Genomic DNA, 72089 nt, shown 5'->3' on the forward strand with positions numbered 1-72089 from the left:
AAAAAATAACTGTAATTTATCATCACTGTAAAATTAATAAACTCCAACCTAAATGGGGAGAAGGCAATGGCAATCCACTCCAGTACTCTTGCCTGGAAAATCCCATGAACAGAGGAGCCTGGTAGCCTGCAGTCCATGGGGTCGCTAAGAGTTGGGCACGACTGAGCAACTTCACTTTCACTTTTCACTTTCATGTATTGGAGAGATCAGATCAGATCAGTCGCTCAGTCGTGTCTGACTCTTTGTGACCCCATGAATCGCAGCAGGCCAGGCCTCCCTATCCATCACCAACTCCTGGGGTTCACTGAGACTCACGTCCATCACGTCAGTGATGCCATCCAGTCATCTCATCCTCTGTCGTCCCCTTCTCCTCCTGCCCCCAATCCCTCCCAGCATCAGAGTCTTTTCCAATGAGTCAACTCTTCGCATGAGGTGGCCAAAGGACTGGAGTTTCAGCTTTAGCATCATTCCTTCCAAAGAAATCCCAGGGCTGATCTCCTTCAGAATGGACTGCTTGGATCTCCTTGCAGTCCAAGGGACTCTCAAGAGTCTTCTCCAACACCACAGTTCAAAAGCATCAATTTTCAGTGCTCAGCCTTCTTCACAGTCCAACTCTCACATCCATACATGACCACAGGAAAAACCATAGCCTTGACTAGAGGAACCTTTGTTGGCAAAGTAATGTCTCTGCTTTTGAATATGCTGTCTAGGTTGGTCATAACTTTCCTTCCAAGGAGTAGCATCTTCTAATTTCATGGCTGCAGTCACCAACTGCCATGATTTTGGAGCCCTCCCAAAAATAAAGTCTGACACTCTTTCCACTGTTTCCCTGTCTATTGCCCATGAAGTGGTGGGACCAGATGCCATGATCTTCATTTTCTGAATGTTGAGCTTTAAGCCAACTTTTTCACTCTCCACTTTCACTTTCATCAAGAGGCTTTTGAGTTCCTCTTCACTTTCTCCCATAAGGGTGGTGTCATTTGCATATCTGAGGTTATTGATATTTCTCCCAGCAATCTTGATTCCAGCTTGTGTTTCTTCCAGTCCAGCGTTTCTCATGATGTACTCTGCATATAAGTTAAATAAACAGGGTGACAATATACAGCCCTGACATACTCCTTTTCCTATGTGGAAACAGTCTGTTGTTCCGTGCCCAATTCTAACTGTTGCTTCCTGACCTGCATACAAATTTCTCAAGAGGCAGATCAGGTGGTCTGGTATTCCCATCTCTTTCAGAATTTTCCACAGTTGATTGTGATCCACACAGTCAAAGGCTTTGGCATAGTCAATAAAGCAAAAACAGATGTTTTTCTGGAACTCTCTTGCTTTTTCCATGATCCAACAGATGTTGGCAATGTGATCTCTGGTTCCTCTGCCTTTTCTAAAACCAGCTTGAACATGAGGAAGTTCACGGTTCACATATTGCTGAAGCCTGGCTTGGAGAATTTTGAGCATTTCTTTACTAGCGTGTGAGATGAGTGCAATGTGCGGTAGTTTGAGCATTCTTTGGCATTGCCTTTCTTTGGGATTGGAATGAAAACTGACCTTTTCCAGTCCTGTGACCACTGCTGAGTTTTCCAAATTTGCTGGCATATTGACTGCAGCACTTTCACAGCATCATCTTTCGGGATTTGGAATAGCTCAACTGGAATTCCATCAACTCCACTAGCTTTGTTCGTAGTGATGCTTTCTAACGCACACTTGCCTTCACATTCCAGGATGTCTGGCTCTAGGTCAGTGATCACACCATCATGATTATCTGCGTCGTGAAGATTGAAGATCTTTTTCGTACAGTTCTTCTGTGTATTCTTTCCATCTCTTCTTAATATCTTCTGCTTCTGTTAGGTCCATACCATTTCTGTCCTTTATCGAGCCCATCTTTGCATGAAATATTCCCTTGGTATTTCTGATTTTCTTGAAGAGATCCCTAGTCTTTCCCATTCTGTTCTTTTCCTCTATTTCTTTGCACTGAATGCTGAAGAAGGCTTTCTTATCTCTCCTTGCTATTCTTTGGAACTCTGCATTCAGATGTTTATATCTTTCCTTTTCTCCTTTGCTTTTCACTTCTTTTCTTTTCACAGCTATTTGTAAGGCCTCCCCGAACAGCCATTTGGCTTTTTCGCATTTCTTTTCTATGGGAATTGTCTTGATCCCTGTCTCCTGTACAATGTCACAAACCTCATTCTGTAGTTCATCAGGCACTCTATCTATCAGATCTAGGCCCTTAAATCTATTTCTCACTTCCACTGTATAATCATAAGGGATTTGATTTAGGTCATACCTGAATGGTCTAGTGGTTTTCCCTACTTTCTTCAATTTAAGTCTGAATTTGGCAATAAGGAGTTCATGATCTGAGCCACAGTCAGCTCCTGGTCTTGTTTTTGCTGACTGTATAGAGCTTCTCCATCTTTGGCTGCAAAGAATATAATCAATCTAATTTTGGTGTTGACCATCTGGTGATGTCCATGTATAGAGTCTTCTCTTGTGTTGTTGGAAGAAGGTGTTTGCTATGACCAGTGCATTTTCTTGGCAAAACTCTATTAGTTTTTGCCCTGCTTCATTCTGTATTCCAAGGCCACATTTGCCTGTTACTCCAGGTGTTTCTTGACTTCCTACTTTTGCATTCTAGTCCCCTATAATGAAAAGGACATCTTTTTTGGGAGTTAGTTCTAAAAGGTCTTGTGGGTCTTCATAGAACCATTCAACTTCAGCTTCTTCAGCTTTACTGGTTGGGTCATAGACTTGGATTCCTGTGATATTGAATGGTTTGCCTTGGAAACGAACAGAGATCATTCTGTCGTTTTTGAGATTGCATCCAAGTACTGCATTTCGGACTCTTTTGCTGACCATGATGGCCATTCCATTTCTTCTGAGGGATTCCTGCTCACAGTAGTAGATATAATGGTCATCTGAATTAAATTCACCCATTCCAGTCCATTTGAGTTCGCTGATTCCTAGAATGTCGACATTCACTCTTGCCATCTCTTGTTTGACCACTTCCAATTTGCCTTGATTCATGGACCTGACATTCCAGGTTCCTATGCAATATTGCTCTTTACAGCATCGGACCTTGCTTCTATCACCTGTCACATCCACAGCTGGGTATTCTTTTTGCTTTGGCTCCATCCCTTCATTCTTTCTGGAGTTATTTCTCCACTGATCTCCAGTAGCATATTGGGCACCTACTGACCAGGGGAGTTTCTCTTTCAGTATCCTATCATTTTGCCTTTTCATACTGTTCATAGGGTTCTCAAGGCAAGAATACTGAAGTGGTTTGCCATTCCCTTCTCCAGTGGACCACATTCTGTCAAATCTCTCCATCATGACCCGCCCATCTTGGGTTGCCCCACGGGCATGGCTTAGTTTCATTGAGTTAGACAAGGCTGTGGTCCTAGTGTGATTAGATTGACTATTTTTCTGTGAGTATGGTTTCAGTGTGTTTGCCCTCTGATGCCCTCTTGCAACACCTACCGTCTTACTTGGCTTTCTCTTACCTTGGGCGTGAGGTATCTCTTCACGGCTGCTCCAGCAAAGCGCAGCCATTGCTCCTTACCTTGGAAGAGGGGTATCTCCTCACCGCCGCCCTTCCTGACCTTCAACGTGGGATAGCTCCTCTAGGCCCTCCTGCCCCCACGCAGCAAATGGCAGTCCACTCCAGTATTCTTGCCTGGAGAATCCCAGGGACAGAGGAGCCTAGTGGGCTGCCGTCTATGGGGTCGCACAGAGTCAGACACAACTGAAGTGACTTAGCAGCAGCAGCAGCAGCAGCAACCTAATCAGGGTGATCAGCGCTACAAAAAAAAAAAAAAAATCTTACTATAGGATTCTACTCTTTAGAGCCGCTGCCATTCTGTGTATTTTTTTGTACTTTAACAAATATTTTTATTAAGTATAATGGACATAAACTCAACTGTAAATAGCATGCACAGTTGAATAAGTTTTGACATGTGTCATAATTTGAAAACATCACCACACCAAAATAATGAACACATTCATAACTCACAAATGTTTCCTTGTGCTCATTTATAATCTTTCCTTCCTGTTCCTCTTCCAATCCAAATGAATCACTTTTCCTGCTTTCTATTACTACAGATTAATTTGCATTCTCTAAAACTCACAGAAATATAATCATGTTATACAATATAGACCCTCTATTTTTTTGGTCTCATTTCTTTTACTTACTTATTTTGAGATTCACTTATGTTGCATAAATAGTAATAAGTATTTTTTGTTACAGAATAGTATTTCATTTATAGACATTCCATTCTTTGTTTATCCATTAATCTGTTTATAGACATCTGTGTTCTTCTGTGTTTATTAAAATTAATACTTTTAAAACATTCATACTTCACTCTGTATAATAAGTTCTAGGTTCATCCATCTCATTAGGATTGACTCAAAAGTGTTCCTTTTTATGGCTGAGTAATATTCCATTGTGTATACGCACCACAACTTCTTTATTCATTCATCTGTTGATGGACATCTAGGCTGCTTCCATCTTCTAGCTATTGTAAGTAGTGCTGCAATGAACAATGGGATATATGTGTCTTTTTCAATTTTGGTTTCCTCAGGGTATATGCCTAGGAGTGGGATTGCTGAGTCATATGGTGATTCTATTCCTAGTTTTTTAAGGAGTCGATATACCATCTTTCATAGTGGCTGTATCAATTTACAATCCCACCAGCAGTGCAAGGGTGGTCCCTGTTCTCCACACCCTCTCCAGAATTTATTGTTTATAGACATTTTGATGACAGCCATTCTGACTGGTGTGAGGTGATATCTCATTGTAGTTTTGGTTTGATAATAATGAGTGATGTTGAGCATCTTCTCATGTGTTTGTTAGCCATCTGTATATCTTCTTGGAGAAATATCTGTTTAGGTATATTTCCCACTTTTTGATTAGGTTGTTTTTTTTTTTCTAGTATTGAGTTGCATGAGCTGCTTGTATATTTTGGAAATTAATCCTTTGTCAGTTGTTTCATTTGCTATTATTTTCTCTCATTCTGACAGTTGTCTTTGAAGTAAGTCAGAAAGAGAAAGATAAATGTCATATTCTAATGCATATACACGGAATCTAGAAAAATGGTACTGAAGAATTTACTTACAGGGCAGCAATAGAGAAACAGACATAGAGACTATTGTGGACATGGGGAGAGGGGAGGAGAAGGTGAGATGTATGGAAAGAGTAACATGAAACTTACATTACCATATGTAAAATAGATAGCCAATGGGAATTTTCTGTATGGCTAAGAAACTCAAACAGGGGCTCTGTATCAACCTGGAGGAGGGGGATGGGGAGGAAGATGAAAGGGAGGTTCAAAAAGAAAATTTATGTTGAGGTTTGACCGAAAACAGCAAAATTCTATAAAGCAATTATCCTTCAATAAAAATTAAATTAAAAAAAAAATTCATACTTTGGATGTGTGTGTGTGTGTATATGTATATATTTATTTATTTATTAATTTTTTACTCTTGAGTAAATACCTAAGAGTAGAACAGTCTGAATCATATGTTTACATGTTTTGTTAAGAAACTATCAACTATTTTTAGAGTGTTTATAGTAGTCATCATTTTATGTTCCACCAGCAGAATGTGACAGTACCATTTTGTCAACATTCTCTTCAATAGTTGATTTTAAGCATTTATTTTAGCCTTTAATTTTAGTTATTCTAGTAAGTATGTAGTGATATTTAATTGTGGTGTTAATTGTACTATTACTGTAATGGCTAACGATGTTGAGCATATATATTCTTTGAGTGGCATTTATTCAAATCATTTGAGCATTTATTTATTGGATTATTTGTATTCTTGTTTTTCAGTTTTGAGAGACCTTATATAATGAATACAAGCCTTTATTTTCCCTCAGATTTATGCTTACACATATTATCTCCCCATCTGGGGCTTGTCTTTTCATTATTCTCTCTGGATTGTCAAAGAGCAGAGGTTAATCATTTTGATGAATCCCAATTCATCAGTATTTTCTTTTGAGTATCATGCTTTTGGTGTCAAAACTGAGACTCTTTCCCTAACCCATGGGTAAATCTTCCTTTCTATGAACTTTACACTTTAATTTTATTTTTAGATCTATGATTGACACTGAGTTATTTTTCAGTGTGTGATGCAAGATATGGATTAAAGTTTATTAGTTTGTATAACAATACTCAATGTTTCCATATCATTTGTTGAAAGAAGCATCCATTCTTCACTGAGCTGCTTTTGCAGTTTGGTCAAAATTCATTTGTACATGTGTGACTCTATTGTGAACTGTTTTGTTCAATTGTTATATTTTTCTGTCTTGCTACCAGTAACACATTGTATTTATTACTGTAGCTTTATTATAAGCCATGAAATAAGATCCTGTTGGCCTTTTGAGCTTGTTTTTCTTTATTAAATTTGCTTTGGTGACTCTATCTTTTAAATTTTTATGTATTTTAGAAATAGCTTAACAGTTACCTAAAAAAAAAAAAAAAATGCTGCTAAGATTGTGTTTGGCATTGTACTGATCAGTTTGGGAAGGCTGACATTAAACCAGTATCAGTGATCAGTGAAAATCGCTCAGTCCTGTCCAGCTCTTTTCGACCCCATGGACTACACAGTCCATGGAGTTCTCCAGGCCAGAATACTGGAGTGGATAGCCTTTCCCTTCTCCAGGGGACTTCCCCAACCCAGTGCTTGACCCCACATCTCCCACATTGCAGGCAAATTCTTTACCAGCTGAGCCGCAATATAGAGCCTTGCAATCCATGAATAAAGGTGCATCTCTAATGATTTTGGACTTCTCAAATTTTTGTTAGTAAAGTTTTGAAGTCTTCAATGTATAGTTTTGTACAGTTTTTATCAGGTTTATTACTAATATTTAGCATGTTTGATGCTATTGTAAATGGTAGCTTTATTTTAATTTGTTTCTTCATTGCTATCAGGCAGAAATAATATTAAATTTTACACATTCATTTTAGTTCCTGTAATTTTGCTAGTAGCAGTATTAGTTCTGTTAATTTTTATGTATGTAGTGATATCAGATTTTCTATGTAGATAAGTAGCATTTTGCAAGTTAAGACAATTTTTATTTCTTTGTCTCTAATCTGGATGCCTTTTATTTCTTTTTCTTTCCTTATTGAACTGAGTAGAACTTCTGCTACATGTAGAGTAGATGGTGAAAGTATACATCTTTTCTTTGTTCTTTTTAAAAATCAATCATTTCATTTTTATTGAAGCATAGTTGATTTTAAAATGTTGTCCTAGTTTCAGATTACAGCAAAGTGATTCAGTCATATCACATTTCAGATTATTTTCCCATATAAGTTATTACAAAATATTGAGTTTAGTTCCCTGTGCTATACGGTACATTTTGCTGTATCTTCTTCTTGTTCTTAATCATCAAAGGAAACATTAGTCTTTAACAAAACATTACACCTTTAAAGGCACATACATTTTCAAATATTAGGTACAATGTTAGATATTGGCTTCCCTGGTAGCTCAGTCAGAAAGAATCTGCCTGCAATGCAGGAGACTGGGATTTCCATCTCTCAGTCTGGAAGATCCCCTTGAGAAGAAAATGGCAACCCACTCCAGTATTCTTGCCTGAAAAATCTCATGGACAGGTTTGATGCATGATACAGGGTGCTCGGAGCTGGTGCACTGGGATGACCCAGAGTGATGGAATGAGAAGGGAGGTGGGAGAGGGGTTCAGGATGGGCAACACGCGTACACCCATGGCAGATTCATGTCAATATATGTCAAAACCAGTACAATATTGTAAAAAAAATAAATAAATAAAACTGAAAAAAAAATCTCATGGACAGTGGAACCTGACTGGCTACAGTCTGTGGGGGTGCAAGAGTCAGGCATGACTTAGCAACTAAAATAACACATAATGTTAGATGTAGGTTTTCATTATCAAATTGAGAATAGATTCTTCAGTTCTCAGGAAACAGAGTTTGTTTGTTTTTTAATCATTGATGAGTGTTGAATTGTATTTTTTTTCTTTTTTTTTTTTGTTTTTTTAATTTCATGGATTAAGTTGAATAATTTTCAGGTTAAATTCTGTACCTCTGGAATAAATCTCACTTGTTCATGGTATATTAATATTTTTATATGTTTTTTGGCTTTCACTTTCTAAAACTTTGTAAATAATTTTTTCATCTGTTTTTATGAGGGATGTTGGTCTGTAATTTTATTCTACTTGTAATGTCTGTGCCTAGTTTCACTACCAGGGTAATGCTAGTCTTATAGAATAAGTTGAGAAGTATTCCCTTCTCTTTATTTTTGTGGTAGTTTGTGTAGAATTGATATTGTGGCTTCCTTAAATATTTAGTAGAGATTGTCAACGGAGAAGGCAGTGGCACCCCACTCTAGTACTTTTGCCTGGAAAATCCCATGGACGGAGGAGCCTGATAGACTGCAGTCCATGGGGTCGTTACGAGTCGGACATGACTGAGCGACTTCGCTTTCATTTTTCACTTTCATGCATTGGAGAGGGAAATGGCAACCCACTCCGGTATTCTTGCCTGGAGAATCCCAGGGATGGAGGAGCCTGGTGGGCTTCCGTCTATGGGGTCACACAGAGTCGGACACGACTGAAGTGGCTTAGCAGTAGCAGCAGCAGCAGAGATTGTCAATAAAATTTAGGTTTAGAGTGTCTCTGTGACATAGTTTTAAACTATAAATTGAATCTATTTTATGGAAACAGAGGTATTCAATTTTATCCTCCTTTTTTTTTTTTTTTAGTTCTGTTTTATATGTCTCTCAAGATATTTATTCATTTCACCCACATTATTAAATATTGGCTTAAATTTGCTCATCATATTTCCTATCCTTTTAATAATGGTATAATGATCGCTTTATTTTTGTCCACAAGAAACACTGGAATGACTATTGATGTTCCATCTCTCACCCTCAATATTGTTAATCTGTGTCTTTTCTAATTTTTTCCTGATTAGGCTGACTAGAAGTGTATCACTTTTATTGATTCTTTTCATAGAATTGGCATTTGGTTTTATTGATTTTTCTCTATTATTTTACTGCTTTCTATTCTATATTTTGGTTCCGATTTTTATTATTTCCTTTACTCTATTTTTTATTTTATTCTCTTTTTTGTTTCTTAAGGGGTAAGCTGAGCTTATTAATTTGAGACCATGATTTTGCTCTAATATAGGCTTTTAGTGCTAGTGCTGTACATTTTTACCCTCTTTAAAAGATATATTTGCTAATTATAGAATTTTAGGCCTAGAGTGTTTCTTTTGGTACTTTAAAGAAGCTTTCCATGTTTTCTTAGTTCCCTTGTTTCTGATGAGAAATCTTTATCATCCTTTTACTTTTTTCCTTTTGGCAAGAAATAACATGGTTTTTGGTTTGTTTGTTTGCTTTAAGCTACTTTTAACATTTGTTTTTTGTAAGTGGTTTTGAAGAATTTGATTATCATATTTCTTAATGTAGTTTTTTCATGTATCTTTTGCTTGCAGTTAATTGAACTTCCTGAATTTTTGGCTTTATATTTTTTCAACAAATGGGGGAAATGTTGGCCATTATTGCTTCAAATATGTTTTTAAATCCCCTCCTTTCTCTTGTGTGCTATCTGTGTGCTCAGTTGTGTCTGACCGTTTATGACCCCATGGACCATAGCCTGCCAGGCTCCTCTGTCCGTGGGATTCTCCAGGCAAGAATATTGAAGCGGGTTGCTATTCCCTTCTCCAGAGGATCTTTCCCAGCCAGAGATGGAATATGCTTCTCTTGTATCTCCTGCATTGGCAGGGGAGTCTTTATCACTGTGCCACCTGGAAACTTTCTTTCTCTTCTTAAAGGATCCCAACTGTGTACAGTAGTCACTTGAAAATATTCTAGAGCTCAGTTATTCTTTCTCTTTTTGATTATTTTTCATCTCTGTGATTGTTTCTACTGCACTATATTTAATCAGCTTAAGTAATTTTATCTCTTCATCTTGCTAAATCCTACTCACCTTTCTCAGATCAAAAAGGACTATTAGCTCAGTTGGTAAAGAATCTGCCTGCAGTGCAGGAGATCTGGGTTCAATCCCTGGGTCTGGACAATCCCCTGGAGAAGGAAACGGCAACCCACTCCAGTATCCTTGCCTGGAAAATCTCATGGACAGAAGAGCCTGGTGAGCTGCAATCCGTGGGGTCACAAAGAGTTGGGCACAACTGAGCAACTAACACTTAACTTACTTTCTCAGATCAGGGCTTTTTCAGAGGAACAACATCTGATCCCTTGATTTCAGTAATTTTCCTCAATTATATCTCACCTCCTTGTCTATGTTTATGACATAATATTTATCAGTTAAGTTGTTAATATAGGTTGTTTCTCCACAAAGAAACCTTTAAAATATAATAGTTCAAAAGATAGAGATACTTTCTAATTAGACTCTGATTTTGTTTCATGGGGGTAGCTCTTCATGTCTCTTATGTATATACACTGGGAATTAAATAATTCTTCAATAATTCCTATAGCCATATCAGAAGTACAAAGTTTGCTAAAAGTCCTCCTAGAGTCTCTGCAGAGCTTTCATACTTCATAAGTTTGATGGCCTAAGGTTTGTTGTTATTTGTTTTATTTGCTTTTACCTAATGCTTTTTCTTAATTTCCTAATAATTAATATAATTTATCAAAAAGTTGGTAGACTTTGGTTTTATTTGCTCTTAGAGACTTGCATGTACTATTACATGTTGAAAAGTCATTCTCTATGAGAATATCACAATTCTACACATCTTGCAACCAGAGTCATGGACTGCCTTTGCCCCTAGTCTTTTTCAACATAACAAAGAGTCATGGCAGTTGGAGATGGTGTCTAGATCTGAAGCAAAGAACAGTCTTATCTGTAGCCTTAAGATAGAGTGTCTCCTCCCAGACATAGGTCTGGCATGCTTGCCGCTGCTGAGTCCCTTCAGTCATGTCTGACTCTGTGCGACCCCATAGACGACAGCCCACCAGGCTCCCCCGTCCTTGGGATTCTCCAGGCAAGAACACTGGAGTGGGTTGCCATTGCTTTATCCCGGCATGCTTACTATCCATTATAAAATATTTGGATTTCCAAAGCTCAGAGTTCATGTGTTGCAATGAAATCTAGATTGCATGCAGTTGTCTTCACATTGTCTTATAGGAAATGAGACATAAGGAATTGGTGGAAAAAATAAAAAGTCAAATCTTTAGCTATACCTATTGCTATAAGTAAATGTTTGTCTTTGATTCAACAGTCTTGCATCTTCCACCAGCATCCATGAAGTGACCAACCTGTTAGCTTCTAAGTAAGATAAAACTTCAGACCCTTCAGTTAATCTTTTGCACATATTTTTCTCTAGCACATTTATCATGCTTGATTAATTTATTTGCTTTCCCATTCCCTTACCACATCCTCTCAGTTCAATGGTGATGTAGACTATCTGAAATAAAAGGGTTATTATGAAAATAATACTCTTATTCTGATCTTTGATCCAGAGCTGAGTCTTTTATTTCAGTTGAAAAGTCTTATAATAACTTGTTCACTTTCAATCTGTCTTCTCTTTGGATTCCAGAAGTTGTTGGTTTTTCCAAAGAGATAGGAATGTAAGACCACCTGACCTGCCTCTTAAAAAATCTGTAAGCAGATCAAGATGTAATAGTTAGAACTGGGCATGGAACAATAGACTGGTTCTAGTCCCATCATTTCATGGCAAATAGATGGGGAAACAATGGAAACAGTGAGATATTTTATTTTATTCGGCTCTAAAATCACTGCAGATGGTAACTGCAGTCATGAAATTAAAAGATGCTTGCTCCTTGGAAGAAAAGCTATGACCAACATAGACAGCATATTAAAAAGTAATGCCAACAAAGGTCCATCTAGTCAAAGCTATGGTTTTTCTAGTAGTCATGTATGGATGTGAGATTTGGACTTAAAGAAAGCTGAGCCCCAAAGAACTGATGCTTTTGAACTGGTTTTGGAGAAGACTCATGATAGTCCCTTGGACTTCAAGGAGATCCAACCATCCATCCTAAAAGAAAAATGTTTTGAATATTCATTGGAAGGACTGATGCTGAAGCTGAAGCTCCAATACTTTGGCCACCTGATGCCAAGATCTGACTCATTTGAAAAGACCCTGATGCTGGGAAAGATTGAAGGTGGAAAGAGCAGGGGACGACAGAGGATGAGATGGTTGGATGGCATCATCAACTTGGCGGACATGAATTTGAGCAAGTTCCAGGAGTTGATGATGGCCAGAGAAGCCTGGCATGCCACAGTCCATGATGTTGTAAAGAGTCATACATGACTGAGTGACTGAACTGAACTGAAGGAAGGTAATATCTATTCTTTTCTAATTCTGTTGCAAAATTAGTGAACTTTTGCCTGAAACTCATTTTTATTATAACGCCTTATTGAAAGCAGACAATAATCACTATGCCACACTAGCTCTCAGGCTCTTTTACTTTATAGCTTCAGTCTTAATACAACATAATCTTTCTTTCAAGTCATTTTGGAGAGAAATTTATCTAATATTTTAATACTATACAGCATGGAGTGTCATATTTTTAGCTTTTGGAACATGTTTTCTCACTGCCCGCTACTTAAGTGCTCAGCTACTAAGCTAGTGTCACACATCTTAATATTATTATTTTTATTTTATATCAGCCACTGATTTGAAGATAAAAGCTTCTGTATTTTGCTAGATAATATAATGATTATTGAATATAGCTGCAGAATCAATGTAACTAAAAATTATAATTGTATATGTGTGTGCTCATTCTCTCAGTCATGTCCGACTCTTTGAGACCCAGGGATTGCAGCATGCTGGGTGACTCTGTCCATGGAATTTTCCCAAGCAAGGATTCTGGAGTGGGTTGCCATTTCTTCCTCCAGGAGAACTTCCAGATCCAGGAATCGAACCTGCCTCTCCTGTATCTCCTGCATTGGCAAGTGGATTCTGTACCACTGAGCCACCCGGGAAGCCCATACGTATTGTGCCATGCGAAGTTGCTTCCAACATGTCTCACTCTTTGCGACCCTTCTGTGACCCCAGCCTGACAAGTGCCTCTGCCCATGTGATACTCCAAGCAAGAAAACTGAAGTGGGTTGCCATGTCCTCCAGACCCAGAAGTCCAAATTGCATCTCTTACGTCTCCTGCATTGGCAGGCGAGTTCTTTACTGCTAGTGTCACCTGGGAAGCCCAAGCCCATACATACATGCAGACAATATGAATATGGAGGTAGGTGATTAATATCTCAGTAATATGATGTCCAAAGTAGATATTTCTACCCACAGGTAGCTTTTCTCCAGACAGCAATTTAAAGACCCAAGATTATTTTATTTTGTGATCTTCTATTTTCCTACACATGATTCCAAAATCATTATATCATATAAGCTTGGGGCTAGCGCACTGGGATGACCCAGAGGGATGGTATGGGGAGGGAGGAGGGTTCAGGATGGGGAGCACATGTATACCTGTGGCGGATTCATTTTGATATTTGGCAAAACTAATACAATTATGTAAAGTTTAAAAAATAAAAAAAGTAGAATAAAATAAATATTGAGAGGCCATCAAAAATCATAATTCTATCCACACTTTTATGCAAGGAGAATTTTATAGGTTTGGATCAGAAATTGTGTACAGTGGCCACCTAACTGCAAGGTAATACGGACATAGTCTAACTGTTGGTCCAGTAAGAATAGAAAATTGCTGGTGAACAGTTTTCCAGTCTCTGCAATAATTCATCTATATGTTTATAGGTACGATTGTTAAATATTATGCTTCATCATTAGATTACAAGCTCCATGAAGACAAACATTATGCATATTTTTTAAATCATGCTCAGTTTTGTGTACAATGCAATATTTATTAAAGAATTGAGTGAAATAGTTAATGAGATTTAATATGACCACACAATTTTAGTGATAAAACAGAAGTCACAGTATAGTTTGCTTTTTCAATTCACATAATTCTAAAGTTTAGAAAAGGTTCTAAAACCTAGATTTACAGAGTTCTTTTTCAATGTTCTAGGTAACTTTATAAATATTCATCAAGCAGTTTCAGTGGCTAAAACTATAAATACATTCAGATATGCATGGGTCTTTAGACTTATAACAACTTGAAAATAGTTAACATGTTAAGAAAACATTTCATAGTTCTGTTTATAGAGGAGTCAGTCTTCAAGCTGGATAGAATATGCCTCAGATTCAGATTATCTAATATGCACTAGGATGTGCTTTGCCCAGATACTTCAACATCAGTCAGGAAAAGTCAGTTTACACCCAATTTTCTTTTCCAGCTGGTCCACTTGTTCATCTCAAGCACGTTGACCATCTTATTTTTCTTTCTTCCACGTACCTTTCTCTTTAACCTCAGACTGGATTTACATATAAATGTATGTTTTATTTTCCTTCATAATATAGTCCTGTAACATATTCAAGGAATTTTCTATAGACAGAGGTAGTTTGTTTATTTTGGTCATTGAGCAAAATACTCCTCCCTGGCCATTGTAGCCACAGTAATTCTCTTGGTACGAAAAATTGAATGTGCTGGTATGTTTAGAACATTAGCTAAAAGCAGTGATGCATTTCCACATTGGGTGAAGAGTGATGAGAAAGTCTCGAAGATAGGTCAGATTGAAGATTATGGAGCACTGTCTACATTTCTTTCTGACAAGGTCGACTTCAAGGGTGACATTAACAACTTGTTCTCAGTCTAATGACACATTTAGATTAGCGTTTCCAATGTACACAGCCTCCATTTTTTCTTCAATTCATCGCCAGATAAGATGCTTGATAGGTATCTCCACAGTAACCTTTCAGAATCTATTTATTTAGATGAATCAAAATAATGAAATGCCAAATGAATTAAGAATGATATTTTTATATCAACTGAAAACAGTTTAAATAGTCCATATGCATAAGCTCTGTGGCATGAATGATCTTTTCATTTCATACTTTTAAAAAATGAAGAATGCGTTAGTTACTGCTGCTGTGTTTATCTGTGAGGAAGGGGGAAAACGACTGCACAGTGGAACTTTGCAGCTACTCTTTTCCTACAAGTCTCACTAGACGAGGCCAGGAACACAATAGGAACACACCACAGGAAGATTTATTTAAATTTCTAATCTTTAAAAAAGTACTATTACAGAAAGTTATATTTTCTTTTGTTTTCTTTCTTTTTGAAAACTTATACCTTGGATTTCAGGAACATGTAAAGTAAAAACAAGGTCAATTTTTAAATTGTTGTCTTTTTGTGATTTTGCAAAGCTATCGTTATTTGCATTTTTTTGTTTATATTCTGTTCTTCCCTAGTCCTCTTTCCTTCATGAACTCTACCTGCCTAGGATGGAGAACTCAGCAGCTGCCTGCTCTGAGGTTTCTAGCAGAGTGTTCTCTGTGAAAGCGCTAACAAAATTATTTTGCATGCACCCCCCCCATGGTGAAGTCCCAGTGAGTGTCCCATAGATTCAAACACCTTGGCTAGTCCTCAAATTTCTTCACATGAATGTATGTTTAAAATCCCACATAGATTTCCATGGTAGGAACTATGTCTTATCTTTCTTCCAAATCTCTTTCTAATGGTGGTTAATGTAATGTTGCATGTATGACAAGCATTCAGTAAATAGATATTGTATTGGATCATTAAAATAGAGTTGCTATTTATGACCCTGGAATTGTCTGCATTATTGACAAGAAGAAACTAGCATAAATGAAACCTGATATTTGTTGAAAGGTTGCTGAATCCCATTTTGTCTAACTTTCCATTTATTCAAGATGGCTCCCAGCATTTTTTCGTGTTCAGTGGATAACTAACATGGGACTACAACAGAGAAGCATGGGCAGATGAAATGCCATACTCATTATCATGTGTAAATGTCAACAGAGTTCATGTTTGAAAAAAAAAAAACACCTTTTAATGTGAGAATAGGCATTGGGCCATGCTTCCTCATGTACCATCTGTCACATCACCTTTGAAGTCCTACTGAGTTCTCATCCTTTGAAGTCAGACACTCATCCTTCTATACAAAGGAAGCTGCTGCATGCAGCAGCAGCAAAGAGATGAAAGCCTGTGTGTCTCAGCTATGCTGAATATACTGTCGCTACTTTTAATTTAAAGAGCTAATATTCACCTTTGACATAGAAAATTAGCCTTTGACTACAGTTTTTCTGGAAGTGTGTTTGGGGGCACAGAGATGCAACCATTACAGATATTTTCTCCCCATGTAATGGTTTCAACTGTAAATTTTTCTCCTAGATGCTTATGATAATATGATAGCAATTATAATAAACAACATTAAGAAAATCAGTAAAGTTGAAAAAGAGCCTTTCTCTCATCAAACCTTAGAAACAATCCTCTTAGTCTTCTTTTTGACCAGGTCTTATCCTTGGATCCTATCTTCATCCTGCTGAGAATAGTTTTAGAAAGAATCCTGATAAGTCATTTTAACAGGAAACCCCCACCCTTGATATCTGATGAGATACTCACCACCCACCTTGGATATCTGTTTATTGTTGTTGTCCAGTCTCTAAGTCATGTCTGATTCTTTGTGACCCCATGGAGTGCAGCATACCAGGCTTCCGGTACTTCACTGTCTCCTGGAGTTTGCTCCAACTCATGTCCATTGACAGTGATGTCATCCAACAATCTCATTCTCTGTTGCCCCCTTCTCCCCATGCCCTCAATCTTTCCCAGCATCAGAGTCTTTTCCAATGAACTGGCTCTTCCCGTCAGGTGGCCAAAGTATTGGTGCTTCAGCTTCAACATCAGTCCTTCCAATGAATATTCAGGGTTGATATCATTTGGTATCAAGAGTCTCCTACAGAACCACAGTTTGAAAGCATCAATTCTCCAGGGCTCAGTCTTCTTTATGGTCCAACTATTACATATGTACATACTACTGGAAAAATCATAGTTTTGATTATGTGGACCTTTGTAGGAAAAGTGATGTCTCTGCTTTTTATACACTACAAAACTATGACAAACTTAGACAGCATATTAAAAAGCAGAGACATTACTTTGCAGACAAAGGTTTGTATTGTCAAAGCTATGTTTTTTCCAGTAGTCATGTGTAGATGTGAGAGTTGGACAGTACAAAAGGCTGTATGCCAAAGAATTGATGCTTTTCAATTGTGGTTCTGGAGAGGGCTCTAGAGAGTCCCTTGGAAAGTAAGGAGATCCAACTAGTTAATCCTAAAGGAAATCAACCCTGAAAGTTCATTGGAAGGACTGATACTGAAGCGCCAATATTTTGGCCACCTAATGTGAAGAGCTGACTCATTGCAAAAGACCCTGATGCTGGGAAAGTTTGAGGGCATGAGGAGAAGAGGGCAACAGAGGATGAATTGATTGGCTATCATCAACTCAATGAACATGAGTTTGAGCAAACCCTGGGAGATAGTGAGAACAAGGAAGCCAAGCATGCTACAGTCCATTGGCTGCAGTTACTGTCCACGGTGATTTTGAAGCTTAAGAAAAGAAAATCTGTCACTGTTTCCATTGCTTTCCTATCTATTTGCCATGAAGTTATGGGAATGGATGCCATGATCTTAGTTCTTTGAATATTGAGTTTTAGGCAAGCTTTTTCACTCTCCTCTTTCACCCTCACTAGGAGGCCCTTTGGTTTCTCTTCCCTATCTGCCATTAGAATGTTATCATTCTTATAACTGAGGTTACTGATATTTCCCCCAGCAATATTGATTCTAACTTGTGAGTAATCCAGCCTGGTATTTCACATGATATATTCTGCAAGTTAAATAAGCAAGGTGACAATATATAGACTTGACATACTCCTTTCCCAATTTGGAACCACTCCATTCTATGTCCGATTCTAAGTGTTGATTCTTGACCTGCATATAGGTTTCTCAGGAGACAACTCAGGTGGTCTTGTATTCCCTTCTCTTTAAGTATTTTCTGCAGTTTGTTGTGATTCACAGTGGCATAGTCAATGAAGCAGAAGCAGACGGTTTTCTGGAATTATCTTGCTTTTTCTATCTTCCAATGGATTTTGGCAATTTGATCTCTGGTTCCTCTGCCTTTTGTAATCCAGCTTGTATATCTGAAAGTCATACTAATGAAGCCTACCATGAAGGATCTTGAGTGTTACCTCACTAGCTTGTGAAATGAGTACATTTGTACAGTAGTTTGAACATTCTTTTGCATTTCTCTTTTTTGGAATTAAAATGAAAACTGACCTTTTCCAGTCCTGTGGACACTGCTGCATTTCCCATATTTGCTAGCATATTGAGTGCAGTGCTTTAACAGCATCATCTTTTAGGATTTGATATACCTAAGCTGAAATTCCCTGGAGAAGGAAATGGCAACCCACTCTAGTACTCCTGCATGGAAAATTCCATGGACCAAGGAGCCTGGTAAGCTACAGTCAAAGGGGTTGCAAAGATTCAGACATGACTGAACAACTTAACTTCATTCATTAAGTTGGAATTCCATCACCTCCACTAGCTTTGTTCTTAATAATGCTTCCTAGGGCCCACTTGAATTCACACTCCAGGATTTATGGCTCTAGGTGAGTAGCCACACCATCGTGGTTATTTGGGTCATGAAGACTTTTTAGTACAGTTCTTCCTTGTATTCATGCCACCTCTTCTTAATTCCTTCTGCTTTTGTTAGGTCCTTGCCATTTCTGTCCTTTATCATATCCATATCTGATGTAATATTCCCTGTGTATCTCCAATTTTCTCGAAGCAATCTTTAGTCTTTCCATTCCATTGTTTTCCTCTTTTTCTTTGCACTGTTCACTTAAGATGGCTTTCTTATCTCTCTTTGCTATTCTCTGGAACTCTACATTCATTTGGGTATATCTTACCCTTCCTCTTAGCCATTCATTTCTCTTCTTTTCTCAGCTATTTGTAAGTCCTCCTCAGACAACTGTTTTACTGTCTTGCTATCTGACAACCCTAGCTTATCTTCAGCAAACCTTATTAATTTTTTTTAGCAAGAATTCCCCTATCCTGGATGTCTCCTCTTAGTAACTTTCGATCCACTGACCCCCTCATTTTGTAGTTGTCTAAATCCCACATACTCTTGCTGCATTCAGAATTAAGCCTTGTTTTACAGAGGTCTCTGTTTTCTGCTGTTACTGTAGTTTTTAATAAAATCAGATGACCAAAGACAGATATAGTGTACTCCTTTCATTGACTATACAAAATAATAGGATCTCTTATAGGTATGTCTCTGACATTAAAACTGCTTCAATTTTTTAGGATGGAATTAGGTTTTAAAATAAAGCATTCTGTATGTTTTATCCTTCTGTAAAAAGAAGTATTGACAATCAGAGTATATTTATTGAATGTCTGCAGTGCATTGTGCAATCTGCTAATTCTGGATATTAATATCAATACAAGAAAATCCAATCCTCTATGAACACTTTGCTTGGTGATGGACCCAGTGTATAAACTTATAAATAAAGTATATAATGCAGATATGTAGCAATGAGGTGCTATGGACATTAATGTCACCTTTGGAAGGGGTTGAAAGAAAGCATTCTGGAGGTGGTAGGTCATATTACAGGTGATGTGTCAGGTAAGTAGAATTATCTATGAAAGATGGAGTGATGAGTTAGGAAGAACAACAAGGAAATGAGGAGGTGGAATTGAGGGTATTTTAGGTATTGGCAATCAGAATTTTAGGTAAAGAAAAACCCCCCGCCGCCGCCAAGTCGCTTCAGTCGTGTCCGACTCTGTGCGACCCCACGGACTGCAGCCTACCAAGCTTCTCTGTCCATGGGATTCTCCAGGCAAGAACACTGGAGTGGGTTGCCATTTCCTTCTCCAAGAAAAACCCCAGGTGTAATCAAATATAGATTGAAAGATCCCAGGTGTAAGCAAGTATATGCTGGTGGCTTTCAAGGAGTGATCTTTGAAAGAACTTTGGATCAGAATCACCTATGTTGATGAAAAATACACATTTTGAAATCGTCCTTAAAAGTCTTCAATGTGTCTCTCTAACTAGTATTCAAAGATCAGAATTCAGGATGGGGAACACATGTATACCTGTGGTGGATTCACTTTGATATTTGGCAAAACTAATACAATTATGTAAAGTTTAAAAATAAAATAAAATTTTAAAAAAAATCAGAGTTCTAAAGGTACTGTCTATTTTATTTGTATGCAAGTAAAGTTTGAGTTTTTAGCTTAAGAAACAGAAAGCACACTCTTGCCCCTCAATATAATTCAAAATAAACAAACATTTTCCCCAGTCATCACTAATTTGGCACACTAAAGGACTCAGCATCTTTCAAGGACCAGGTGATTAAGACTACTTAGGGATTTTTTTTTTTTTTTCCAAAGGAAGAACAATGAATCTGTACACATGTATGGCAGAAACATAGGAAGACTAATATGAAAATTCTTGCAAACATAATTCAGAAATTGTGCTGAGCTCACAAGAAAACAAAAGGAATCTCTTAGGAAAATAAGTACATTTTAAAACTAACTAGATAAATAAATGATAGTGACTTGAAGCAAAAAGGACTTGTACACAAAGAAATGATAATCTGAACGTAAGCAGCACCAGTTCTGGAAGCAACAGAAAAAGTCTATGTTTTCTGTGATGTTAAGGGACTGAATTTGAGTTGAAAAATTAAGCTGGTTTACTCAAATAGAATAAAAGTTGTGGTATGTCCAGAGTCACCACTTACTCCTAACAGAACCCAAAGCAAAAATTTTTGGAATAAAATGTATGTCATTCCACAGGTTAATTTTAATAAAATATAATTCCCAACTCAAAATCACCAAATGTACAAGTTACCAGCTATAAGAGTAATAATAATAATAACAGAACCAATGTAGGGTCTAAAGATTTCAAGTAAGATATTAGAATAAATTATGAATTAATTTTGCACAGAATATTTATAGAAAAATATGAAATTTAAAATTCTGCCAAATATTACATCAATTAAACATTATGTTATTGTTGCAAATCAAAATAACTCTCAAATATAATGATAACCATTAGATACATATTTAATGAAACAAGTCAGAGATAGTAGAGATTCAACAGGTTTAATCACATGATATAAAGATCTGTCACTGATGAGAGTCTTTCAATGTTTCTATTTAATTGAATTTAGAAAAGAGTTGTCAAGTATGGGCTTTGTGCAAAGCTTAATTCTTGATTCTTAAGCACATTGGCATGTTTGTTCCTCCCTCCATGGTTTGCTGAGACCTAGTCAACACAGGTTTTCTGACAAATAATTTCCCTTAAAAGCAAAGACCAAAAATAGCTTGTGTAACATGGACAGAACTGAATGCTCTGACCAGATAATGATCTCCTATGGTTAGTGAAAATAAGTATCAAGGTGAAGCGGACACATTTATTTTCAAGACCGGAGACTATTTTTCAATCACAATGTCCAATTTAATTTTCATTAATGTTATTAAGAGAAAACAATTTACTGCAAGAAATGAAAAGTAAACAAACAAAATTAATAAAAAACCAGTGCTGTTGAGCTCTGTGGAGTGCTTCTGATTTAGGGGTTAAGTATTCCATGCTAATAATCCCTCTATTTAGCAAAAGTAAAATTAGAGAAGTCTAAGTTTGCATGACATTTTCCATTTAGATTTTTATGGCTTTGTGCTTCAATACTGCTTTTCTTTAGGATTTATTTTAGTAAGTTTTAATGGCTCTCTTGATGCCAATGACTAGCAATGGTGAATTTTCATTTGTGCCTAAATGGAGAGACAAAATCAACTTGCTTATTGAGAGACAGCCAGACCATCCAAGGTGACTAGACGTCAATCCAAAAATGTTTGTTTTAAACTCTGTTTCAAGTTTGCTGTTCTTTCTTTTGTCTCAAATACTGGGCAATTGCTCCAAGTCTTCACTTCAGTGTTTGTGTAGTTATAGCTTTTAGATAGCAGATGCCCAGAAATGCTGAGCAATTCTGAAATACAAGAACAAAAGAACAATGAGATGTGTGTTCTTTCCCTAACACAGATAGATGTTGTGCTGAGAAGTATTTTTATTTTAATATCTATATGTCACTAATATTTATCCATCGTTAGCACAGCTTGTGGAATTTGGAAATTAAGCCTGGGGTTTCTAAGAACCTAAATCAAAATGTCACAGTTCTCAACTGTTTATTGTGAGGTGTGTGAAGAAAAAAACAAGTGATACTTTCCATCCTCCAAGAAGATTTCACGTGTCATCAGCCCCTTTTTGAAAAGATATAATTATCCAACTTTCACACTCCACTGCTAATCGCACAATTCAAAAAAACAGTTCATATTGAATCACTATATTCTTAACTTATGAATTTCTTTTCAGGTCTTTACATCTTTTTGTACACCTTTCAAAAAGTGCTTAATTTGGCTTTCATTAATACGTGAAACTTTGCTGTGCAATGGTGTTGGTGTTTAAACTTAATGTTAATAACTCATCTTCACTGTATCTCACTCTTATCCCTACTTCTGATTTATTTACCTTTGGCCATATTCTCCCAATCCACTTCATCCTTAAAATCAAATTCATCCTTCAAAGTCAGCTTGAGGTCCACCTTCTCCATGTTTTTCTACTCATTGCTCTGCCCTTGGCCCTTCTCTCCTGGTCTGTGGTGTTGACTTCACACTGTTGAGCAGGTAGTTGCTGCGCTTGTTCCTGACCCCACTAACTAAATTAGCACTTCTTCAAAAGTAAGTATTAGCTGAGTAATTGTTCTTTGGCCCTCACAGCATCTAACACAAGTATGGTCCTATGTTGTGATACACATAGGTTAAAAAATGAACTGAATGAAACCGAGTGAAATATAATTGAATCGAATGGAGACATTTGTTTTCCAGAGTATTTTTAAGTTGTGTTTTCCAGATTTTAATTTCTAGAGTAAGTGATTTTACTACCAGTAGGTATGACGTATATTTTTTTATCAATTTTTTAACCATAAGATTAAAGTCCTGAGAGAAACTTGTAGCCAGAAAATACAGTAACACAAGAAAATATTTACATTGAGTGAAAAATCCCCTTTAGCTCAAACTTCTGAGATAAATCTCATATGAGCTAAAGCACCTACGAGATTTAAAAGTACTCTAGTTTGTCTTTCTGTTTCTCTGATACTGACCTGAGGTGACCTTTCATAGAATGTTAATAATTCAGTGGCTACTTGATGATCTCCATCTCCCTTTAGCCCCTGATCATTCAACCTTGAGTACAACTGAAAGCTAAAGGAGACACTTCAGCCCTTAGAAGCTTTCAGAAGTCAATTTCAAATATTATGATCATAAAGTTCTTCCTCACAGTCCCTTTCATCTGAGACTTTTTTGAATGTAGTATACCCAATTACTAATTACAAACAGATCAGCCACCATGCCACGATGTACTATTTGTTCACCCTTTTCTTTCTCTGTCCATCTCTCTCCTTTTTATTGTTCTTACTTATATTTTTCTTTCTCTCTATCTCTCATTATATTTATGTCTTGAAAATCTGAAAAAAAATACTTGTAAATCGAGTAATGGACAGGGATGAGTAGGAGGACCAGAGAAGAATTAGGGTCCCCTTTCTTTAGAATTAGTATCTATGCCAGTACTATGAACAGTTAATTTACCATGTCAGGGTCTTAGGTTCTTCTATAACCACAGTTGAATTTCATGGCTTCCAATGTCATATTTATGCTTAATGATCCATGAGTCTAAATTTCCACACATCTAAGTATCCTCTAGGATAGGTCTTAAAGAATGATTTCACCTTTGGAAAACCTGAAAACTAGATGGAATTTATTTTTAGGGCTACTTTTCCCATTTCTGTTCATGGCTCTTCTTCTGAAATCATGGCCATGGAAGCAATGTCTCCTTGCTCTAATTCTGTCCAAGGACCCGTATATTACCACCAAATCAGGACTCACTGTCTCTCAATCAATTTTCATGTTTTCCCTCTTGAGTAATCTCCATCATAATATCCCCATTTTATATTTCTTGACATCAGGGTGGATACAGAAACTTGCTAATCTAAAAATCAAATTTATAATAAAGCAATAGATTGCAAATTCCCATGGGAGAAGTTACAATGAAAATATTACCAACCATGCAGAGGGGAATGCTGCAGACAGTATGTATTTCCCTAAGAACCCAAACCCAGCTGGTGAATTTTCAAGTATTGTGTCAGACCAGTAGGGGAGCTAGTTTTGCTAACAAGCATCTTCCCCTGAGGCCACTGACCTCTTCTACTCCCAACAGATCAAATGGGTACATTTCTACTGTAGTCAGTGCCTAAAATGCTTTAGGATCTTTAATGCATGCAGGGAAGACTGAAGGGCACTGTGCTCTCAGAAGACTGAGAGCCTCTGAAAGGAGATATTGGAGTCAACTTTCCCCAGTAGAGAGATGTGCTTTTATCAGAAATATGTGTAGGGCAGTTAAGTGCATGAGCTTTGTAGACAGATCTGGGTATAAACCAAGCAGCAATGGCTCCAGGGGTGGCTTGGAGCTTTGAAAATCCCCAAATCTTTATCAGTTCTTTTCTCATAATCAAAACAAACCTAATAAAAATAAAAACTAAGTGAAAACAGTATGATTGTTATGCCAATACACTTTTACAATACATGTAGCAATACAGTACATCAACCAGATTAGCATTGTCCTAGAAAAAATCATGTGGCCACTGTCAAAATCTATATTGTAATTGTCTGCAATGCCAATTGAAAGGATGGGAACCCATTTACTTGCAGACTTGCCATTTCAGTGCCAAGAAGATTGGCAGCTGAGTACCAGAATCTACATCATTTGTTTAGACACTTCCTCTGGGAATATAAAAAGTTTACTTTGACTATAGTTATGGCAAATTGTCATTCCTCCCAGGAGCCCTCAAGAAATAACTGAGTGCTATTGACGTACACGTATTTCAGCTCCCATCCACCTGGACTGGATAAGGCTGAGGAAAGTAGTCTGCTATTTCCAAGCATGTCCACAAAGATAAAGGTCTAGTCAAAGATAATGATATCCTATTACTTACTATGACTACCTTCCCTTCAACTTCTTGATTCCCTTCTCCTGTAATGTCATTTCCTGCACTTCTCAGTTGACTACTTTTGCTCAAATCTTTGAGTAGAGTCTCTTCCTAAGGGAACCCAAACTAAGACAGCCAGGACTTGTCAGTTATCAGGAATGTACCCTTGGGAGAGTTACTTACTCTCTTTTAACCTCCATTTATTTATCTTTAAATGGAAGGAACAAAAATATCTGCCTAATAAATAATTTTAGGAGGATTTAGTAAAATAATACTTGTAAAGAATTTGGCTTATTTAATTTGGCTTATTTATATGGAGTACATCATGTGAAATGCTGGGCTGGATGAATCACAAGCTGGAATCAGGATTTCTGGGAGAAATATCAACAGCCTGAGATATGCAGATGATAACACTATAATGGCATAAAGTGTAGAGGAACTAAAGAGCATCTTGATGAGGGTGAAAGAGGAGAGTGGGAAAAGTTAGCTTAAAACTCAACATTCATAAAACTAAGATCATGGCATCTGGTTCCATCACTTTACGGCAAATAGAAGGGGGAAAAGTAGAAACAGCAGCAGATTTTATTTCTGTGGGCTCCAAAATAACTGTGTATGGTAATTACAACTGCAAAATTAAAAGACGCTTTCTCCTTGAAAGAAAAGTTATGACAAACCTAGACAGTGTATTCAAAAGCAGAGACATAACTTTGCTGACAAAGGTCCATATAGTCAAAGCTATGGCTTTTCCAATAGTCATATATAAATGTGAGAGTTGGACCATCGAGAAGGCTAAGCACCAAAGAACTGATGCTCTCAAATTGTGCTAGAAAAGACTCTTGAGAGTCCCTTGGACTGTGCTTGAGATTGCAAGATCAAATCAGGCAATCCTAAAGGAAATCACCTTGAATATTATTGGAAAAATTGATGCTGAAGCTGAAGCTGAAGCTCCAACACTTTGGCCACCTGATACGAAGAGCCAACTCATTGAAAAAAGACCCTGATGCTGGGAAAGATTGAGGGCAATAGGAGAAGCTGACAACATAGGATGAAATGGTTGGATGACATCACTGATGCAATGGACAGGAGTTTGAACATACTCAGGGAGATAGTGAAGGACAAGAATTCCTGGTATGCTACAGTCCACAGGATCTCAAAGAATCAAGCATGACTTAGCCACTGAATAACAATAACAACAAAGCATTTGGCATAATGAATAGCAAATACATGCTAAGAGTTCAGTGAATATTAAATCTTCAGTTATTCTTACTTCTCTCATAATTTGTAATTGGGCAAAGCCAGGTGGCACAATGGTAAAGAATCCACCTGCCATTGTAGGAGATGCAAGAGATATGGGTTTGATCCTGGGTCAGAAAGATCCTTTGAAGTAGGAAATGGCAATCCATTCCAGTACTCTTGTTTGGGAAATCATATGGCCAGAGGAGCCTGGTAGGCTACAGTACATGGGGTCACAAAAGAGTCAGATATAACTGAGAACAAAAACACAAAACAGAGAACAGAGAAAGCTTACTAAGGGAATGCAGAAGTACATTTAAAATATATGTATATATGTATGAAAACCTTAACCACTGCTACACTGTCTACAACCACAGGTTTTTGTAGGTTTTTATGTACACTCTACAGTATTCATGCCCGCTGTATTATGGACATTTTTAAGATAAGAATTTTCATTTGTGCACTCAATTCTACTGATTAGGATATCAACCTCTGGTTTTCTTTGAGGCTGTATAGGAAACAAGTACTGCAATGTATCCCAAACTTTAAGGTGTAAAGTTCCATATGTTTATGGAGACAAATATGGATGTCATGCTGGTTTCACCAAAGATGAACAACAGACATTGACAAGTCTATGAGTTCCTTTTGTGTACTGGCTAACTCCCCTAGATTTATAGGTCAGGATATGTTCAAATTGATGACCCTACATGGAGCACAGGAAAATAAACGAAAAGCCTCATTTCTGGTAAATTTATCCTGTTAACCTGTCTATTGTAAAATTGCATTCAATACAATATAGTAGAAAAACAATGGAAATGGTATTGAACTGTTAAACTTTTCAACAAATCTAAGAACTTTGAAGTCAACGTGGATAGCCCAAAGGTATGTTTGTGTGTATTTACCAGTGAGAAAGTCATAATGTATTTACATACATTAACTATCTTATTCAAATCTTTGTTACAAACCTACTATTGGCTGAAATAATAATTGTTGTAATTGTGGTTGTTGCTATAATTTTCTAGAATATTCTTCTCCTAGAGATGTACCTATTAAATGTCCAATCAGAAAATATTTATAGTTGCATACAAGTAAACTTATGTAACAGTCAATGGAACATTTTCTTGAGAAAGCAAAATGATAGAAAATTAAGTTTTCAACATGCATGCAAGTGTGCTCAGTCACTCAGTCATGTCTGATTTTTTGTGACCCCATGTACTATAGCCCTCCAGGCTTCTTTGTCCATGGGATTCTCCAGGCAAGAGTAGTGGAGTAGGTTGCATTTTCTCCTCCAAGGGATCTTCCTGACCCAGGGATTGAACTCTTATCTTCTGTGTCTCCTGTATGGGCATGCGGTTCTTTACCACTGAGCCACCTGGGAATCCTTTTTTTTTTTTTTTTTTTTTTAATAAATTGTATTTTAAAATGGTGAGCATGTATTCAGAGAAAAGTTTTAAGAGTCAGATGATAAATATATTTTGAATCAAATTTAATTTATTTGGTCAGTTTTTCTGTCTATATGATTTTTAAAAACATGAGTAAAGAATAAAGCAAAAATGTCAAACTTTAGGTTTGTAACAAAAGCAATCTTCCCCATTGTTTTCAAGAGGGCAGCATTAATCTACGTCGATTTACCTGGTACCCTCCCCACACCATATAGTAATCTGATTGCTTTATACTCTCACACTGTTAAGAAAATTGACCTATTTTTCTTTTAATAAGAAATACTGGAGAACTAACATATTCACATACACACATTTCTTGTGAAGCATGGTACAAGGAGGGGTGTGTATATGGCTGTTTGACAGAAATGGACGGAGATAAATCAGATAATTTTCTGTACCGTGATGTATACACACAATGAAACACTAAAAGAAGGTGGTAGAAAAATACTGATGATGTGTGGTGTATATAGTTCATTTAGATGGCCCAATGAAAAATCAAAGAGAAATATGAAGCCAGCTTCCAAATGGAAATACACTTCCACCTCTAGCTTCCAGGTAAAAGGAATGATTTCATTGGAAATCATTGAAATGAAGGATTTCATTTGAAAACTAAAAATAATAGTGTGGATTCTCATCACTGCATACAGGGAGGGCCTTAACTATTGTATGTGGGTAGGTAGGAATTTATTGGGATTATATATATATATAAATATAAACAATGAATGTGAGATGAATTTTTGTGTGTCTGCAAAGCAGCCAGTTCTTTGGGTTTACACAGTCTTCATTATTGTGTTTTCATTTACATGAGTTGGCTGATGTGTGTGAGTGTATTTTATGGGGATGAGGGCAACAGAGTCGTTACAAAAGAAACGCATATGTTTGTGGGTGATTAGATGAATAATAGTTTTATTACTATCCGTTAGAGAGAGTTCTCTGCCTTGTCCCCCCAAGGTGTGAGTGGGAATTAAAGCGAGTTGGCAATTACAAAGCTCCCGCTGCTGAATGTGAGAACAGGCACTGCAGTTATTGGCAGAGACTCCCCACCCCCCCTTCCTTCTATCTTGAGGCTTAAGACAAGTTTGGAGGCCAGTCGTTTCTCCTCTGCACTCTACTGGCTGTTGCAGCCTGAAGCTAGCTTGTTATAACCTACTTAGGCAGTGGGGAACTGTCACTCACCACTTCAGAATCAATGGTTGCAGATGGAAGGTTGGATGCAGTGCCTTTTCCCCCTGCAGTAACAAGCAGTTAATAGATTTTATTATAATTATTTTAACTGCACAGGCTCAGAAGGAAACTTAGATTAGGTATGCAGGTTTGCTAATCAAAATCACATACACTTGCACACAACAAAGGGCAGTGGAATCTTTTGAAGGCATCCTTCTCAGAGCTGAGTAACATTAATGACGATACAAATAATAAATTCATTCCATGGGGAATTTGTTTGCATGAACCTGCAGTGTCGGTTCATCAGAATTTTGCTAAAGGAAAGAAATATTCACCAAGCTGTCATCAAGGGAGTGACGTTTTGTTGATATGTATGTACATAGGACTATGTCTCTATGGATATGTGCATACACGCATATATAGTTGCTTTCATATAGCTCAGTTTTTTCTTAATTCTTCCAGAGGAGCACAGAATGTTTAAATATTTTCAAAAACTGAGGGTCACGTCTAAAATCAAAGGAAGAAAACACATAGCTTCTTCTTCACTGTTTATCAGTTATAATTACTGATCTGGAATTTGCCTTAATCCAAAGACTGTTCTGTTAGAGGAAGCAAAGAACATTTTTTTTTTTTGGCGTAATTTTTAAGTCTATATACTGAAATTTCATAATCATATTCCATCTCCTTTACTTTTCAACTTTTACGCTAGGAATTAAGAAACACTCAGAGAAAAGTTAATGAAATGAAAACCAGAAAAAGAATGAGAAGAATCCATTGAAGGACTAACGTGACAGATAATTTTAGGGTTACTAGGAAATCCTCCTTATTAAAAAAAAATGTTTCCCTTGTCTTTGAACTTGAAATTCCACCAGTATCTACTTCATTCTTATAGGTAAGAGACCTGACACATTCTTTTGTTGTAAGAAATAAGACACAGTCTTATGCTACTGGCCAGTTTTGTGACATCATTCCCTTGTCTTTTCTTCTCTGTCTGCCTCCCAAAACGGAGGCTGAAAATACCAGATGCTCAATTTCCCAGTTCTTTCTTTCTGAAGCAATGACCATATGAACCAATTCTAGCCAATAAGACACGGGACAAAACCTACTGGAGACATCTGGAGAAAGTTTACCTCCATTATAAAGCACAAGGAATCCTCACCCATGCCCCTTTCTTTGGACATTTTCACATAGACACAATGAGGGTTGCTATAGAAGCTGTCTAGTGACCAAGAGCGGAGAAGGCAATGGCACCCCACTCCAGTACTCTTGCCTGGAAAACCCCATGGATGGAGGAGCCTGGTAGGCTGTGGTCCATGGTGTCGCTAAGAGTCGGACGCAACAGAGCAACTTCACTTTCACTTTTCACTTTCATGCATTGGAGAAGGAAATGGCAACCCACTCCAGTGTTCTTGCCTGGAGAATCCCAGGGGCGGGGGAGCCTGGTGGGCTGCCGTCTATGGGGTCACAGAGAGTTTGACATGACTGAAGTGGCTTAGCAGCAGCAGCAGTGACCAAGAGAAATTATCACTCAGTTATGAAGACAAAACAGAAATATGGGACAAGATCCTAGCAATCATACTGGTTAACCAATAAAACTCTGTAGCTATCCATATACAGGACAATTTTTGTGGCAAACTTTCCAGAAAGCATTTCTTTCCAGATGTTCTTTCTCAAAATTAAAGTTAGATCAATAAGAATTATGATGTTTAGCAGATACCAGTCAAAAATATAACATACATACTCTTGATAACATTGTCATTTAATTAAAAATTAATTTAATGTATGCAAATCAATGAATCTTTGTATATTATATTAAATTGTAGCTATGTCTGGCTTTATTTAACATTTAGTGTGCCTCTCTCTCCCACTTTTTCTTGACCTAGAGTGATGCAGGCTATTTTACAATCAAATGTTTGTAAAAAATATTGGGTAAGATAAATCAAGTTGAGTATCAAAAAAGTTCATGCTTATTGTTATAATGTCATTAAATATTAACTATTATGTGATTTTCCAGTTCTTATATTCCATTTGGGTTTGAAAAAAGAAAGGAGTGTTGACTAAAGAAACCAACTTTGATTTGATTGGCAAATATAAGGTGGTTTGTTTTCCTTTCCTATCACAACCTGACAACTTAATTAGTTTCTTTCTAAAAGTGAAGAAAGAACCAGGGTACAGACAAATTAGGATAATGTTATGGTTGAGTGGTAAAATTTTTCTTAGTAATAATTCCATTTTATTCTTCCTTTTAAGAAAAGATGCATGTGTGCTAAGTTACTTCAGTCATGTCTAACTCTTTGAGACCCTCTGCAACAGTAACCTGCTAAGCTCCTCTGTCTGCAGGTTTCTCCAGGCAAGAATACTGGAATGGGTTGCTATGCCCTCTCTGTGCAACATTCCCAACCCAGGGATCAAACTTGTGTTTCTTATATCTCCTGCATTGGCAAGCAGGGTTTGTTTTTTTTTTTTTTTTTTTTACTACTAGTACTGCCTAGGAAATCCTCAAAAAATATAGGTATTACATTAAAAATGGATAATTTACTTTTTAAACATTAATAGATATGGTCTTATTGAGAGTTTGAGCTTGATTTTTTTTAAGTAGTTTTGATTCAATTAAAATTACAGTTAATAATTTGTTTTATATTAAAAGAAGAAAGTTATAAGCATTCCTTTTCTTGACCAACAGGACCCAAGTTGTATGTGACAGAATTTGGGTTTCAGAATTCCCCAAATGATAGGATCCCTGACCCATCTCTAAGTGTTCATACCCTCTTCTTCACTTTAGATCCTCTCAAGCAGGTGACACCGTCTGGAAGGAGGAGGAAGAGCAATATCCCAAAGCAGATGGTTTCTGATTTATCCCTAGTGGAGGAAGCTCTTAAGCTGACATTACCAGATGTTATGCATTTATTCATATTTTAGCTATTCTTCCTGATAGATCCACTCAGTGGGGAGTTTTCTTTATTTCCTAAGAGACTGGTAAGTTCTCACTCAGAAATTGATCACTCACATGCAGGCATACTCATTTACTTACTCATTTACTAAATAATTACATTATTAATTTCACAAATTATCTGGTGGTGGTGTTTAATCACTAACTCACGTCTGACCCTTTGCAAACCCATGGACTGTAGCCTGCTAGACTACTCTGTTCATGGGATTTCCCAAGCAAGAATACTGGACTGGAGTGCTAGTTCCTACTCCAGGGGATCTCCCTGACACAGTAATCAAACTCAGGTCTCTTGTGTCTCCTGCATTGGCAGGTGGATTCTTTACAACTGCGCCACCAGGGAAACCCCTACACATGATCTACTCTGAGTCTTATGCTCAACAGAATACAATGATGATATAGCCACAACATTTGGTCATCAAAGAGTCAATTCCAAATGGAGAAACTAGCATTTGAAGTTAATACCCTGACAGTGGCATAGGTTAAGGAAAGATAAAAAAAAGACATGTGGATCAGGCCTTGCTAATTTTCTTACAGTTTTAGGAACTTCTCCCATTGCAAAGTTGAAAGTTCTGAATGATAGCTAAAATAGAGTACAGAAAGCTCTAATGGCTTCTATTTATCAGTGGTTCTCAAACTTTAGGATATATCAGAATCCTTGGAGCTTATATACAGATTGCCACTCCCATGATTTAGTAGGTCTAGGATAGGGTTGAAGAGTAGCTTTACTAATATATTTCATAGCTGCTGCTGCTGGCTTTGGTACCAACATTTTGAGAAGCACACTTATGTTATAGCTTGCTGTGGTTGTTCTGATGACAATTTAGGATATTGGGGAAATGTGAATAGAGATGCAGGAGAATGAGATCTGTGGGAAAGCATTCTTTGTAGGTCCCTCTGTCTAAGCTGTGCTGGTGCATTCCTTCTGTTTCTGAGAAGCTTTGCAGGAGATAGGTTAGATCACTAGCAATCCAGTGGGACAGTGAAATGGGGAAGAAAATGAATTGTTAATGGGATTAATTTCCTCGTGGTATCCCTAAAAAAGAGCCATCCAAATATGTCAAAGGATATTTACCTTTCAGAATTAACAAACACTGTATTGTCTGAATTTCCCATGTTGTTATGCTTTCAGCAGGGGAGCATCATCTACTCTTATGTTACCTAGTTTGCTGCAGAAGAAACAGAAAGTGGCTTATGTGTCTTTCCCTCACTGGAGTTGTAGCTCTCTAATACATGTTGCTTTTCTATATATCACATACCATTTCACATAGATTCCTTATTGCAAAGATGAATATGTGTCTTTGTTAATTTTCTTTTCTTTTTTTGAGGAGGTGTACCACAAGGCACACTCTCTTAGTTCCCTGGCCAGGGATTGAACCCATGCTCCCTGTAGTGGAAGCACAGAGTTTTAACCACTGGACCCACAAGGTAGTCCCTATTAATTTTCCTTTAATCCTCTCAGGTTTCTGTTTATTTATTTATAAAGTGAAAAATGACAGTTTTCATCCTAAAGTATTATTGTAAGTATTAAAAGTGCTTATATATGTAAAGCATATAGATACTGAAGGGTACATAGTAATCTATTAAATGTTAGCTAGAGATACATGTTTAGATATTTAAAAGCATGCTGCTGCTGCTGCTGCTAGGTCGCTTCAGTTGTGTCTGACTCTGTGCGACCCCACAGACGGCAGCCCATTAGGGTTACCCCCATCCCTGGGATTCTCCAAACAAGAACACTGGAGTGGGTTGCTATTTCCTTCTCCAATGCATGAAGGTGAAAAGTGAAAGTGAAGTCAGTGTTCGACTCCTAGTGACCCCATGGACTGCAGCCTACCAGGCTCTTCCGTCCATGGGATTTTCCAGGCAAGAGTACTGGAGTGGGTTACCATTGCTAGTGTACTTTAAAAAGCTAATTTTTCTATATTTTAAACATAGAAAATTTGGAAGAGTTTTGCAGTGAATTCCTTATATCAACTATAGAGATTGTTAATGCATTTAAAAGTAAATCTCAATTATCAATACATTTTCCTCAAGTATTTCATCATTCAAATGATTAATTATAGTTTAAATTTTAAATAGATTTTTCCTTTTGAGCTAAGACATCTAATGAGATCTTCAGTATGTATTGACTGGATTCTGATGAATGTAAGCATCTTTGTAATCCAATCCCTTACTTTATGAAGACACAGAGCATCAACTGCACCCCTGAAAGTCCCACATGCACGTCTTAGTCAATCCCTGCCTGTATCCCGACCATCCTACGTCCCCACCTCTAAAGGCATGAGTTCTAGGTGTTCCATATCTTTGTCAACATTTGCTGCTGACCTTCTTTTTAATGACGGTACATAGGTACTAGTGTCTCATTATGATTTTAATTTATCTGATGACTAATTTGTGCTGAGCACTGTTACATATGTTTATAAGTCATTTCCATATCTTTTCAAATATTTTGCTATCTAACAAATTGTTGGGTGTCTTTATTTTGGCTTGTAGAAGTTCTTTATCTCTTCCTGATACTGGTAGTTTGACAAGTATCTTTCTAGTGAATATTTTGCCCCAGTTTGTGACTGGCTGATTTATTTTGACAGTGTATTTTGATTAATAGAATTATAAGACTTCATAAACCATGAATTCAAAGTAATAATTTCCTTTTTATCATTATTGGTGTGTGCCCTTCTTAAGAAAACTTTGCTTACAAATTCTTGGTTCCTTTCTTTTTCCATGTCAATTTTGGAGTAAGTTTTTCAATTCTTACATTCCTATTAGAATATTTTTTAGAACTGTGTTAAATTTACGTTCAAATAGGACAGAATTATTATCTGAACAATACTGAGTCTTGTGTTCTTGAATGTAATGTGTCATACCATTTCTTTAAACTTTCATAATTTATTTCATAATATATTGTAGCTCTTAGCAAAGAGGTTTTGTACAACTTTTGTTAAATTTATGCATATGTGGTTGATATATTTTGATAGTATTATAAATGAAAAGCTTTTATAAGCATATTTTTATGTTTTTAGCACTAATATAAAAATATTCATTTCCTTTTTGCAAATTAAGCTTATATTTTATAGCACTGATAAAACCATTTGCTAGTTCTAGTGATTGTTTTATAGGTTTTCCTTTGATTATCTGTATCAATAAGTATGTTATCTGCAAACAAATGGTTCTTTCTTTTTAAAAAGTTATGCCTTTTATATATTTTTCTTATCTTATAGCAAAAACTAAGACCTCCACTGCAGCAAAGAGTAGAAGGATTAAGGAGGTATGTTTTTGCCTTGTTCTAGATGTTAGGAAAACTGCATCCATTGTTTCAAGAAGCATGCTATTAACTATAGATTTTTTTTTACATATGTTTTTATTCTGGTAGAGAGAACTTCATTTTAGTGTTTAGTTTACTCAGAAGTCTTACCATGATTTAGTGTTAAATTTTATCAAAATTTGCTTATGAAGTTTCTAGAGTTTAATCCCTTTGTCCAAAGTTTGAATTCTACAGTTTTCTGCCTTGCTCTTTGTACTCACACATTTTCAAAAATGTAACTCTTATCTGTTTTCCTACTGAAGACAGTTGTCAGACTTGTAGGAAAATCAGAAATGGAAGAGGACCTATTATCACTGAAGCTATATGTATATTTTAAAATATCATAAGAGATTATATTAACAAGTATATACCAGTAAGTTAGGGGATCTAAAACAAATAGATTCCTAGAAACATACAATGTACCAAGACTGAATCAAGAAAAAATTATAAAACAAATGAATAGACCAATAAAAACTAAAGATATTGAATGAATAATTAAAAAATGTACCAACATAGAAAACTCCAGAGCCAGATGGCTTCATTAATAAATTCTGCCAAACATTTGAAGAAAAATTATTCATAGCAACCCTTCTTAAACTCTTCCAAAAAATATAAAAGGGAATGCTTCAAACCTATTTTATAAGGCCAACATAACCCCAATACCAAAAATAAAGAAAGAAAGAAAAGGACACCTCAAGAAAAGAAAACTATAAGCCAATGTCTCTGATGAACATGGATGTAAACATTCTCAACAAAATATTAACAGACCAAATTCAATAGCACATTAAAAGATCATATACCATGACCAAATTAGATTTATCCATAGGGAAACAATAATGCTTCAACATAAGTAAACCAATATAACATACATTAACAGAATAAAGGATGAAAATCACAAGATCACTTTAACAGATACAGTGAAAACAGTTGGTAGCATTCAAAACCCTTTCATGATAAAAACTGTCACAAATTAGGTATAGAAGGAACTTACCTCAATAAAATAAAGTCCATGTATGAAAAACTTAAAGCAAACATATTTAAGGATAAAAAATGAAAATTTTTCTTTTAATATCTGGAACAAGGTAAGGATGCCCACTTTCACCACTTCTGTTCACATAGCACATCTTCTGTAAATCCCACCCAGAATAATTAGATTAAAAAAAGGAAAGGGCATCAAAATCAGAAAGCAAGAAGTAAAATTGTATGTTTTCAGATGATCTGACCCTAAAAGTAAAACACTATAAGGGCTTCACACAAACATAACAACAACAAAACTGTCAAAACTAATAAATGAATTCAGTAACATTGTAGGATACAAAATCAGAACAAAAAATCCAGTGCATTTTGTACAGTGACCACAGATTATTTGTAAAGTAAATTAAGAACACAATTCCATTTACAATAGCATAAAAATAATAAAACAGAAATAAACTTAGTCAAGGAATTTAAAAAAGTGTGCATTGAGAACTGCAAAGCACTGATAAATGTAGATACAAATAAATGAAAATACATCTCATGTTCATAAATTGGAAAAATTCATATTATTAAAAAGACCATATTACCCAAAGCAATTTACAGATTCAATCTACTACTTATCAAAATTCCATAGGGATTTTATACAAAAATTAGTGAAAACAATTCTAAAATTGATATGAAACTATAAAGAACTCCAGATAGCCAACTCAATCTTGAAAAGGAATAGCAATGCTGAAGCTATCATGCTTCTCAACTTCAAACTACTTTACAAAGCTACAGTAATCAAAACAATAAGGTACTAGCTTAAGAACACATATAAGCACCAATGGAATAGAATAGAGAACATAGAAATAAAGCAACACATGTACAATCAATATAGTCAACTGATCCTCAGCAAACATATCATGACGAGATGGTGGGAAATGATCACCTCTTTAATAAATAGTGTTGGGAAAATAACATAGCCACATGAATGAAAAAGAACCTAATTTTACATCATACAATAAAGTTAACTCGAATGAAGGTATTAAGCATGAAACCTGAAACTGAAAATTTTCTAGAAGAAAATATCAGAAAATCTGTTTTATAAATTTATTTATTTTTGGCTCTGGTGGGTCTCTGTTGTGGTGCATGTGTAGTGCTTCTCAGTGTGGTGACTTTGCTTGTTGCAGAGCACGGGCTCTAGGCATGTGGGCTTCAGTAGTTGCAGCATATAGGCTTAGTAGTTGTGGCTCACAGGCTCTAGAGTGTGGGATCAGTGGTTGTGGTGCTCCAGCTTATGACTCTATGGCATGTGGAATCTTCCCAATCCAGGGATCAAACTTATGTCCCTTGCATTGCAAGGCAGATTCTTATCTACTGGACTACCAGGGAAGCTCCAGGAAAGCTTTTTGATATTGTCCTTTGCAATGATTTTGTAAATAGTACGTCAAAAATACAAAAGCAATGAAAGCAAAAATAGACAGGTATGACTACCTCAAGCTGAAAACAAATAAACAAACTTCTGCATAGCAAAAGCAAAATCAACAATATGAAAACACAATCTACAGAATGTGAGAAAATATTTATCTGAAAAAAGTTTAATGTCTAAAATATATAAAAAACTCATATAATTCAATAGCAGAAAAAACCCCAAACCAACTGAAGTAATGTACTGATTAAACAATGGGGCAAGGAATAAACAGATTTCTCAAAGGAACACATACAAATAGTCAGGTTCTTGATTTCACTCATCATCCGAGAAATGCAAATCAAATTCACAATGAGATACCACCTCCTCAAATATGTTAGAATGGGTTTTCAAGAAAAATTAAACATTGGCAAATATGTAAGGAAAAGGACACCTTGCACATTATTGATGGGTTTGTAAATTGATATGTTCATTCTGGAAAACAATATTGAAGTTCCTCAATATATTAAAAATAGAACTACCATATGATCCAGCAATTCTGAGTATAGAGATATGCACACTGTCCTGTTCATTGCAACATTATTCACAATAACCAGGACATGGAAGCAGATTAAAAATTTACCAGAAGAATGAATCAAAAATATGGTATTTACATACAGTGAAATATTATTCAATCATAAAAAATAAGGAAATACTGACATTTATGATGACATGGTTGAACCTGGAAGACACTATGCTAAGAGAAGTAAGCCAGACACAGAAAGAAAAATACTGCATGATATTACTTATATAAGGAATTTAAAATAGTTCTTTTTTTTTAATTCCTATTTGGCAAAACTAATACAATTATGTAAAGTTTAAAAATAAAATAAAATTTAAAAAAATAAATAAAATAAAATAGTTCAACTCAGAAGTAGAGAGCAGAATGGTGACTTCTGGTTAGAGGTGGAAATGAGGAGGTATTAGGAAAAGACTACACAATTTCAATTATTTGAGGTGAGTAAGAACCAGATGACACCACCCTTATGGCAGAAAGTGAAGAGGAACTCAAAAGCTTCTTGATGAAAGTGAAAGAGGAGAATGAAAAAGTTGGCTTAAAGCTCAACATTCAGAAAACAAAGATCATGGTATCTGGTCCCATCACTTCATGGCAAATAGATGGGGAAACAGTGGAAACAGTGTTAGACTTTATTTTTTGGGGGGGGGGGGTTCCAAAATCACTGCAGATGGTGACTGCAGCCATGAAATTAAAAGACACTTACTCCTTGGAAGGAAAGTTATGACCAACCTAGATAGCATATTCAAAAGCAGAGACATTACTTTGCCAACAAAGGTTTGTCTAGTCAAGGCTATGGTTTTTCCTGTGGTCATGTATGGATGTGAGAGTTGGACTGTGAAGAAGGCTGAGTGCCGAAGAATTGATGCTTTTGAACTGTGGTGTTGGAGAAGACTCTTGAGAGTCCATTGGACTGCAAGGAGATCCAACCAGTCCATTCTGAAGGAGATCAGCCCTGGGATTTCTTTGGAAGGAATGATGCTAAAGCTGAAACTCCAGTCCTTTGGCCACCTCATGGGAAGAGTTGACTCATTGGAAAAGACTCTGATGCTGGGAGGGATTGGGGGCAGGAGGAGAAGGGGACGACAGAGGATGAGATGGCTGGATGGCATCACTGACTCGATGGATGTGAGTCTGAGTGAACTCTGGGAGTTGATGATGGACAGGGAGGCCTGTCGTGCTGCGATTCATGGGGTCTCAAAGAGTCAGACACGACTGAGTGACTGAACTGAACTGAACTGAAGAACCAGAAATCTACTGTGCTGCATAATATCCATAGTTAGCATTGTATAAAGAGTGTGCTAAAAAATAGATCTTATGTTAAAAATTATTATCATCATTAATAAACAGGGCAGTAGAATATTTTTAAAGATGATGGATTTGTTTATGGCATAGATTGTGATGATGGTTTAACAGATATACACTTATCTCTAAACTCATTAAGTTCTATATATTAAATATGCATAGTATTTTGCATGTAAATAATACCTAAACAAAGTGGTAAAAAAAAAAAAAATACCTAGGGAGAAAAAGGATGAACTTGTTGATCTAGCATGCCTTAATGATAAAAGATATATGAAAAAAGATAAATTTCTCTCCACCTTTGGTACTTGCTTAGTAGATATCAATACTTCCCCACTCTCCACTAACTACATAGAAACTATTGATGATTTACACATGCAAAATGGCCTTTCTTTTTATTCAGTTATGACAATGATGGTTAGAGCTATGAAATAATATGAAATTAACAGTGACACATAATGTATTTAAATGCTTGATCATGGAAGATAACACTTTCTCTTCAATAATTATTTAACTGACTTCTAACTACAACTGCTAATAACTTCATGCATTTCTGTATAACACTGTATTATCAACTATTTTATTCCTCTACTTTGTATAGAAATAATGTCTTTACCTTCTCCTCTTGCCCCTAGAAACAATCTCATATTTCCCTGGACCTGGACATGATCAGAGCTTCCCTAGTGGCTCAAAAGGTAAAGAATCCACCTGCAATGCAGGAGATGTGGGTTTGATCCCTGGGTCAGAAAGATACCTTGAAGTAGGAAATTACAACCCACTCCAGTATTCCACCTGGAGAATTTCATGGGCAGAGGAGCTTGGTGGGCTACAGTCCATGGGGTTGCAAAGAATCAGTACAACTGAGTGACTAATACTTTCACTTTCTAAGTGAGGAGGTTAACCGTCTGCATAATTATTTTTTGGATTATATTTTTCCCAAAATAAAAGGGACTTGTATTTGAATGATTTTCCATTTATCACAGTTTAGATTCAGTTCTTATTGATATTTACAGCATTGAGATATTAAAAGTAAATATCTATTTTTGAGATGCTTAAAATTGTGTCTTTCATCATTAGCATATTCCAGGGCAAAATTTCTTAAATTGAAGTTGCATTTTAAATTGGTGTATATCTTCTCTACTCTGCATAAGAAGACATTTTAGTTGATGTTAGAATGTTTTCCAAATGCTTGAAGTTCTCTTTCTTCCTGTACACATAGTAGAATTGTGCTTTTGGCATTATGGATCACTGGGGCCATGTAACTAGCTCTGGCCATTGAGTAATAAAGGCCAAAGAACTCAGTTATACACCTGAGACCCTACAGAGCTTCACTATATCGTAGAGATAGCAATGTTTCAAATCATGGCTTCTCCATCAGGCTGTTTCTAAGTTGGGATGTCTCTCAGGAGAGCTTCCAATCATCCTGTGGAAGATGAGCAACTAGTAAATCATTATACCTGTGTTTTTTTTAGCCACTGAGATTTGAGTGTTGTTTTCTGTTGTGCAACGATGTGTGCTAAGTCATTTCAATCATATCCTTCTCTTTGTGACTCTATGGACTGTAACATGCCAGGCTCCTCAGTCCATGGGAATTCTGGCAAGAATACTAGACTGGGTTGCCATGCCCTTCTCCCGGGATCTACCTGACACAAGGATGGAACCTGCATCTCCTCTGTCTCCCACATTGGTAGGTGGGTCCTTTACATCTAGCGCCACCTGGGAAGTCCTTAAAGTCTGATATACTGGAGTGGGTAGCCATTCCTTTCTCAGGGGATATTCTCAACCCAGTTACCAAACCCAGATCTCCTGCATTGCAGGCGGATTCCTTACTGTCTGAGCCACCAGGTTAAATTTCAGAATTTGCCGTGTCTACACAGACTAATGACATCATTACAAAACTTCCATCTAGTTATAACATTTAATAATAATAATAATAAAACCGTTATATAAACATTATGTTAGAATTTTGAAACAGAGTAATGAACAAAAAATAAGTATGGTCTCTGACCCTAAAGAGATTTCAGTCTGATTGAGGAAATAGGCGTTAAATGACATTATATAGTCCTAATTTATGTATCCCTTTATATTTGAGCTGTGTTTCAGTTGAATCAGAACAAGGAGAGGACATTAAGTCCACTCATATTTACTTTTTATTGATAGGCGTGTGCCTTGAGACAGGAAATTTCATATTCATGGAGAGACAATTCACATGGTACAGTATTTAAATAAGTAGACAAAGTTCTAGTCCTAGATGATGAGTCTATATTTAAACTAAAACAGTGATGGTAGCAATTATAGGAAGCCGACTCAGATGCCAAGGAGTGAGTCAAATAAACTGGGTTTCTACACAGGTAGGCAACTCCAATGGAAAACTATGAGTTTTATAAAAAAAATTCAGGTAAAGGCCAACATGGCACAAACTACCATGATCAGAGCTGATGCCACATTCAAGGCAGCAAGACTAATTAAGTTCATCATTATTTTTTTTACCATGTTTGCAAATATGCTTTCTGAAATATTGAAAACAATCTGAGCCTCCTACAAGGTGCATCAGAAACTACACCTCAGTAATGATCGAAACACAAAGAACAACATTTCAGAAGCAGAATTCTTCTAAACACTACTGTACAGAATCACTCTTCACCAAAAGTTTCTGTTCCTTATATACATGTATATTAATTGAAAGAGTAAGTTAAAAATTGAATACTGGAGTCGTCTATCCAAAAACCATGAATGGGATTGTTGTTGTTCAGTTGCTAAGTTGTATCTGACCCTTTGTGTGATCCTGTTGACTGCAGCACACCAGTCTTCCTTGTCCTTCACTATCTCTCAGAATTTGCTCAAACTCATGTCCATTGAGTCAGTGATGCCATCAAATCATTTAATCTTCTGCCACCCTCTTCTCCTCCTGTTCTCAATCTTTCTCAGCATCAGGATCTTTTCCAATGAGTCAGCTCTTCACATCAGGTGGCCAAAATATTGGAGCTTCAGTTTCAGCATCAGTCCTTCCAATGAGTATTCAGGGTTGACTTTCTCTAGGACTGACTGGTTTGATCTCCTTTCAGTCCAAGGGACTTTCAAGAATCTTCTCCAGCACTAAAATCAAAAAGCGTCAGGTCTTTGGAACTCAGCCTTCTTCATGATTGAATTCTCAGATTCATACGTGACTATGGGAAAAACCATAGCTTTGACTACATGGACCTTTGTTGGCAAAGTGAAGTCTCTCCTTTTTAATACACTAAGTTTGTCATAGTTTTTCTTCCAAGGAGCAAGCATCTTTCAATTTAGTGGCTGCAGTCAACATCTCCACAGTGATTTTGGAGCAAGAAAATAAAATTTGCCACTCTTTCCACGTTTTCCCCATCTGTTTGCCGTGAAGTGATAGACTGGATGCCATGATCTTAGTGTTTTGAATGTTGAGTTTTAAGCCATTTTTTTCACTCCCCTCTTTCAAAAGTTTGTTTTCCTGTTTGTTTGATGAACTTATAACTTTTATAAGTTGTCTTAATATCCCAAGTCTAGATGCACTCCCACTTATAATGGCAGGCACTTGGATATCTTCACTGAATCTTTCATTTCCACATGAATGGAAGCTTGGCCTTCATACAGTTATCTGCAGAGCATTTGTGCTTGATGTCATTAGACATCTCTTTGGAAGCTGGGAAACTTGGGTGGCAGAAAAGCCGTCAAACCACTACAAAATGAGCCAAGGTTTATGGTGTTTAATAATTTTTCAAGAAATGTATTTACTTTAATTTACATTTAGATGAGGTTTATAGCAGCAGATGGCAGGAATTTCAGTCAATTTGTAAAAAGAAACAGGCATTTTAGCCAATGAGATAGCAAAAAGCAATAGTATCCATCTTTCTCTTTACTATTTTGGAAAACCATTTAGAATAAAGATAAACCATGGAGAATTCTCAAGCAAGATAAAAAATATACATATATTTTAAGTTCATATGGAATAAGGCCAAAAGTTTTCCAAAGAGATAATTTAAGCATACTGGATTCAAATCTCTAAAGAAATAGTTACCAACTAGGTATAATGACTGTGATTTCACCTTTATTGCAAACATTATTATTTTATTCCAAAAAATAATTACAATTGTAGCTATGAAAATACATATGATATAGAACCAAGATGCCTACGTATTTTTTAGTTTATTTCCATAATTAATTCTTTATAATGGCTATCTGAGCTTTAGTTTTTTTCACCAAAAATATAAGAGATGCTATTTGGGCTAGAGATTGTTATAAATTTGAATATACGTAAAATTTATGAGAGGTATATGCACAAATTTTAAAGTAATTTCTAAATGTTTGTTATCTTTATGCATAAATATGAGAAATTATATCATAAGATCTAAGGAAAAATGAAGGGATATTTTCAGAATCATTGTTAGCAATATTTTTTAAAAAGAATAATTGCAGTACAGAACATTAAAAAAAGAATTAAGAGCTTACCAAGGTACACTAACAAATTTATCGAAATGAGTTTTCTTTTATTTATGAGGTTATCAATCTGTTGATCTGGTGAGTGTCTTAGATTTTCTATATCTTATTTTTAATAAAGATTTGCCATGATTTCTCATAACTTTATGCATAAGATTTTAGAAATATTGGCATATACAGATTTAACTTCTTTAAAAGTAGATGAATAATAATTTATAAACAACACTGACTGTGTGAGCTGTAGTGGGGTGATTATTAGGATCCAAAAGTCACTTGGACAACATGCTAAATATAAAAGAAGTATATGTGTGGAGAAACACAAATGAGTCAGGAAAATCGGTAAATTACTGAAAATCACATGTGTGAATATCTGGCACACACATCTTTACTACTCAGTTTACTGTTATGTCTATGTGATTTGAAAGCCTTTTGGAGATAAAAGGATTCCGGATGTGGCATAGAAATCATTAAAATTGCCCAGTTTCTTGATCCTATTTCTGGAGTTTCCATTTCAATAGATCTTGTTAGAGGAAAAAAATTCTTTGATTTGAGCAGTGCTGCAGTTAATTTCTATATGCAGTGATGTTTGGGAACTAGTAAGATCATGTATTCCTTTATTTGTGCTTGCAGAAAAGTAAAATGAGTTGTCAATAGACAACATTGAAACTATAAACTGAATTGGGAGTCAAGATCATGTCTTTTTCTTGCTGTGTAAGAACTTACACTAAATTATGCACTTTTTTTCTGATCCTCTGTGACCAGTTAAGTAACATGCTGCTGCTGCTAAGTCGCTTCAGTCATGTCCAACTCCGTGCGACCCCATAGAGGGCAGCTCACCAGGCTCCCCCATCCCTGGGATTCTCCAGGCAAGAACACTGGAGTGGGTTGCCATTTCCTTCTCCAATGCATGAAAGTGAAAATTGAAAGTGAAGTCGCTCATTCGAGTCCGACTCTTAGCAATCCCACGGACTACAGCCCACCTGGCTCCTCCACCCATGGGATTCTCCAGGCAAGAGTACTGGAGTGGGGTGCCATTGCCTTCTCCGAGTTAGGTAACCTATGGGTAGTCAAACTTTATAAGGTTTTATTTAAGGCTCTAGGGGAAGGTCTCCAATCTTACTGTCCAATAATCAATGGATTTCAGAAGGAGGTCACATCTTATATCTTTATTAGATAAAAGTTTTAGTTATCTGATAACACTTTAGTTATCTGCAGTACTGTGCTGCCAAATGTGAAACGTGGTTTGGCTCTCCTCCCCCCAAAAGCCCAAGCCGTGTGTGTATGTGTGTGTCTGTGTGTACCCATACATATTTATCTCATAAATTTTAGAAAGTAAAAATAAATAGATATGTCACATAAATTAGAAATTATAACAAAATATATACTACTTATTGCAGATTCTATATAGGCAATTGATACTCTCTGGATGGTGTTTTGATTTTTACTGCTTTTACAGCTGAGGTCCATCTATGACTACAAATGACTAATAAGTACAGTTTGGACAGTTGGTTGATATTCTGTGTCTGTTTCCAAGTAAGAAGAAATGAATAATGAAGACATGCACAAGCTTCACATTCAGAAATGACATCTAAATTTTTGGATAATAGTTTCAAATGCTGGAAAAATGTTTCCTCAGTTTTTGTGCTATTTTCAATATAAAGGCTATATGGCATGACACATTAAACTTTGACATATATGTGTGTGTGTGTGTGTGTGTATATATATATATTTATATATGCTAATGCTAAGTCACTTCAGTCGTGTCTGACTCTGTGCGACCCCATAGACGGCGGCCCACTAGGCTCCCCCGTCCCTGGGATTCTCCAGGCAAGAACAGTGGAGTGGGCTGCCATTTCCTTCTCCAATGCATGAAAGTGAAAAGTGAAAGTGAAGTCGCTCAGTTGTGTCCGACTCTTAGTGACCCCATGGATTGCAGCCTAACAGGCTCCTCTGTCCATGGGATTTTCCAAGCAAGAGTACTGGAGTGGGGTGCCATTGCCTTCTCTGAGATATATATATATATATATATATATATATATATATATATATATGTATGTATGTTAATAACACCTGCTCCACCACTTTATTACTTCAAGACAATTAGCAAAACAATAAGTCAAGCCCTAATTTATAATGTTTGCTTATTTCTGTGAATTTCAAGCTATGGATATGATGCAACTAAATGTGGGGTTGGGAAGAGATGAGCAGTAGCAAATCATTGTATGGCTTTCCCACTGTCAAGATGGAATAAACATTTGTTGGCAGTTGTTTAGTTGCTAAGTTGTGTCTGACTCTTTGCAACCCCATGGACTGTGACATGCCAGACTCTCTGTCTTCCACTATCTCATGGAGTTTGCTCAGATTTATGTCCACTGAGTCATGATGCTATCTAACCAACTTATCCTGTCTCCCCTTCTCCTTTTGCTTTCAGTATTTCCCAGTATCAGAGTATTTTCCAATTAGTTGACTCTTTGCATTAGGCAGCCAAAGTATTGAAGCTTTAGCTTCAGCAACAGTTCTTACAATGGATATTCAGTGTTGATTTCCTTTAGGATTGACTGATCTTCTTGTTGTCCAAGGAACTCTCAAGAGACCTCTCCAGCACCATAATTCAAAAGCCTCAATTCTTCGATGCTCAGCCTTATATAACTCAACTCTCACATTCATACATGACTATTGGAAAAACCATAGCTTTGATTATATGGACATTTGTCAGCAAAGTGATGTCTCAGCTTTTTAATATGTTGTCTAGGTTTGTCATAGTTTTTCCCCCAAGCAGCAAGCATCTTTTAATTTCAAGGTTGCTGTCACCATCCGCAGTGATTTTGAATCCCAAGAAAATAAAATCTGACACTGTTTCCACTTTTTCCCCATCTATTTTACATGAAGTGATGGGACCAGACGCTATGTTCTCAGTTATTTTTAATGCTGAGTCTCAAGCCAGCTTTTTCACTCTCCCCTTTTACCCTCATCAAGAGACTCTTTAGTTTCTCTTCACCTTCTCTATTATAGTGGCATCATTTGCATTTCTAAGGTTGTTGATATTTCTTCTGGTGATCTTGATTCCAGCTTGTAAGTCACACAGCCTGCCAATTTGCATGATGTACTCTGCATATAATTTAAGTATACAGCCTTGTCATACTCCTTTCCTAATTTTCAACGAGTCCATTGTTCCATGTCCAGGCCTCTTGACCTGCATACAGATTTTTCAGAAGACAGGTAAGATGGTCTGATTGTCCCATCTGTTTAAGAATTTTCCAGTTTGTTGCCATCCACATTGTCAAAGGCTTTTGCGTAGTCAGTGAAGCAGAAGTACATGTTTTTCTCTCATTCCCATGCTTTCTTCATGATTCAGTGGATGTTGGCAAGTTGACCTCTGATTCCTCTGTCTTTTCTAAACCCAGCTTGTATTGTCTGGAAGTTGTCAGTTTATATGCTGATGAAGCCTAGCTTGAAGGATATTGAGCATAACCTTACTAGTATGTGAAATGAGTGCAATTGTATGGTAGTTTTAACATTCTGTGACACTGCCCTTCTTTGGGGTTGGAATAAAAAGTGACTTTTCCAGTGGCCACTGCTGAGTTTTACCAATTTTTTGACATATTGAATGAAGCACTTTAATAGTACCATTTTTTAAGATTTTAATTGGCTGGAATTCTGTCACCTCCATCAGCTTTGTTGGTAGTAATCCTTCTTAAGGCCCATTTGACTTCATACCCCAGGATATCCGGTTCTGAGTGACCACATTGTTGTTTCTGGGTCATTAAGATCTTTCTTGTATAGTTCTTCTGCATGAACATACCTATCCTAAAAACCATAAATGGTAACATGCAATAGAATGTTTAGGAAGATATGTTGGTGGGTATTCTTTTTAATTAGTTTTTAATGTTGTATGTGTTTTATATTTAAGTGAAGTGAATGTGATTTAATTTTAATACTAACTCTTTTTAATGATTGGCTTTCAATATTCCAGAAAATTTAAAAATTGGTGTTTATGAGCCAGTATGTCCAGTATACCACCAGTTTATTTAACACTTTGGTTGAAAATATAAAGAAACGGGAGCACACTAATATGAAAAGTGAACCCAACTGTGGGAAATAAATGATGCTCCAATTAAAAGCTGCTAACTTTAAGATGATGCAATGCAACTTTGAAAGCAAAATTTCAGCATAAGAATTTATCTTTTAAGGTCCTGTCATATTTCATGTTAAATTGAGGTCACTTGACTAGATATAGGAAATCATATTTCCTTCTGGAAGAATGATTTCACAGCAAGTCATGGAGTCTGAAAAACTATTTGTAAGAAAGCTGGAGATAAACATGATACAAATAACGCATGACAACCATGACAGGATTAATAGATTGACCACTATTCTTGCTCCCTGCATTGTTCTGTTGTTGAGATCCTATTCCAGTTTAAAATAACTTATGCTTTTTTTTGATATTTAATTAAAGGTGAACTTTGCCAACACCCTCCATCCCATGTTTTTCTGCCTTGGCTAACTCTTGATGAAAAATGGGTACAGATTATGAGATGGCTTTTGATGTACTTGCGATGAAATATCAAAAGAAGTCCTGAGAGTTTATTGTCTGTAAATATGATTTTAAAAAGAAGTAGAATATAAAGGAAAGATATATGTTTCTAAATTTTCCTGTTAGCTTTTTTCTTTACATCAGAAAACTCATTTAGCAACTATCTACACAGTTCAGGAAAGTTCACAATGAAGGTAAACATTTAATCAAGTTATAAAGAATGAATTCCTAAAATATGGAGCACTTTAGGTAGAATACCCATGGAAAAGTTAATGATGTTTTTTCCTACTAAAACCAGAAGTATTGGTTTATTCACTCGAAAGTCTGAGCTGTATATTGTTAGAAACCTATAGTGGGCTTTGTGTGCTGTGTGCTCAGTCATGTCTGATGCTTTGTGACCCAATGGAAGGCAGCCTGTCAGGTATTTTCCAGGCAAAATTATTGCAGCGGGTTGACATTTCCTAATCCAGGGGATCTTCCGGACCCAGGAATCACATACACATTTTTGGTGTCTCCTGTATTGGTAGACAGATTCTTCACCACTTTGCCACCTGGGAAGCCCATTGTGGTCTTTGGAGGTTACTAAAGATGACCCAGGAGAAGTGGATATCATATTTCCTGCCACAAAAGAATTAGTAATCAAGTTAGGCAGCTCAACTGATTCACAAGAAACCACTAGAAAGATTTCAGGATAAGATTTAAGCATACCCTAAATGAAATGCTTAAAGATAAAAATTATGTGATATAAATGATACAGCTTGAAATGTATGGCAGCCTTATAGATCTTCATAAAGAGAGCAAACATGCACATGAGTGAATGAGTAGGTGTGTAAGAATTCATAAGTAAAAATTTATAGGTGGAAAATTAAATCTTAAGATGTTCTCTTAGATTTGATATTTTGCCAAACTGTTCTTTAGGATTTTACCAACTCATTGGAGAAAAATCGAAACAAAACACATGTACAAAACAGTTAAACAGCAGTAGAAACTGATGTCCCTAACTCATATACCAGGAAGCAGTAATCAGGTGTATATTAGGAAGGGAGGTCATGCTGGTCCAGAATCATCTAGAAAGGCCTGGCAGAGAAGTATGGATTCAGTTCAAACTCGCAAGTTGGTTAGTGCTTTTCTCTGCTCAGTAGAACAAATAAATTACAGGAAAGCTGAACAAGAGAGTCAATAATCTGAACTGAGAATGGGATCTGAGAAGTAGTGATGAGCAACTGAACCAACAGGTCAATAATGGTGATTTAAGAGTCAGTGCTCAAGGGGCGCAAAGGACTATGGTGTAGCGGATTCTGGAAACTGAACTAAGAAGTTGGGACTTCATCCTCAAGGGCAACGAGTGGAAAGATTTATTAATTTCTTCTGGAGAAGGTTTCAGGATTAACAATGTCATGCTAACAATGTCAACATTTTTATTTTTTCGACACGTCCTAGAGTGCCAGTGTTTCTTCTGAACTGACTGAGACATCTGGTGCTCTCAGTAGTATTTTTCTTTTTGCAGCAGTATCTGGTTGGCTAAAACCCTTTATGGCTGTACCACCACATAGCGTTTGCCCAGGTTGAGGACTAGAATGAGTTAAGTTAGATATTTACCTCAAAAACTAAATTTAAAGGGCGCAAAAATATATTAATCAAGATAATATTTATTTCAGTGGAATATTTAAAAAATAAAAATCAATGCAAAGTTCCATATGAAAAAAAATATCAAAAAATAAAGACAGAATCAATATTTATAGTAAGTATTTGCATGCCCTCCCTCCCTCTTTTGCTCCTGTCAGGATATGAAGACACAAGATAGAAATCGTTACTCCCATGTGATTGCCATGAACAGTTGAAACTCAAATAAGTTCACTCACTGTTTAAAACATAAAGAACTGCAAACCTAATTAATCCTATGCCAAAGGAGTATATTTTCCACTCCAGCTGACTGGCATGTTCTTTTCTGTATGCTTTCTGAATCAATTTGGGGAAGGGGAAATTCAGAAGGCTCAGCGCATTCATGATGCTTACTAACTGAAGCCTAGGAATCTTCGTCTGTTATCATGTTGATTCCATGACACATTCTTCCACCTGAGTTTATCTGTTAGGACTTAAGCCATGGGGGTTGTGGGCAGGGAAGCATAGGAACAGGTAAACAAAATCATCTTCAAAGAAGAAAATTAAAGAATTTTTTCACTTAAAAAGAGACTGAGAACAAACTATAGTCTAAAGTAAAGCCTGTAAATCACAGGCTAATCACATGCAAATAAAGTACGGCTCTTACACTACATCTTACACCTGCATATGACCCTCAGGGATTAAAACTAGCTGAATCCATTGCCTTTTGGCATAGCCCCTGAATTAGATTTACTAGTAAAACCAACTCAGATAAATTTTTATTTATTATTTAGCCAATGAGGATGGTTCCAAAGCCGCTAATTAGCAGTTTTAATCTCTCTAAACCCCCATCATATTTGGATCCAGGATTCTCATCCACACCTTGTGTTCCCATCTGCATTTGCTTTGATTTGCCACTTGGCCATTCATACTGACCCCATCTGCACAATGGTCTCTGCCAGCCCAGAACCTGGTCAGTGGCATGAGGGGGATGGATGCTGGGCCAGAAGATAGCAATGAGGGGTGTAGGCAGCGGCATCAGAGCAGAAGAGGCCAAGGCCTGAAGCCAGAGCTGATATTCAGTCTACTGGGCCTAGGAGTTAGGACCGAAGTGCTAGGTGCACTGCAGGTGGACTGATGAGACGGCCAGGCAGCGGCAGTTTGGAGTTGGCAAGGTTCTGCTCACAGTTTGAGTGCAGCGGTCTTATTAGCATGGCTGAAGTAGTGGCTTAATCCACTGAAGTTGCTTGACAAATGCATTGTCCCACTTTCAAAACTCAAATAAAATCTCAACAGGAAAGCAAGCCTCCTGCATGTGAAAAGGTATTGCTCTTGGACCAAGCACTTTTGCTTCTAGTGAGTGAGAGCAGGAGGGAAAAGGCATTGCCCATCCCACCAGGGCAGCAATAAACCTCTATTTATCTCAGCGAACCAACGCACAAGAGGCAAATAGGAGCCTTGCCTATACCACAGGTATATTGTGAAAATTAAATGAAATAATGTTCATGACACAGATTTAAAAAGAAAAAAGTCTCATACCTTAGCATTTTTTGTAATAAAATAGTGCTTGTTTTGAATATGCTAGAATGTGCCCCTTATGTTTTACTTGAGAAGGGATTTAGAAGTAATTTGACTTACTTTTATCTAGGACCATTTGCATTTTGCCCCCAAATTCTAGGTAAGATTTGATTTTGTCTATTCTGTAATCTTATCTTTTGTGTGTTTTCTTGTTTCTGTGCCCCAATTTATGCTATTTTTTTCTGCTTGAAAAATTTCTTTCCTTATATTTATCTGTCAGAATGTTACTGACTTATTCAAGTTCCACCTTAAATTTAATGTTCTCTGTGAAAAATGTGTCTCCTTTTCGCTACAAGAAACTTTGAAAACACAATCTTTGAATTTTGTTATGCTACAATATGCCTTATGATATAGTCATTTATGTCCTTGAATTATTTCTTCTCACAGATTTTAATCTTCTTTTGGGCAAGATCCCTATAAGGCCTAGGGAAGGCTTCTCCTCATAACTCTTCAATAGATTTGTTCAGTATGAACCAGAGATTCACCCTGAACTCTTCTACTCCAAATTTCCTGTGCAAAATATATCTAAGAAAATCCAAGCATGTCTTCACTGTTCTTAAATAGTGGGAATTTCATTTTTTGTTTTCTTTTTTGTGAGTGAAGATGGGAATATGACTGGGGTCATTTCTGAAACAGAAATTTTAGTAAACGTTTCCCTGACTATGAGAAAACTGACAGAAAGAGTCCTGTAGAGGGCTTTCCATGTAACCTTAGGACCCACACTGAAGTGGGCAGGCTATAAGATGCAAAACCATATTCATCTGAGTCACTGGTAAGAGAAAGTATTCAAATCTCAAAACGTAATAAATAGCAGTGATATATGTGAAACCCCCTTGCATATTTTTGGTACCCAGTAGGTGTTCAGAGCATGCTAAACTCAAAGCAAAAGAAATAAAAATAGCAGACATGACTTTCATTAATGGTGCTAAATGGCAAAACAGGAAAAATAAAGAATGAAGAACCACCTCAGTTGATTACTCCTTCCTGTATCAGACCCAGAACACATTCATTCTGAACCCAGAGAGCTGGTGAAATAAGTACGTATGTGCAGAAGCTCATCATGCTTTTTGTTAACAAATTGGTCACATCAGAGTGGATCCTGTCAGCTTGGTTTGGTGCCCAAGGGGAAGACATGCTGTCAGAATTCTTTACCATCTTAAGTCTAGTGAGAAGATGGGAGAGTAAAGTTATAACATTAGTTCCATTTATCTTAGGTCAGCAGTTTGGTATTATTCATCTTCAGACTTTGGGCAATTTTATTATCAATGCCCATTTTCTGATTGTAGCTAATTCAGTTCTAATGAATTCCTCATGGGACACTTTGAGCCAGCTTTCCTGTGTTCTGTGCCACTTACAACACATGTGGCTACACCACTTAACTGCCTTATACCTTAGAACTAGCCTGACATGTGCCCCTTATTGCTTCCCTTAGTCTCTGCTTATGTCTGTTGTCAATGCCTAATTATTAATTACATCCCTTTTCATTATCAAAAGTATCCACATTTTGATAATAAATGATATAATCATGTTACTTATCAAGTAAGGATCCCGAGCAAATAATCCATGAAGTGTTTTGCTTCCACAGATTTCTATAATTTTAAATAACTGAAGAACATATACCTGAAATGAGACACAATTAAGTATATGCTATATATCCTAATGTCATACTTTATCAACATTATTATATTTCATAGGCAATAAATTCACAAACACCTTTGCAGAGTTAGACTCAACTCACAGGGCTGGTTGATCTACTCCCTCATCCTCTACCAATGTTCTTTGATAGATAAGACTAGACAGAACAACTTTACAGAATGATATAGAACCTTATTTTGTTCTTTTTCATTTTTTCTTTCCTATTCTAGGCTAGTAAGAATGGGAAGGGTTTTTCTTCAGAAAGTCTTGTCTTTGAGAGTTCATTGGACTTCAGTCTTCTTGAAGTAATATTTCTCAACAAAATAAAATTTATAACTGCAAGAAATGTAAATTTAGTTTGTGGATAAGAGTGAGAGCATTAAAATAAGAAGGGCTGCCATGGATAGAGGCAGGTTGACAAATGCTACTGAATGAAGGAGAGATAAATGTTAAAATATGGGGAAAATGAGAGAATGTATTCAGACTTGCTAGGTCATATCCTTGGCTTTGAATATTTGTCAGATGTTGTGACAGTCTCATGGTATGACTTTTAGAAATAGGCTTTTGTATTTGTTTAAAAAGAAAATCTTATACTTAGTCAATGAACTGGAGGTAGATATATTAAGAAACAATTAATAAAAAGCAAATAAATTTAAGGGGATGATAAGGGCGAGTTTGTGAGTACAACCCCCCTACCCTACACATACCCTGTAGTATGCTCTTGGGTACGTGTTTGGATGGGCAACAGGTTTTAGTAAATTGAGAGGAAAACTAACAGCAAAGACAAGGATGTATGATGTCTTTAAAATTGCTTTGACTTTAGCCTGTGTCTTTGTCTCTTAGATTGCTCTGTTTAATGATGTTAAGTAAAGTACACTTTGAAGTTGGGTAACCCACAAAGTTCTTCTTTTGAATAGCTTTGAAGTTAGATTCTGCAAAGTCTTAAATTGAAGTATAATTCAGGAGTCTTGAATGTGGTATATATCTTCAGTCTCTGTGATATGGAAAGTGGTCAGACAGAGGCTGTATATGAAAAGCACAAAGTCAAATGGGCAGTTGAAAAGTTTTCCTGTGGAGATGACCACAGGTTTAATTTGTCAGATTAATATGTTTCATATTCTATGTATTGCTAAAAATCAAAAGTGAAGTGAAGTGAAGTCGCTCAGTCATGTCCGACTCTTTGCGACCCCGTGGACTGTAGCCCGCCAGGCTCCTCTGTCCATGGGATTTTCCAGGCAAGAGTACTGGAGTGGGTTGCCATTTCCTTCTCCAGGGGATCTTCCCAACCCAGTGATCGAACCTGGGTCTCCTGCACCGCAGGCAGATGCTTTATCCTCTGAGCCACCAAGGAAGCCCCTGTATTGCTAAAAATCAAAAGTATTATCAATATATTTAAAAATAAGTGTTAATATGGTCTCAATTTCTTGAGGGTTATAAATAAAAATTACAATACATTTCCACTTTGGGCGGGATAAAAGAAAACCTGAAAGTGAAAAGTAAACTGACAAGTGGTAAGCTAAATGGTGAGGATTTAGATGAATGTGACTATTTATTCAAAATTCAAGTTCCTAAAAAGCAGGAATTAGGGAACACTGTGTCTTCTTGCTTTGTGCCCAGCACCAGCATCACATAAATCCTAGCTCTTCGTATAGGCTTTCCTGTTGGGGAAACGCAGGAAGTCACTCACAGAAGCTGTTCATCTTATAGTGGAAACTGCTGCCAACAAGACAAGATTATGGACACTGGGAAAATCCAAAGAAATGAAAATGAGTTTGTAAGCCAGACTGAATGGACTAAGAGAGAGAACTATATCTAACAATAATTTGGCATATCCACTAAAAAATAGGTACAGTGAGGAAACACATATAATCATGAAATCTATGAAAGAGGTATTCAAATGTAAATAAGACTAATGCAAATATAACACAAAGCAGGATATTTAGAGCCATTTGATTGACTAAAATTAATGTCTACATTATCAAATGTTGAAAGATCAGTAGGATCTCTTAGTGCTGGTGATAGTAAAAACATATGACGACTTTGAAACACAAATTTATATTATTCTGTAAAATTGGGCACTCATATAAACTATAAGCCCAGTAACTTGAAATTTTTGTTCATACCTGGGACAAAATACTCGCACATATTCACCAGAATGTATAAAAAAGAATGTTCATAGCAGCACCATGTATAAAAAGAGAAAATCTGGGGAAACACACACACACACACACGTGCAAATCCTCAGGAGAATGTAATAACACAGTAGAATAGTATATACTTGTGAAAATGAACTACAGTTGCATGCAACAATTTGAGTGAGACTACTTAATTCAGATATTGACTGAAAAAATGAATTTCTGAAAATTATATGTTAAGAAGTTAAGAAAATAGCTAATACTATCAAACACACTCTCTGGGATCTGGCATTTCTCCATTCAAAAGTTACCCTTTTGTGTCTTATGAAAGTTTCAACAGAGAATACATTTTTAATGTGCACTTGCCCTGGGAACAAAGAGTGTCCAATACTTTTAGAAGGAAGAGGCATTAAGACAACCCAGAGAAAACAATGTCTGGCTGAAATAAGGCAAGCGGTCATTTATGAAGGTGTCCAGGCCTGAGAATTGGGCAAGGCCAATGAAAACAAAATTTGAAAGGCCTCCAAGTCAACCATTCCCTCCATTTTTATTCTCCCAAGAGCTGCACTGAAACATGGCTTTAAGAGGTGAATTTGGATATACTTGAGCAGTCTCTGAATCTTTTCCCACCAGGATGGGCCAGGCCACTTCCCTATATTGGTGCTTAACCTAATTTGGAATCCTCTTTTGCAAAATGCCTTTACCACCTGCCTGAGGTGAAAGGAACGAAGCTCATGCCAACTGACAGAAATGTTTTCTGCAAGGCTGAGTTAACAGGGCAACCTTACATTATCTTTTGCTGAATAAGGAAATTATTTTTTCCAACAGAGAAGGCTAAGAATGTACTTTTCTTTATTCTCTCAATTGAAACTCAGGTTAAGTGGAGAGCAGCCAAAGCAGCAGATTTCACATATTGGGGGTGATACTGATGTGCTTCTATCTTGAGGAATTCAATGGAAAGGAAAGTGTGTTTTCTCATAGACTATCCCTAGAAGACAATACAATTCCTTCAGTGGCATATCTTCTCTGGATCAAATAATTTCCATGTGCTAACATCCAGGCCATTAATTCCTATTATTTAATAGTAAATAAACCCCCAAAGCTCTTCTGGACAATTGCAAGGATCTTTAATTTCCTATATTTAAAGCATTTGTGTGTGTGTGCTCAGTCATTTCAGCGATGTCTGACTCTGTGACCCTATGGACTGTCACCTGCAAGGCTCCTGTGTCCATGGGATTCTCCAGGCAAGAATACTGGAGTGATTCGCCATGCCTACTGAAGCATAACCTTCACTCTATCACTGAGTTCATCACCTCCTCCATCATCTCCATCATCTTCCTCCAGGGATCAAATACTTCCAGAGGCTCTCCACTATCTACAGGGAAATATTTGAAGTTAATTTGACATTGAAAGTCTTTTGCATGCAGGCCCTAGTTTATCTTTACAAACCAAAACCCTGCTTTTGTCATTACAAAAGTTCTGTGCCTAGATCTCTGTGGCCCATCAATTCTCCTGATGGTTACTCCTTTGCCAACTCTACTGCTTTATCGTGTAGTTCTCCCAACTGACCTGGAGAAGGAAATGGCAACCCACTCTAGTATTCTTGCCTGGAGAATTCCCTCATAGACAGAGGAGCCTATCAGGCTACAGTCCATGGAGTTGCAAAGAGTCAGACATGACTGAGCAACTATCACTCACTCACTCACTCTTCCAACTGAATATAATGTATCCTTTTATAAAATCCTATCTACCCTATGTCTTCTCTGTCTTCTCTAAAATCTTTCTAATTACTTCAGCATGTCTCACGTTTCCTCTTTCCACAGCTTTTACATCATTTTTGGCCCCAAGAGAACCCCAAACTATGCACTATGTCATTATACATCTTGACTTATTGTGTGTATCAACTGTGTTCATTTCATTCATTAAATCAACCAGTGTGACTATATTATTACCTTCTCAAGTTAAATTTCTGGGTCGTAGGCTTATTTCTCTCCTCCTACCAAACATCAGTGCAATGACCATGTTCATGCTGACATTTGAAAACGATTTTGCATTAATTTAAGCCATCAAGAAAAATAATTAAATGAAAATCATCTCCATTAGCAACACTATAAAATTCACATTGACTGCAAGAAAGATCAATTAGGGGTGCAATTTAAAAAAGAAAATCATTGATGTGCTCAGACTCTGAATAAGTAACGCAGAGGATGACTTAATATATTGAACAGTATCCTCAAAAAATCTGTGTCTACTTAGAACCTCAAAATATGACCTTATTTGTAAATAGTCTTTGCAGTTGTAATTAGTTAAGTTAGGATGAACTCACACTGCCTTAGGATGGATCCTAAATTCAATGACTGGTGTCTTTGTAAGGAGAGATGAAGACACACTAAGACACATGCAGGGAGGAAAGCCAAGTGACAATCGAGGCAGAAACTGGAGTAATACAGCTATAAGTCAGGAAAGCCAAAGACTGCTGAGAGTCACCAGAAGCTAGGAAGAGACAAGAAAGGACTTTCTGCTAGAGCTTTCAGATGGAGCATAACCCTGCTAACATCTTGACTTCAAACTTCTAGCCTCCAGAACAGTGAGAAAATAAGCTTCTATGTTTAAAGTTATCCAATTCATGGTAATTTGTATGGCAGCCCTAGCTGAGTGTTATACTAAGTGTCCTGAATGTGAGTGAGGCATATCTTTCAGAATAGAGATTTTAACATGAGCTGAAAAGCAGTTCTGTCAGAGAGAATCTTTTTCTACAGAAAGCTTTAAAAATAGAATAACTTCTCATTTTTCTGGGATGGTTTTGATGTGATCCCACTTGAAAGGAGGTGAATGAACCAAGTGACCTTTGAAGATCTTCCTCAATTCTTTGATGCTAGGATTTTATGAACTCGGCTTACTTGATAATCTGGGCCAGCTTTACTTATGCACTTATATTTCCAGAACAGTTCTCCACCTCAAAACTTCTCTTACAGGCAAACAGCTTTCTTCATGGCCTCGACTCCCCTCCTTCACCACACATACACTAAAGCACAGCCATGTTTGTTCATGATGTATTTGTTCTCACTAATATTTCTTGAAGGATGTCCCTATTAAGAGTCCTCTCTGCAGTTTTATTCACTATTTTAGATGACATTGCTTGATAAAGGTGTTTTTCTTTTTTCTTTCAGGCAGTGGGGAATAAACTATGCCAATAGAGTCAATATTGGCAGTCTTAGTTTGAGTTGCTCTAACAAATCACCATAGACTAAGTTGCTATCATAACACACACATATGTCTTACATCTCCAGAGACTGGAAGTCTGTGATCATGGTGCCAGGATGGATGAGTTGTGATGAGAACCAGCTTCCTGGTTTTTAAATAGTTGACATTAGAAAGAATGGAAGCAAGACCTCATATTTCTTCTTATAAGGGAAGTAATCCCATTCATGAAGGTTCCATCCTCATGATCTCATCACTGTCCAAAGGTCCCATCTCATAAACCATCACATTGGGGTTCAAATTTCAACATATGACTTTTATAAGAATGTGCACATTCAGTCCATAACAGTGGTATTTCTTAAAATTTCTGTTTTAGTCATTAATGGGTAATTACAGTGGCTTAAAGCAAAAATGTTTCCTGATCACTTAACCAACATGTCCATCTCAGGTCAATGGGAGACTCTGATCCACATACTGCTCATTTGAAAATATAGATCAATAGAGTTCCAACATTCGTGACATTTTGGAAGTTCAAAGGAAATATGAGGATCATGAGCTAGCTCTAAAGGCTTCCACTTCAATATGAAACATTCATCCTATATCATATTTCATTGACCAGAGAAAGTAACACAACTTCAAAGGGACAGGGAAATGCAGTCCTACTGTGTCTTCATAAATGTTGTCTTTTATATACAACATAAATCATGACCAACATTCCAGACCGCAACTCAGATTATTTGTTATTTGACTTTATATCTAGCATAAGAAGTACTCAGTTATGGCAACTTCCTAGTCATAAAGGAATTTATATTTCAGCCAACAATTCTCTCTGATAAAGGAGTCACAGATGTGGACAAGCATTTAAGCTGAACCTTTAAGAATAGTAGGAGTCTTAGAGTGGAGACTGGGATGCAGAATGTTCTGAGTAGATTAAGCATAAAAATTAGTCTCAAGGCCAAGCCCATGCAAACATTTGAAGTGTTTGGCACCAGGGAGGAGGATATAGGAATTTCATGTGACTAGAATATCAGTATCAATAATACTGAGGCAGTTAAAAGAATTCTTCCATTTCCTCATATTCTTATGTTTGCATTTTTTCCTTTTCATTTTTTTTATTGTCAGATAATTGCTTTACAATATTGTGTTGGCCTCTGCCATCCATCAACATAAATCAGCTACAGCTGCATTTTTCCACAGAGTGCCACATCCTATCCATAAAAGACTGGGATGCTGAGTTTGCACCTAGAATCCCTCTATTAGATCCACTTCTACTTGAAACTGTGTGAAAACTTTTCAACCAGAAGACATAGATGAAGATGAAACAAGTGAGGCATATATGGTGCAAAATTTAAAGGGGCACCCCGACTCAAATGCTGACCTTGTAACTGTGCAAACAAGAGAATACCCTTAAAGAAAAGCATCCAGACCAGGGTGCAAATTAAAAAAAAATTTTTTTTTTAATTTGAAATATTTAAAACATAAACAGAAACTCATTATTTCTGAGTTTCCTTTTTATGTAGACAAAAGGAATCTATCTAGGGACTCCTTCTAGCCATGGATCCATTTCTTCTGTGTTAGTTTTTCTCCATTTGCATCCACTCCCACCCCTCAAAGCAGATTACGGGAGTCTGTTGTCTCCTCTATACTTGTCTGACCTACCATGTGCTCCTATAGTGTATCCCATCTTCCATATTTCCATTGGCCAGTCCCTGAAGACCTTTGACTGCAGTTTCTGTGTGCAATTCTTGCAGTTCTCAACAATGGAGCTTCATTATCTTCTTTTTGTTCCCGTAAACCTGCCCATGAGGCTTTTCTAGTGGTTCAGTGATAAAGAATCCACCTATCAATGCAGGAGATAAGGGTTTGCTCCTTGGGTGAGGAAGATCCCCTGCAGAAGGAAATGGCAACCCACTCCAGTATTCTTGCCTGGAAAATCTCATGGACAAAGGAAACTGGAGGCTGCAGTCCATGCAGTCACAGAGTCAGACACAACTTAGCAACTAAAACAACAGATCTGCTCATAACTCTGTAAACGTTCCCTTCATTAATTACATGTAAAGCTATAAATTCTGTTTCCTCATAAGACTCTGACTAATGCAGTCTATGTGATTGGAAGCTTTCCTCATAACACAGAACTGATGACTTTGTCTATTTTCCATAGGTGAAAGGTAAGGAAAAGGACAGGTTCCTGCTGTACTTCTCCACCGTGATTCATGCTGATTTGCCTGAGGCAAGTTTCCAGGTAGATCATATTTGTGTCATCAATTATTACAATGTTCTCCTGATCTCAGTGATATGAAGAGGCCCATCTTTCATCTTATCCCTTAAAATACCATACAAACCCAGGATTTAAAATAAGAAGAAAATTTAGAAGCTCATGCTTTTCTCAGTTTCACCCAGAAGTTTCTCATGAGAGAGAGAATGGCTGTTTCCACAGTGATGAGAACGCACCAAAAAGTTTATAATGGAAACAAATTCCCCTTGGGCAGTAATCAGTGGTCAGACAGTATCTGACAAGCACAGCAGAAATTTAGCTATTGCTCTAGGGCTGTTCTTAGTTCTGGTCAATTCCTTTGCTAACTGGGATATGAAAGGAACCCAAGTGAAAATAGTCCAGAGGAAAAAAACAAGCAAGATAATGTATAACAAACTCATTATATCTGGAATGTTTAAGGCTTTACCCTAGAAGATTTTCTTTTTGCCCTAGAGCACTTGAAACTTGTGAAGATACATTTAATGTAAAGACAAAATAACATAAGTCAAAATAATATTTTGAATAACGCTTATTTTAAGTTTAAAGTGTTGCTACAATGAAACTGAAACTATAGTGAACTTAAAACAGCAAAGTAAACTGCAGATGTCCCATAAAAATATATAGGCAGCGGCCAACTGATGCAAGCAAATAAGCTTTATGGTACGAAACGATGGACTTGCGTTAGCACCTAAATTCTTTGCCTCGTTCTGGCGTTCTCATACAGTAGTAGCATCTCTTCCTAGACTTTTTCCTCAATAAGAAACAGCAGTCCTACTTCCTGACTAATTAGAATGGTTTATAATTAGAGTCTGGCCTGTAGGAAGGGATTAATCTCTCTAAGAGGTGCGAGAGATTCAGCAGCTTCTGTTAGCGAGGATTTTCATGCCACCTTTCATTATTTATTTATTTTTATTGTGAGTTTCACTTAATAAGGTTTCATTCCACAGATTTCCTTTTGATATCAGGATTAAAGTAAAAATTTAAATTCTCTCTCCTCTTCATAGAAAGCTTTAGGTTTAGAATAGCCATCGAATGCTGCAAGGTTAAGAATCTGCTGATTTTCACATCTTCATCCAAAAGCAAGTAATTCCGATTGCTCCTCCATTCACCCCCAAACCACCACCTCTTGCTTCCCATCTCAGCCTATTCTTCAAGTGCAATGATGGGCAAGAGATTCAGGTAGATGCTGCTGCTGGTGCTTAGTCATTTTATTTGTGTCTATCTCTGTGAGACCCTGTGGACTGTAACCCATGATGCTCCTTTGCCCATGGGATTCCTCAGGCAAGGATACTGGAGTGGGTTGCTATGCCCACTCCAGAGGATCTTCCCAACCCAGGGATCGAACTTGGGTCTTCTGCATTGCAGGTAGATTCTTTACCACTGAGCCAACAGGGAAGCCCTTGATAAATGCTATGGGGTATGAACAGAGCCAGGCAGAGCCTTTCTAAAAGTTTACAGATCACTGAATACTGTGTTACCAGGTTAAAGTGGACAAGCCATGAAAAATTAAGTGATACATGAGCTCTACATACAGTATGAAATATATTTCAGAAGAAATTTTTCCAATCATGCACCAGCCACCAACTACAGCTATGATTTGGAGAAGTCATTTTCCTCATTAACATAATAAATGATACCATCCCAGTGATTTCTTTCCGGTCTAAAAGTTTGTGGTTCTGTGATTATTTTACACCAGGTATCTTGGAAATGAGTGGACTCTGGAATTCTTACTGGGCAATGTGGCCTTACTCTCCATAAATAGGTTGAAGTAAAGGAAGTTAGTTTTTTTTAACATAGAAAGCACATTCTAACACATGTCTCCTCTCCTGTCTCCTTCTGAAGTTGGTAAAGTACAGAAGCACAATTCTTTGTAAGACCTTTCCTTCATTTTGTATTTTAAAAATAGGGAAGTGGCAATTTTAGGTAAATCGTGTATTGTGTATTACTGAAATAGTATAAGATAGAAAAAATGTATAGAGGCTGTGGTTTTTCATATTCCAATTCCTCTGGACTCAATCCCTTCCCCCAGGATGGCAGGGAGAGGGTATAAGCTTTCACACCCATCTCTCATGCCTAACCTACAGCAGCAGAAATCATACCTCATGACACAGAGCTTCATTCTGCTGCTGTGATGAGATGTTAACTCAGAACTGAAGTAAGATGGATTTGTGTAAGGGCTTTCCAGGTGGCTCAGTAGGTAAAGAATCCACCTGCAGTGCAGGAGACATAGAAGATGTGGGTTCGATCCATGACAACCCACTCCAGTATTCTTGCTTGCAGAATCCCATGGACAGAGGAGCCTGGGGAACTGCAGTCCATACGGCCACAAAGAATCAGAAACAACTGAAGCGCCTCACAAATGCACGAAGATGTGGAATGAGGATAGCAGAAGACGGACAGTCAGATTTCAAAACAATGAACTCCTATGTCCTGACAATTTTTATTAATGTCTTTTCCCTCCTTCTACTGTGTATTCTTACATATTTTTTTCATGCTTAAATTTTCAGTATAAATTCTTCCTTTTCAAAGTAATTTAGGAAGTTCACTGGGACATCATACTCCTGGCTCTAAAGCAGGCAGTCGTGGTCTTCCCCAACATGTAAAGTGGCTAAAAAGCATGCACTCTACAATAAAATATCTTGGCCTCACACGGTAGCAACCCTGTTCACTACCTGTGTGACCTTAGATAAACTGTTGCTGTTCAGTAGTTCAGTCATGTCCAACTCTTTGAGACCACATGGACTCCAGCAGGCCAGGCTTCCCTGTCCTTCACCAACTCCTGGAACTTGCTCAATTTCATCTTCATTGGGTCCATGACAGACTATGTTTCAGTTTCTCCATTTGTAAAGTGGGACAATAATACACCTGCCTCACAAGATTGTGGTGAAAATTGATGCATCACTGGTACTTATAACTCACACCAAATAGCACTGGGAAATTAATAAGCATAAAACATTCAGTGATGTCAGCTATTTATATCTGATATTAATATTCCAAGGTGTAGGTCATTTTACATAGTTTGACTATAAGCTCCTTGAAATTCATTTTTATGTCCATCTTCCTGGCACTGGTAGAACATCCTGCAGATCAGATACTAAACAAGTATTATCCAACCAGTGCTTAGCAGATGTGATTCATACCAACAAGATTTAATAAGTGGCCAAAGGAGGTAACTTTTATAATTTTTTTGAAAAAGAAACAATACATTTGTGGAGGTGACAGGACAAAGGAACTTAGGTTTGGGTGTTTTGTGAGAACTTGAAGCACATTTGGGGCTTGGGTAATAAATTAGTAATGCAACATGATTTCTTTATGTAGGTTTTTCATTTCTGAATTCTGGATAATAATGTTGTTGTTCAACCTCCTTGTGCAGGGAGTGTACCCTTCACGTGGGAGATTTATTTCCTGTGTTTAGGGAGACAGTGAGGAGAGTTAAAATGTCCCTCCTGTATTAGCTATTTCTTAAGTATTTATAATTCAAAATAATCAATATTACATTGAGGTATATATACTGGGGCAGCATGTCCTGCAATCCAATAATATAATGAATGGGGCTAGAATCAGACAGTTTAGAAGAGTATGATATAGAAAATTTATACCTTTCTATTGGGCACAAGTTGTATTTTTTGTTGTTCCTACAATCTCATCTTTTTTTAAAAAATAATCTCAAATAATTCTCTTGATTACAAAATAAAACTGGTCTTTTTAGATTTGGCCTGGTTATTGACTTAGGTACATCAAAATTATTACTTTAACACTTAGACTTCTTTACATTTGCTCTGCTAGAAGTTTTCATGAAGGATCTCAGATTAGATTTATTTATTGAAGCATAATTGCTTTACAATGTTGTGTTAGTTGTTTCAGGTATTTAGCAAAGTGATTCAGTTATATGTGTGTGTGTGTGTGTGTGTATGTGTGTGTGCATATATATATATATATATATTATATTTTCAGATTCTTTTCCATTATAAGTTATTATAAGATATGAAATATAGTTCCCTCAGCTATACAGTAGGTTCTTGATGTTCTCTATTTTATATATAGCAATCAGTTCAGTTCAGTTCAGTTCAGTCGCTCAGTTGTGTCCGACTCTTTGCGACCCCATGAATCCCAGCACGCCAGGCCTCCCTGTCCATCACCAACTCCCGGAGTTCACTGAGACTCACATCCATCAAGTCAGTGATGCCATCCAGCCATCTCATCCTCTGTCGGCCCCTTTTCTCCTGCCCCCAGTCCCTCCCAGCATCAGAGTCTTTTCCAATGAGTCAACTCTTCGCATGAGGTGGCCAAAGTACTGGAGTTTCAGCTTTAGCATCATTCCTTCCAAAGAAATCCCAGGGCTGATCTCCTTCAGAATGGACTGGTTGGATCTCCTTTCAGTCCAAGGGACTCTCAAGAGTCTTCTCCAACACCACAGTTCAAAAGCATCAATTCTTCGGCGCTCAACTTTCTTCACAGTCCAACTCTCAGATCCATACATGACCACTAGAAAAACCATAGCCTTGACTAGATGGACCTTTGTTAGCAAAGTAATGTCTCTGCTTTTGAATATGCTATCTAGGTTGGTCATAACTTTCCTTCCAAGCAGTAACAGTCTTAATTTCATGGCTGCAGTCACTATCTGCAGTGATTTTGGAGCCCCCCCACCCAAAAAAAAAGTCTGACACTGTTTCCACTGTTTCCCCATCTATTTCCTATGAAGTGAAGGGACCAGATACCATGATCTTCATTTTCTGAATGGTGAGCTTTAAGCCAACTTTTTCACTCTTCTCTTTCACTTTCATCAAGAGGCTTTTTAGTTCCTCTTCACTTTCTGCCATAAGGGTGGTGTCATCTGCATATCTCACTTTATTGATATTTCTCCCAGCAATCTTGATTCCAGCTTGTGCTTCTACCAGCCCAGCATTTCTCATGATGTACTCTACATAGAAGTTAAATAAGCAGGGTGGAAATATACAGCCTTGACCTAGCCCTTTCCCTATTTGGAACCAGTCTGTTGTTCCATGTCCAGTTCTAACTGTTGCTTCCTGACCTGCCTATAGTTTTCTCAAGAGGCAGGTCAGGTGTTCTGGTATTCTGATCTCTTTCAGAATTTTCCACAGTTTATTGTGATCCACACAGTCAAAGGCTTTGGCATAGTCAATAAAGCAGAAATAGATGTTTTTCTGGAACTCTCTTGCTTTTTCCATGATCCAGCAGATGTTGGCAATTTGATCTCTGGTTTGTCTGCCTTTTCTAAAACGAGCTTGAACATCTGGAAGTACACGGTTCACGTAATGCTGAAGCCTGGCTTGGAGATTTTTGAGCGTTACTTTACTAGCGTGTGAGATGAATGCAATTGTGCAGTAGTTTGAGCATTCTTTGACATTGCCTTTCTTTGGGATTGAAATGAAAATTGACCTTCTCCAGTCCTGTGGCCACTGCTGAGTTTTCCAAATTTGCTGGCATATTGAGTGCAGCAGTTTTACAGCATCATCTTTCAGGATTTGAAATAACTCAACTGGAATTCCATCACCTCCACTAGCTTTGTTCGTACTGATGCTTTCTAAGGCCCACTAGACTTCACATCGGAGAAGGCAATGGCACCCCACTCCAGTACTCTTGCCTGGAAAATCCCATGGGCAGAGGATCCTGGTAAGCTGCAGTCCCTGGGGTCGCTAAGAGTGGGACACGACTGAACGACTTCACTTTCACTTTTTCTCTTTCATGCACTAGAGAAGGAAATGGCAACCCACTCCAGTGTTCTTGCCTGGAGAATCCCAGGGGCAGGAGAGCCTGGCAGGCTGATGTCTATGGGGTCACACAGAGTCGGACACGACTGAAGTGACTTAGCAGCAGCAGCAGACTTCACATTCCAGGATGTCTGGCTCTAGGTGAGTGATCATACCATCGTGATTATCTTGGCCGTGAAGATCTTTTATGTATAGTTCTTCTGTGTATTTCTGCCACCTCTTATATAGCAATGTGTATCTATTAACCCTAAACTCCTAATTTACCCCTCCCCCGCTTTCCCCTTTGGTAACTACAATTTTGTTTTCTATGTCTCTGTGTCACAGTGCATTTGTAAAGTGATCTCCAACATTTTGGCATCAGGGACTGAGATTGTGGAAGACAATTTTTCAGATTTAGTTGGGGGGAATAACTCCAGATGATTCAAGCTCATTGCATTTATTGTGCATTTTATTTGTATTATTACATCAGCTCCACCTCAGATCATCAGGCATTAGATCCCAGAGGATGGGGACACCCAATCTGGTGTACCTATAAATGGAGCAAATGAAATACTTTGCAAGTTATATTCTAGTCTTCCTTGGCCGTCCCAAAAGTGACCTCCTATACTCAACTTTAAGGCTGAGAACTCTAAAAAGCAATATCAAGTCACTTTTCCCAAGAGAGATTCATAAATGTTGATCCTATAGTCAAATATAATTACTTAAAAGTGGTCAGTGAGAGCTAATTAAACGAGCAACACTTTCAAATATATCATTCTAGACAATGACTTGGCCATATAACCAAAATTTTTAATTACATCATGGAAAAGGATGGTAAAGTCTTTACTGAATCTATGCAAATAATTGTACTGTATGAGTAATCAGTAAGAAGTCCAAAGTCCATAGAAACCAGGTATGGAGACAAAGAATAAAAAAAAAAATATTGTTGCCTAATATCCTAAGGTAAAGTAGCACCAAAAGTCTAACAAATAGAAACGTGTCTGAAAGAGTTAAAGCATTAACCATCTCTAGGTACATCCCATAGAGGGTATAGTTTCCTTATGTTAAAACAATATATCCTTAAAAATTTAATCTAGGGAAAAAGAGACATCTCTTTAGATTTGACAACTCTCATAAAAATTAATATTGAAATGTCAAATAAATCTAATTATTTCTGACACTTGCCTTTTATAAGCTTTAACAAATCTTTGTGATTTTTAGGAGACCTCAGGGAATTTTTTGGTGCAAAAAATGTCATGACAGTTTTACTTTATTTCAATTTACATTAGTATTCAATTTGGGGAATGCGAAAAAATAGGGTTGTCATGAGATCTGAACATTTAAGATAGAAATAATATTTATTTACTCATTTGAGAATGATAACAAAGTATTTAAAAATAAACATAAAAAGTTACACAATTGGAAAGAACTTTAGCTCTTTCATTAGTAAGAAGCTTCTGTTGTTGTTGTTGTTATTTTAAACAATTAAGGTCCAAACAAATTGAATGCAAAGCACAAAATATTATTCTGATAAACTCCAAAATCTTTACACAGAATGAAATAACACAGGCCAAGGCAAGACACAGCACATCAAAGAACACAAGCCCATCAAATATGAACATACTTTGCTAAGATTTTATCATGTGTCATAGCTTTTTCACACTCATTATTTGCATACACTATTATCCAAAGTAAATAAAATTCCCTTTCTATGAACCTTCTACAATTACTATATACATTCAGATTTTTGTCCATATCTTCATCCTACTTCTTATTGTGGAACAATCACATTACTCTAGAACAAAACTATTGTCACTTAAAAAAAACACATCTTGTCATGTTACATACAACATTGTCTGTTTCTGTCACTGTTAATCCTAGACCACTCCCAGTTACTTACAGTAACTAGAACTTTTAACTAAAGTAACTTCTATTACACTGAAAAAAACTGGAGGTAGATGATTATAAACTGTCAGATAGAAGCAATTTACAGTGGAGTAGCAGAGACCGGGAGGAGCTACCCCAGGTCCAAGGAGCGGTGGCTGCGCGGGCACAGGAAGGCCGAGAGGAGCTAGTCCAAGTTCAAGGTCAGGAGGGGCGGTGGTGAGGAGATACCCCTCGTTCAAGGTATGGAGCAGCGGCTGTGCTTTGCTGGAGCAGCCTTGAAAAGATACCCCACATACAAGGTAAGAGAAACCCAAGTAAGATGGTAGGTGTTTCAAGAGGGCAGCAGACACACTGAAATGATACTCATAGAAAACTAGTCAATCTAATCACACTAGGACCACAGCCTTGTCCAACTCAATGAAACTAAGCCATGCCCATGGGGCAACCAAAACAGCTGGGTCATGGTGGAGAGGTCTGACAGAATGTGGTCCACTGGAGAAGGGAATGGCAAACCACTTCAGTATTATTGCTTTGATAACCCCATGAACAGTATGAAAAGGCAAAAGGATAGGATACTGAAAGAAGAACTCCCCAGGTTAGTAGGTGCCCAATATGCTACTGGAGATCAGTGGAGAACTAACTTCAGAAAGAATGAAGGGATGGAGCCAAAGCAAAAACAATACCCAGCTGTGGATGTGACCAGTGATAGAAGCAAGGTCCAATGCTATAAAGAGCAAAATTGCATAGGAACCTGGATAGTCAGGTCCATGAATCAAGGCACATTGGAAGTGGTCAAACAGGAGACGGCAAGAGTGAACGTTGACATTCTAGGAATGAGCTAAACTAAAACGGACTGGAATGGGTGAATTTAAATCAGATGACCATTATATCTGCTACTGCAGGCAGGAATCCCTTAGAAGAAATGGAGTAGCCATCATGGTCAACAACAGAGTCAGAAATGCAGTACTTGGATGCAATCTCAAAAATGTCGGAATGATCTCTGTTCGTTTCCAAGACAAACCATTCAATATCACAGTAATCCAAGTCTATGCCCCACCCAGTAACACTGAAGAAGCTGAAGTTGAATGGTTCCATGAAGACCTACAAGAACTTTTAGAACTAACACCCAAAAAAAGATGTCCTTTTCATTATAGGGGACTGGAATGCAAAAGCAGGAAGTCAAGAAACACCTGGAGTAACAGGCAAATGTGGCCTTGGAATACGGAATGAAGCAGGGCAAAGGCTAACAGAGTTTTGCCAAGAGAACACACAGGTCATAGCAAACACCCTCTTCGAACAACACAAGAGAAGACTCTACACATGGACATCACTAGATGGTCAACACAGAAATCAGATTGATTATATTCTTTGCAGCCAGAGATGGAAAAGCTCTATACAGTCAGCAAAAACAAGACCAGGAGCTGACTGTGGCTCAGATCATGAGCTCCTTATTGCCAAATTCAGACTGAAATTAAAGAAAGTGGAGAAAACCACTAGACCATTCAGGTATTACCTAAATCAAATCCCTTATGATTATACAGTGGAAGTGAGAAATAGATTTAAGGGCCTAGATCTGATAGGTAGAGTGCCTGATGAACTATAAACTGAGGTTCGTGACATTGTACACAAGACAGGGATCAAGACCATTCCCATGGAAAAGAAATGCAAAAAACAAAATAGCTGTCTGGGGAGGCCTTACAAATGGCTGTGAAAAGAAGAGAAGTGAAAAGCAAAGGAGAAAAGGAAAGATATAAGCATGTGAATGCAGAGTTCCAAAGAATAGCAAGGAGAGATAAGAAAACCTTCCTCAGCGATCAATGCAAAGAAATAGAGGAAAACAACAGAACGGGAAAGACTAGAGATCTCCTCAAGAAAATTAGAGATACCAAGGAAACATTTCATGCAAAGATGGGCTCGATAAAGGACAGAAATGGTATGGACCTAACAGAAGCAGAAGATATTAAGAAGAGGTGGTAAGAATACACAGAAGAACTATACAAAAAAAAGATTTTCATGCCCAAGATAATCACGATGGTGTGATCACTCACCTAGAGACAGACATCCTGAAATGTGAAGTCAATTGGGCCTTAGAAAGCATCACTACGAACAAAGCTAGTGGAGTTCATGGAATTCCAGTTGAGCTATTTCAAATCCTGAAAGATGATGCTGTAAAAGTGCTGCACTCAATATGCCAGCAAATTTGGAAAACTCAGCAGTGGCCACAGGACTGGAAAAGGTCAGTTTTCATTCCAATCCCAAAGAAAGGCAATCCAAAAGAATGCTCAAACTACCACACAATTGCACTCATCTCACACGCTAGTAAAGAAATGCTCAAAATTCTCCAAGCCAGGCTTCAGCAATATGTGAACCATGAACTTCCAGATGTTCAAGCTGGATTTAGAAAAGGCAGAGGAACCAGAGATCAAATTGCCAACAGCTGCTGGATCATTGAAAAAGCAAGAGAGTTCCAGAAAAATATCTATTTCTGCTTTATTGACTATGTCAAAGCCTTTGACTGTGTGGATCACAATAAACTGTGGAAAATCCTGAAAGAGATCAGAATACCAGACCACCTGACCTGCCTCTTGAGAAACCCATATGAAGGTCAGGAAGCAACAGTTAGAACTGGACATGGAACAACAGACTGGTTCCAAATATGGAAAGGACTAGGTCAAGGCTGTATATTTCCACCCTGCTTATTTAACTTACATGTAGAGTACATCATGAGAAATGCTGGGCTGGTAGAAGCACAAGCTGGAATCAAGATTGCTGGGAGAAATATCAATAAGGTGAGATATGCAGATGACACCACCCTTATGGCAGAAAGTGAAGAGGAACTAAAAAGCCTCTTGATGAAAGTGAAAGAGAAGAGTGAAAGAGTTGGCTTAAAGGTCAACATTCAGAAAACAAAGATCATGGCATCTGGTCCCTTCACTTCATGTGAAATAGATGGGGAAACAGTGTCAGACTTTTTTTGGGGGGTGGGGGGGGCTCCAAAATCACTGCAGATGGTGACTGCAGCCATGAAATTAAAAGACGCTTACTCCTTGGAAGGAAAGTTATGACCATCCTAGATAGCATATTCAAAAACAGAGACATTACTTTGCCAACAAAGGTCCATCTAGTCAAGGCTATGGTTTTTCCAGTGGTCATGTATGGATGTGAGAGTTGGACTGTGAAGAAGGCTGAGCACTGAAGAATTGATGCTTTTGAACTGTGGTGTTGGAGAAGACTCTTGAGAGTCCCTTGGACTGAAAGGAGATCCAACCAGTCCATTCTGAAAGAGATCAGCCCTGGGATTTCTTTGGAAGGAATGATGCTAAAGCTAAAACTCCAGTCCTTTGGCCACCTCATGTGAAGAGTTGACTCATTGGAAAAGACTGATGCTGGGAGGGATTGGGGGCAGGAGAAAAGGGGACGACAGAGGATGAGATGGCTGGATGGCATCACCGACTCGATGGACGTGAGTCTGAGTGAACTCCGGGAGATGATAATGGACTGGGAGGCCTGACGTGCTGCGATTCATGGGGTTGCAAAGAGTCAGACACAATGGAGCGACTGAACTGAACTGAACTGAGCAGAGACCACCCTATACCAACCACCCCACTCCCCCTACACACAGAACTTAGCTTTGTGAAGCCACACGCATCCCTCAGAAAGCAACTTTTCGAAGTTGCAACAATATACACAGCCATCAATAGATCCAAAGATCTGTTGAACATCTAGGCAACATAAAAATAAGCAAAAGCACATAAACTTAAACTCATGTTTAGTAATCAATGTTTCAGTGCTCTGTCTTACCCAGAAATGATCCACATATCTAATGAATGTGTACTAATTAACTTGATCTAGTATCAGT

This window comes from Bos grunniens, chromosome 24, assembly GCF_055505025.1.
Source record: "Bos grunniens cultivar Pamir isolate PY7600 chromosome 24, Bosgru_T2T1.0, whole genome shotgun sequence".
Taxonomy (NCBI): Eukaryota; Metazoa; Chordata; class Mammalia; order Artiodactyla; family Bovidae; genus Bos; species Bos grunniens.